Source organism: Dipodomys merriami, unplaced genomic scaffold (assembly GCF_024711535.1).
Source record: "Dipodomys merriami isolate MVZ:Mamm:240054 unplaced genomic scaffold, mDipMer1.0.p SCAF_8, whole genome shotgun sequence".
Lineage (NCBI taxonomy): Eukaryota > Metazoa > Chordata > Mammalia > Rodentia > Heteromyidae > Dipodomys > Dipodomys merriami.
Window position 1 is genome coordinate 17,018,566 of NW_027206401.1, and position 72,089 is coordinate 17,090,654.

Sequence of the window (72,089 nt, forward strand, 5' to 3'; positions counted from 1 at the left end):
TTAGAAATAAAAGAGAAATGGGGAAGGAAGTTGTATTTATACTATCTTTTATAATTATGTAATTGTATTTCACTTTTCATTTATTGGTTTTTATGTAATTGAATTTCATTTTTTATTTATGGATTTTAAATATGGTGACTTGTTTGCTGCCGGTAGGAAAAAATGACCACTGTTTTTGTTATTTCTTTTTTTCATTTTTGGTGGTAATATGTGCATATTCAAAATCTTGAGGTTTGAACTCAGGGATTCTTGCTTGCTTGCATTGAAGGCTAGCTGGTTGGTACACTACTGCTTTTTGCTGGTTAATTGGAGATGGACTCTTTCCAAAGTTTCTTACTTCAGAGTGTGACTGTGGTAGAGCAAGCTTGAATCCTTGAGTAGAAAAACTAGTAAAGAAAGGGGCAAGGGGTGGTGGGAGAGAGTAAACAAGAAAAAGCAATAAATCAAAAAAGGAAAAAAAAGAAAACAATGAAAAGGAACCTAAAAACAAAACCTTCATCAATAGACTAGATCAAGCAGAAGAATGTCATGATTTGCATTTTTTTATGGCCTCAAGTGTTGAACATTTCTCCATGTGTCTATTGGGCCATTCTTACTTCTTCTGAGAAGTTTCTCTCTAAGTCATTAGCCTATTTATTAATTGGGTGGTTGTTTCTTTGAGGGTTTGTTTTAAGGGGATTTAATTTTTTGAGCTCTAAGTGTATTTTACATATGAGGCCCTTGAAAGGATGATTTTCTTAGACACAAAGGCTCAATAGCTATGTGCATATGATCATATAAGATGATGTTTATCGAAATCCATGAAATAGAAACAAGAGGGTTTTTTTCTTCTTATTTTGCCTTTGTTTTTGTTTTGCTTTTTTTCTCCTTTGTGGCTGTTTTGTTTTATGTGTAAGTTAATCTGTTTGGGGAAGAAATGGTGGGACAAAAGGTGAACAGACTCACAAGACATATTTTGAAAATGAACTATACCACTTGTGGGGGAAAAGGATTGGGAGGGGAAAAAAACTGGGAGAAAACAAGGGAAGAGTTGACATTGTACAAAAACAAATGTATTCATTACCTGACCTATGTAACTGTAACCCCTTTGTTTTACCTCTATAATAAAACTAAATAAATTTTTAAAAAGAATAATATGAATTGAAAATAAGGCTGAGGAAATATATAAAAACTATAATAAAGAAAAATAAGCATGATTCCAACTTCCATGAACTCTGGGACATGATTGGGGGATCAACTTAATAATCCATAGGGTAGGAAAACAGTGAGAGGCAAAGTAAAAGCATGAAACCTATTCAATTATGTAGCAGGAAATATCCCACAACTTGGGGACATACATCCCCATACATCCAAATATGAGAGGCATTTGGAATTACCAAATAGACATGATCAAAAAAGAACTAAACACAACATTATGGTTAATATTCCAAGGTGGACAAAAAAACAAAAAAAGGATATTGAAAGTTGAGAAAAAACAGCTAGTATAAGGGTAAGACCATCAGAATAATATCAGACCTCTGAGCAGTAACTCAACAAACCAAAACAGCCAAGAGAGCATACAGTAGAGACACCTGTATATCCATGTTTATTTCAATACATTTATAGCAGCCAAGCTATGGAATCAAACTACAAGTCCATCAACAGAAGAATGGACATTCATAATGGAGTATTGTTCAGATAGAAGTAAACTAAAGCCAGGTGTTGGTGGCTCATGCCTGTAATCTTAGCTACTCAGGAGGCTGAGATCTGAGGATCACAGTTCAAAGCCAGCCCTGGCAGGAAAGCCCATGAGACTCTTATCTCCAATTAACCATCAGAAAACTGGAAGTGGTGCTGTGGCTCAAGCAGCAGAGCACTTGTATTGAGCTGAAGAGCTCAGGGACAGTGCCCAGGCCCAGAGCTCAAGCCCCATGACTGACAAAAATAAAAGAAAAAAGAAAAAAAAGAAGGAAAGTGAAATTATATACTGTGTGTAGGAAAATGTATAGACTAGACCTCATCAACATTGAGTCATTAGCCTCAGAAACACAAATATTGTATGTTGCCTCTCACGTAGATTAAAACAAAGTCATAAAATAAAGAATGGGGAGTCTGGAGGAAAAATAGGAAACATTAGGAAGAAAAAGGGGGCAAGAGAGCATGATAGGGGTGATGATGGTTAAATTATGTCACTTGCAACTATGAAATTACCACAACTGAAGCCCATTATTTTGTACAACTAATACTTGAAGAAGTCTGTTGTTAAGCATTTGTTGTTCCCTTGCATTTGACATGTCATTTTTCTCTTAGTGCATTTTATCTTTGTTCTCTGAATGTTTTATTTGAAATGTAAGGGTATGGATCTTTTTATATGTTCTTTTCGTAAATTTGATATTTTTTCTTGTATCTGAAAGGCTTTTCATCAAAGCTGAGACATTTTCAGAAAGTCTTTGTATATTTCAATGCTTATTACTGTTCATCTTCTTTTATGCATTTTATTGTGTTTAATTATGTCCCACATTTTTTTGAGTCTCTGTTTGTTTTTCTTTATGTTGTCCTTCTGTGTTCTTCAGATTCCATCCAAATCGATTCTATCCATTTATCTTCAATTTTACTGATTCTTCTCCCAGTTCAAATCTAGACCTAAACACCATACTGAAAGCTTCTTTCTAATTATTGCAAATTTCAACTTCAGAATTTCGTTCTTTCAAAAAACCCTTACCTCTTTATTCATATTCTGAATATGGTGAGTTATTGTTGTCATACCTTCTTCCAATTTTTAAAGCATGGAGCCCTTTAGTGTTTTGTGACATGACTGGGGCTTGAACTCAAGGCCTTGCACTCCCAAGTTTGGTTTCTCTTGCTCAGGACTGGTGCTCCACCTCTTGAGCCACACCTCCAGTTTTCATATACTCAGCTACTATTTGGATCCTCTGAAAAGCAAATTTGTTTGGCTGTTCTTTCCTTGTATAAGGGTCATATTTTCTTCTTTTATTGCTGTACTCTGTATACTGAGTCATTCTCCCCTCCCCCCAAACAGTGGGTGCTTCTTTATATGTTCAATTAGTAGGTTGCACAATTTCAGTGATATCTATTTTCCCCAATAGTAAGGCCTCTGTTGTCACTCTTTAGGGGTGAAAGCCTTGGATGAGCACACAGTCACTGTGGGATGAAGGAGCTTTCAAAATATTCTCTTTGATCCTCTCTTTCACTGATATCTTTATTAATCTGTCTGCCTTTGTAAATATCTTATCCAGCTGTTAGTCTCCACTAATTGCTGACTGACTTCTCTGTTGTTTTTAATAATACCTTAGGGACATGGATTGCTTCACAGCATGGTTCAATTAAATCCAGTCCCTTTCGCAAGGATAGTCTTTGAGGCCAGTCTTTAAAGTTCATTCCATCCTGTGTGGTTGGTTCTCTCTGTTAAGACTATAAACTGTTTAGCAAGGTTACAGTTTAGCTTACTGTTCTTGTGGCCTTACTCGCCTCCTCTTGATTCCTTGCTAGCACAGTATTCAATCTTCATTGTTTTTATGAGTGTCCTTTCCCTTGACTTCCCCTAGAGTCAATCACAAATCAAGTTAGCTCTTTAAGAGCTTTCTCATGTACCGTCTCTGGGCATTCTCCCCACTGCACTGCCACTTTGCAAAACTTGTACTACAGCTCTGACAACAGGGACAGTCAGACTCTCTGGCAGTGTTACCACTGATTTATAAGCAGCCTTGGTTAGGGGTGGTGGTCCTGGACTCGTGACTCCTCAGCTTGCCCCAGTGTGGGATCTCACTTCATAAGGTAACTTCAGTGAGAATGAGCCAAGTCCCAGACAGAACTTCAGTGCTTCTAGTGGAAGCTACATGTTTTATAGTCATTCAAGTCGTTCAGGAGCACTCAGTTGCTCTTGCCTAGAACAGAGCCTGAGTGTGTGGTGGTGGCCTGGTCCTTCTGGGGCTGATCATAGCACCTGACTGGGGGGGCTGGGGTGAGTAGGAGCCCTGTGTTCGAGATACATTTACCCTGCTGATCGAGGCATGTGGGGGATAGCCGAGCGGGTGGGTCTCACAGCCACACAGGCTTGGGCTGGTTTCATTTAGATTTAATAGATGCACTTGACACTTTGGATAATTTCTGACGCCATCAAATAGTTTTATATGCTTGCACTATTTACCAGTTATGGGGCTCTGTCTGGGAATAGTGTTTGTGGAGCTCTTGATACCTCCATCCTACAACTTTCCTCATCCCAATCAACTTTTTCTTCCCATAATAGTTCTTTAGAAGGCTGTGTTTGATTTAGAGTTCAAGCTCCTTTCTATTGTTTTTCCAAGCTACACTAAATTGACTTTTTCTTTTCTTTTTCTAATTTAGAAAACACACTAATCAGAGCTGGGCACTGCTGGCTCATGCCTGTAATCCTAGCTACTCAGGAGGTTGAGGTCTGAGAATCGCGGTTGGAAACCAGCTCAGGTAGGAAAGTCCATGAGACTCTTGTCTCCAATAAGCCATCAGAAAAACCGGAAGTGGAGCACTGCCTTGAGCAAAAAGGCTCAGTGATAGCACCCAGGCCCTGAGTTCAAGCCCATGACTGACCTCCCAAAAAGCGCAAACAAAGAAAAACCACATTTATCAGATCAAGAAGATTATAGTCATTTTCTTCTTACTATAATTATGCAACCAGTTAGTGTCATATTTTTATAAGAAGTATTTTCTCTGAATGTATCTTTTCACTAAGGAAAAAATTCGGTTTTTTTGCCTACTCCTTTTTCCCTTGAGTGTCACTTGGATGTAGAAGCATAATTTTATATTGTTATGCCATAAATGTAGTATCCATTATTAGGTAACTTCAATTAGGAAACATTTACACTAAAAAATTATGTTTTCCAAGACCAAGGTTTATTGTAGTAGTAACATCTAAATGCACTTCCAGTGTATGGAAGTGTTTCTCATCGGCCATCTGGATTACAGGTATTTTCTCTGTTGTACTACAGTCCATTTAGAGCATCGGTCTGCTTTCCTTACCTCCACATTATGTTCTTTTTTAAAAGACTTAAATGCTACAGTCTGAAGGTGTGTGATCTTCTGAATTTACATGTTGAAGCCAAATTTCCAGGGTGAAAATGTAGTAAGTGGGAGGAAGTGAGTGGGTGAGGAGGGTAAAGGAATTAATGTATAAAGGTATATAATGTATAAAGGAAGCCAAAGGGAGCTTCATGGCCATGCACATGTGAAAAAAAAGTGCAGAGTAAAGGCTTGTCTTTCTCTACTTGCTGAACTTTCCAGTGCTTTTCTTTAACTTTTGAATCTTTAGGACTTTGAAAAACAAATTTCCATAGTTTGTAAGTGACCAACTCTTTGGTATTTGGTATTTTGCTCCAGCAGCCTAAATGGACTAAGACAATAATTTGATGCAGTGATTTTTCCCATGCCTCATGCCATGATCTAGTCATTAGTAGCACATCCATTTTTGAGATCCTCAGTCAGAGTTACTTGTTACAATTAATGAGCCTATGATAATACATCATAAACACCCAAAGCCTGTAATTAACATTAGGATTAGCTCTTGGTCTTGTATGTTCTATGCACTTGGACAAATTTAAAATGGTATTTATTCATCATTGTAGGATTATACAGATTACATTTGCTAAGCAAAAAGTTATGCATGCTCTGCCAATTCAGCTGTCTTCCTTTCTCTGAAACCATTAGTCTCACAACAACTTCAATTTGCACCTTTATGAATATTCTGTGCTTAGAATAATATGTATAGAACATATCCTTTTCATATTGGCCTGGTTTACTTACTTATAGATGTGTATATTTTTTGTGTGCCTTTTCATGGCTTGATAGCACTCTTTTCAATATTGAATAAGACCAACTAGACCACAGCTTACTGACAAATTTATCCTCTCAAAAGACAATTTAACTTCCTCTATACTAGGAATAAGGATGCTATAATTCTCTATGTTGGCTTTCTGTGTGGATATGTGCTCTGGACAAGCTGATCTTTGTTTAAATGGAATGGATTAGAGGAGCTATGATAAGGAAGATATCAAAATCAGGGAAGACAGACATAGGATTGAACAGAATAAATATATTGGGGGGCTTGCTGATGGAAATATGGTCCTAGGCAGCTGCAAGACCAGTATAATTACCACAAATTGAGTCAGAAAGAAAGAAATATGTTGGGTCTGGAAAGGAGCGACGTCATCCTAGTAGAAATGTACTTGGTTTATCATAAGCTAATATCAAAGAGTCAAGCACCACTTTGGAACTAGTCTGGGTTATAAAGCTCCACATATCACTTGAATAGTTTTCTTCACTTAGAAAACCTGGATAGGGACAAGCTGGAGCAGTTACGATGATTGCATCTCAAAATGAGTTAGAAACAAACATGCCAAGCCGAATTCATAGAACATACATTTTCAGGTTGATTGGATAAAAGCCAAAGATCGTAATTGCTGGAGAAACTGAATTTATTTTTGGAAGAAATTGCCGATCTACCTTCTATCTTTTGCATTTCCTACCATCAAGGAAGGAGAAAGTTCTTGTTGTTCCAAGTTCTCATTTGCATTACGTGGTGTTCATGTGTTGGATTTAGCTATTGTATAATAGGTATATAGTGGTAGCTCATTGTTTTAATTTGGAATTCCCTAGTGACATAAAATGTGGAACACCTTTTTATATGATTGTTTTTATCTGCCTATCTTCTTTGGGCAGTTAGGTCTTTAATCTGTTTATTTCCATCCAGATCCTTTGTTTTCTTCTTGTAAGCTTTAACATTTCTTTGTATGTTTTTGGATAACTTAAGTTGAAGAGATATTGTAACTTTTTGTTTTATGTTAAAATATTGTATTTATTTTTTATATTTTTATTAGCTTTAATTAGCTGCATGGAGAAGTTGCCATTCAACAAAACACTTTATATATTTTTGCATCATGATCCCAATCTGTGGCCTCTTTTGTGCTTTCTTGAAGTAGCTTTTGCAGAGTGTAAGTTTTTTTTTTTTTTTTCAGGGAATCACAAGCTATTTATGGCCATTATTTCACACCACAATTAATTTAATTATAAGTTTGCATTATTTGGAATATTGGGTTTCTAAATAATCCATTTGTGACAGGTTAGACAACTTCACAATCAACTTGTGCCAGTCATGTCAGACACAAGGCTGCCCAGTTCCTGGTCCTGTGCCCATGTGCTTACCAGGACAACTACAGGGAACGCAGGGGTGATATTCTTCTAATTTGGGCAACATCCCCTCTGCTTGGCTTTAATGGGGCCAAGCTGCTTGCAACAACAGACCCCAGTGGTGTTCACATGGAGCATCCAGTGTATTGATCAAGATAAATGAAAGCAGAAGGTCTTTACCCAGATTTGAATCTGGACTCTTTACAGATCATGGTGCCCCAGCTCCAACAATCGGAAGGTTTCTTTCGTGGAGAGGGAGCCCCAGGAACAGCTGAGAAGGATGAAAGAGGCTCAGTAACTCTGACATTGAAATATGTACCATGCCAATCAGGAGAAGTTTGGGGTGGGATTTGAATTCCAAGCATAGCAGAGTAGAATTCATATCCACTAAACCTTCCTGAAAGTTTCAGTAGGAGAACAGCCGCCGTGGAACACAAAAAGTACACTTTGGAAAAAAAAAAAAGGAGCAGAGTTTCCGAAGCAGAGCATAAGTTTTATATTTTGATTAAATCACAGAATGCAACTTACAATTGTTTTTCAGAGAGTAATCCTTTTGTGCTTTATTAAGGATTTTATTGGGCCAGGGGCTTAATCTTTCTGTTTAAGATACAGAGTCTCAAAAGATCATAGTTCAAGGCTTGCCCAGACAAATATTAGCAAAATCTCATGTCAACAAACAAGCTATAAGAAATGGTTTATGTCTTCAATTGCAAATATGAGGGAAAGATCCTTTCAGAAAAATAAGTGAAATAAGAAAAGACTAGGACATGGCTCAAATAGTGGAGCACTTGCTTAGCACACCTAGAACCTTGAGTTCAGACTTCAGTATTACTAAATAAGATTTCACTGATATATTCAAGTTCATCTATATTTTCTCCTATGTGATCTGACATGTGTGTCAATCACTACATACATGTCAGTTTTGAGATGCATGTCAATTGTTGCCTGGGTGTAATTTGTGACATGCATGTCACTTAGACCATCCATGCTGTGGGTGACTTGCATGTCATTTGTGACATGAATGTTAATTTTGAGAGGTGAGATGTTTGTGACATGTGTGCTGATTGTGACATGTATGTTGGTTTGGGCTTGTGTATCACTTGTGAATGTGTATTGATTTTGACATGTCAACTGTAACATGTATGTCAATTTTGCCATTTGTGTCAGTTTTGAAATGTTTGTGAATTATGATATTCCTGTCACATGTGGCATACATGTCATTTTTACATGCATGTTGATTGTGTTGCACATGTCATTATGGCATGTGTGCCATATGTGATGTGCATGTCAGTCATGGCATGTGCATCATCCGGGACATGTATGTCATCTATGACATGTATGTCAAATATGACCATGGTGACATGCATGTTGATTTAAACAAGAGTGTTTTGGGAATGTGTATCGTGTCTTCTCACAAACAATACACACATCACAATAGACACATTTGGCAAAAATTGACATATATGTCAGACAACACGTTAAACTCCACATGCATATCACAAATGACATGCATGTCAAAATTGACACACATAACAGTCAACATACATGCCAGTATTGACATGCATGCCACAGTTGGAACACATGTCAAATTTTGGACATGTGTCAAAATTGACACATGTAACAAATGAGTCCTTTATCACAGCTGACCGACATTCCACAATTGACATGTATATCACAATTGGCATGTATGCATGCCACACAAAACATGCATGTCACAAAGGTGACATATGTCAAGATTGACACATTTTACAATAGGCACATGTGAAAATGGACACACATGTCCCAAATATGTCAAAAATGACACTCATGTCAGATATGACAATTGTGTCCAAATTGACATGTGTCCCGACACACACGTCAGAATTGAGAAGCACCCCGACACACATGTCAGAATTGACATGTGTTGGGGCAGACACATGCCAGAAATGACATGTGCCCCGGCACACATGTCAGAATTGACATGTGCCATACATGTCAGAGCTGACATGTGTGCCGGAACAGACATGACACATGGCACACATGTCACAAATGACACGTGTGTCAGGACTGACACATGTAAGAATTGACATGTGTTGGGGCTGGCACACATGTCAGAATTGACATGACACACATGTCAGAAGTAACATGTGTCGGGACTGACACACATGTCAGGATTGACAAGTGTGTTGGGACTGACACGCAAAATGACATGCATGGCTTGTTAGGAAAGCGTTCTACCACTTAAGCTATGATCCAGTGTATTTTACAGTCAAGTCTATGATTCACTTTAAGTTAGTTTTTGTTAAAAGGTATAAAGATCTGCACTCAGAGGATTATAAAGATACCTAACAACAATGATTTTTCATATGGATATATAATTGTTTTCTACTATTTGTTCAAAGCTTATGTTTATTAGTTTGTTTGGTTAGTATGGTATTGGGGGTTTTTCCTAGCATTTTTTTTTTTCAAGATTAGTACTCAACCACTGGAGCTATAATTCCACTTGTGGCTTTTTGTTGGTTAACTGGAGATAAGAGTCTCATAGATTTTTCTATCCATGATGGCTTCAAACCATGATCCTCAACACTGAGCCTCTGAGTATCTAGGATTACAGGGGTGAACCACCAGTGTCCATCTGTCTCTGCTTCCTCTGCTTTTTTATATTGTCTCTGTTCTTTTGTCAATGATCAGTTGTCTGTGGATAAATTTTCAAGATGTCTAATCTATTTCATGACCAATTATTTCCTCAGTATGTCACTATTTTACTATAGTTTTATAGCTAATTCTTGAAATCAGGTAGGCTCAGTCCCCCAATTTTGTCCATCATTATTGTCTTAATATTTTCTGCATCTCCATGTAATCATATGGTCACTTTGTTGTTATCTACAAGTTACCTTACTGGTACTTTCATTGGAATTTCATTTAATGTATAGATCATGGTATGGATAACAGAAGTTTTTAGCCTTCCCATCCATGAATGGGGGAAACTGTTTTCATTTGATATATGTATACACACACACACACACACACACACACACACACACACATGTATATTTATACATACGTTCATTACATCTAAGCATTTCATTTTGAGGCTCAGAAGAAATATTTTAGTGTTTTTTAAATTAAAATTTCCACTTATTCCTAGTTTCAATATAGTTGACTTCTGTGCACTAACTTTGTGTCTTACAACCTTGGTGTAATCACTTTTAAGTTGCATCTGTGAATGTTGCAACTGTGTCATCTGTGAAAAAGTAACTTTATTTTTTCCTTCTCAATTGGTTTACTACATTTTCCTTTCTAGTCTTATTGCATTGCCTAGGATTTCCAGTATAATATTGAGGAGGAATTGTGAGAGGGTATATATTTTCTTCCTCCTAATCCTTATAAGGAAGCTTCTGATTTTACACTTTGGTAAACTTTTCTGCAGTCCTACATTTGGTGAGATTCCTGGATATAAGAGTTTTGGGGGAGGGTTCTAGGAAGATAGTAGAGGAGAAGCTGAAGGCTAAACAAGCTCTAGCATAGAAAGCAGTTTTAGTGTTTCAGTGAACAGTCCTAGGCCAGACAATCACAACAAGTGTGCCATTACAGTACAGAGAGTTTGGCCAGAGAGTGAAAATCCAGGCAAGGAGACAGATCTGAGCACTTGCCAGTAGCCACAGCTGCGGGGTTGGCCATAGCTGCCATACCTACAACACAGAGAGTTCAGGACAAAGGCACCAGATGCAGTGGGTGAGCAGATTCTACTCAACACCAGCAAGAACTGACAAGGAACAGATATCTTCATCCTGCAGATCGCAGACCAGAGAGGACCCAGGAACCAATACTTCAGAGTGAATAGAACCCTAACACCCTCACTCCTTCTCAGGGAGCAGAGGAGGGAAGGCCACCCTTCCCCCCCCACTAACAGAAATCTCCATCTTTGATACTGACAAATGCCCAGCTGAGCAGCTAGCTACAACTCAGGCCTTGGAAGAAAACAAGAGTCATTTAGTAGGTCACAGGAACCTGCCCTGACCTGGCAGGCTCAGATTCACCCAGAGCAAAGTCACCCAGCCCAGGCAGAGAAAGCTTCGCCCCCAGAGGAGTGGTTTTCTTCACTGGGTAAACACAGCTAGAGACTGCCCCTCCCTACTGCAGCCTAGACATTCAATTGAAATTCAGTAAACATAAACCCTGAGAATGGCTCCAGGCTGGGCTCTGTGAGTGTCTCAGAAGCTAGCCCCTCAGGGAAAAGCTACTGTTTGCTGAAAGGCCTCAACTCTACCTAGAACCTAGCCTCATCACAGCATCTCCAAACTAGATGAAACAGCCATCTCCCTCTTTTGTGATACTCAAAACAGATTCTCTCTCCCCCTCCCCCCACTGAACTAGCCTGAGAGGAGGATCACAAAATCCTGGGTAAAGCAGAGCATTTTTCTGCCTGCCCAAACAAACTGACTCAAGAAACCAATCAAGCTACAGGAAAAGCAAACACCACAAGCAGACCAGAAACTCCACCAAGAGACTGGTTATGGATACAAGGGAGATACAGGATCTTCCCATGCCCCCCCCCAAAAAAAAAATCAAAGAACTCTTTTTTTGCACCTTTTTAAAAAAATTTAAATTTTTTAACCTTATGTTGAAAACGAACTTTACAACTTTCCTGCGGGGGGTGGGGGGAGAGCATAGGGTGGGGAGGCGGGGGGGGGGTAGGATGGGAAGGGATGGGAAGGGGAAACAAAGAAGGAGGCTACAATGCTTGATAAGAAATGTACTCATTATCTTGCCCATGTAATTGAGACTCCTCTGTACAGCATTTTCACAATTAAAAAATTGTTTTCTATTAATCTTTTTTATATTTTTTCCTCTTATACTTTTTATTTTAGGTATATATGTGTGTGTGCCTTTTTTTGTCTCTACTGACCTTTTGGTCTTTTTTTTCTTTCTTATTCTTTTCACTTTTTCTTCACTTTCGTTCTTTTTTGCATGACTTAATTGCTGTTCTGCTCATCCTCAGATGTATCTGTTGTCGATTATTAGACCTATACCCCATTGTGTACACACTTAATCCAGAAATTTATTACTCAATTCAAAACCTCTTACGCTTAAATTAAATTCCTTAATAGCAGTATTATCTCTTTGTACCTACATAATTTTTAAAGAATGTTTGTTTTTTAGTTTTTCATGTCTCCTTTCTATCCCTCCCCTCCTCTCATCCTATCCCCGCTCTTCTCAAATTCATCTTTAAAATTAGATAATTTTTAGCTTTCTCTTTTTAAATTAAAAGTTTTGTTTTTGCAATGTTTCTTGTCTCTTTTTTCTCTCTCCTATCATTCTGTCCAATCCATTTCCCTTTGAGATTAGAACTTCTTTTACTTTCCACATCTCTCTAATACTATTTCTCCCCACATTTCTCCCTAAACCTAACAATTTCTCATTTGCCAAATTCGTCCTTGCTGTTCTTAGTCCATTAATACATAGTTGTTTGATGTTGAATAGATTGTATCTGTTGAACTAGATTGTATCTGCAGACTTTTGACTGTGTAACTACAGGACTTTGGTTGATGCTTGCCTTAAAATAGTGTTCTAGCACAAAACTGGTGTTACTTTCATACCAAATGGGCAGAACAAGCTGGAAAAACACAAGAAAAATGGAAAGTCTGGGTATCTCAACTCTCACTCATGATAATCAGGTGACAGAACAGATAATGAACAATTCAGAGGAGAGTTCCCAAAAAGCTCTACAAACACTACTGGTAAACATGGTGAATGAAAAGACTGAAAACCTGCAAAAGACTTTGTGAGTGTGATAGGGAGAGAAAGGAGGCAAACCAAACCAAAGATAAATACAGGAATCTCATTAGCGAGAAGAAGCTGCTCAAAGATTGATACAGTAATGGCATGAGCAAGTTGAGAACACTCAAAGAAAAATAAAGGAATTGCATGGGCAGGCTAAAACAGACAAAGAGAAAGTCAGGAATGGCATGAGCAGGCTGAGAACAGTCAAAGAGAACTACAGAAATTGCGTGAATGTGAGGAAGCCAATCAAAGAGTAACACAGGAATTGTGAGAGCAGGATGAGAATACACAAAGATCACTAAAGGCATTCATGGAATCCATAAACAGAGAGCTGAAAGAAGTCAGGGAGACTACAAAGGGAATGCTGAATGGAGCCCAACAGAAGGAATGGGAGTCCAAGGAAACCATAACCAATCAACTAAGTGATCTGAGAATAAGCACTGAACACCAAATTAAGGAAATAAAGAGGTTCATACAAGATCTAAAACAAAGCTCCAACAAAGAATTTGAAGTCATCAAAGTCCACCAATTAGAAGGAAAAGAAATATAAAACAAAGTAGAAAGTCTTGACTGTAGGTTATACCATGCAGAAGATTGAATTTTGGGGATTGGAGACAGCCTAGATATTATAGAGAAAGAACATATAACTATCCAAGACAAATTCAAGAAATATGATAGATCTATTTAACACTTGGGAGACACATCAGAAGGCCTAATCAGAGGATAATGGGTGTAGAGGAACACCTTGAGACAGAAGTTAATGGTCTAGGAAATTTATTTAACAAGATCCTAGCAGAGAACTTCCCAAACATGAAAAAAAGGCCTATTCAGATACAAGAAGCTTTTAGAATCCCAAATAGACCAGACCAGAACAGGACATCCCAAGATCACATTATAATCCACACAGGATCAGTTCAGACCAAGGAAAAGATCCTTAAAGCTGTCAAGGAGAAAAGATCAATCACCTATAAAGGGAAACCAATTAGAATCACCTCAGATTTCTCAGCAGAGACAATTAAAGCAAGAAGAGCCTGGAATGATGTATGCCATGCCCTAAAGACAGACAACTATCAACCAAGAATACTGTACCCAGCTAAACTCTCCATAACTGAAGGTCAAATAAAAACCTTCCATAGCAAAGAAAATCTGAAACAATATATCTCCACCAAACCAGCCCTACAAAAGATTCTTAAAGGTGTCCTACACATAGAAAACCAACAAGAGCACAATAGAGGCCAGGAAACCACACCCAAACTGAGAATCAAGAACCATAGGAAGAACCCAGTTGCCACAGCCCCCAAGAAGGTGGATAAAATGGCAGGAACTCCCAAATACCTCTCAGTCCTATCTCTCAACATTAACGGACTTAACTCTCCAATTAAGTGACATAGACTGTCTAGTTGGATTGAAAAGCAAGATCAATCTATCTGCTTCTTTCAGGAGTCACATCTTGCCCATAAAAACAAACACATTTTGAAAGTGAAAGACTGGAACAAATCTTCCAACAAACTGTTCCCATTAACAAGCAGGAGTTGCAATCCTAATATCAGATAAAATAGACTTCAAATTAAAATTAGTGAGAATAAATAAAGAAGGTGGCTACATACTAATTAAGGGATCTCTCCTTCAGGAGGATATTACAATTCTAAATATCTATTTGCCAAACAACAGAGCACCCAAATTTATCCAAAAAACACTACTTTCCCTCAAATCTCACATAGATCCAAAGACATTAATTGTTGGGGACTTTAACACACCACTATCCGCACTAAATAGATCAACTCGGCAAAAACTCAACAGGGAAACCACCAGACATCTATCGAATATTTCACCTAGGAGCATCAGAATACATATTTTTCTCAGCAGCACATGGAACATTTTCCAAAATAGACCACATTTTAGGTCACAAAGCCAACTTCTCCACATTCAGAAACATTGAAGTTATACCTTGCATTCTCTTTGACCACAAGGGAATAAAATTAGAACTCAACACCAAAAGCCACCAAAGAAAGTCCTGTATGACTTGGAGGCTGAACAACACACTGCTGAATCACGAGTGGGTCATGGAAGAGATTATAAATGAAATTCAAATGTTCATGATATTTAACAAAAATAAACACACAAATTACCAGCTTCTCTGGGACACAGCAAAGCAGTACTCAGAGGCAAATTTATTGCTCCGAGTTCCTACATCAACAAATTGGAGAGATCTGAAACCAACAATTTAATGAGACATCTGAGCCTCCTTGAAAAAGAGTAACAAAATAAACCCTAATCCAGTAGACGCAAAGAAATAATTAAAATTGAATCAGAATTAAATGAATTAGAATCCAAAAAAACATAGAGTCAACAAAACAAAGAGTTGGTTCTTTGAAAAAATTAACAAAATTGACATACCCTTAGCAAATCTTATCAGAAAAAGAAGAGAACACAACCAAATTATTAAACTCAGAGATGAGAATGGAAACATCACCACAGAAACAACCAAGATTCAAAACATTATAAGGGAATACTTCTCAAAACTTTATGCTAATAGGTTTGAGAACTTGGCAGAAATGGACCTTTTCCTAGCAAATATCCACATGCTGAAACTAAATGAAGATGAGTTAAACCATCTTAACAGGCCCATATCAAGCATTGAAATAAAAACAGCAATAAGAAACCTCCCATCTAAGAAAAGCCCAGGACTAGATGGTTTTACAGGGAAATTCAAGGCCTTCAAAGCAGAGCTCACACCAATACTCCTCCAACTCTTCAATGAAATTGAAAGAGAAAGTTCACTACCAAACTCATTCTATGAAGTCATCATAACCCTCATCCCAAAACTAGGCAGGGACTCATCAAAGAAAGGGAACTATAGACCCATTTCTTTGATGAACATTGATGCAAAACTTCTCAACAAAATTTTGGCCAATCGACTTCAACAATTCATCCAAGAAAATCATACACCACAATCAAACGTGATTCATTTCAGGGATGCAAAGCTGGTTCAATATACACAAATCAATTAATATAATTCATCACATCAACAAGAGCAGGGATTAGAACCACATGGTTATCTCAATAGATGCAGAAAAAGCATTTGACAAGATCCAACACCCCTTTATGATGAAGGTTTTGGAAAAATTAGGAATCCATGGAACATTCCTCAATACAATAAAGGCTGTATATGACAAACGTACAGCCAGCATTATACTTAATGGTGAAAAACTAAAGCCATTTCCTCTTAACTCAGGAACAAGACAAGGATGTCCACTCTCTCTACTTCTCTTCAATCTAGTATTAGAATGCCTAGCTACAGCAATAAGACAAGATGAAAATATAAAGGGGATCCAAATAGGGAAAGAAGAAGTAAAACTCTCCTTCTTCTCAGATGACATGATCTTATATTTAAAGAATCCCATGGACTCCACTCTCAAATTCCTCAAGCTGATTCAAAACTTTGGCAAAAATCAATGGCTTTTCTGTATGCCAACAATGATAAAAGTGTGGCTGAATCTAGGAAAGCAACTCCATTCGTAATAGCCCCACAATAAATAAAATACCTAGGAATTAACCAAAAAGTGAAGGACCTCTATGATGAAATCTTTAAAAACTTGAAAAAGTAAATCAAAACAGAACTTAGAGAGTGGCAAAACCTCCCATGCTCCTGGATGGAAGGATCAACATAGTGAAAATGGCAATACTTCCCAAGGCTATCTACAAATTCAAGGCAATACCTATCAATATTCCAACCTCATTCTTCAAGAAAATAGAAGAGGCAATCCTAAAATTCATATGGAACAATAAAAGACCCGGAATAGCAAAAATGATCCTTAACAGAAAGTACAGTGTTGGAGGAATATCAATACCAAATTTCAAGCTCTACTACAAAGCCATAGTAATCAAAAGAGCTTGGTACTGGCACAAGAACAGATCTCAGGACCAATGGAATAGAATTGAAAACCCAGAAATGAACCCACAGACCTATAGCCATCGAATCTTCGAAAAGGGAGCTAAAAAAAGACAAACTCTTCAGTAAATGGTGCTGGCAAAATTGGTTAACTACATGCAGAAAACTTAAGCTAGATCCTTATATATCACCCTGCACCAGAATCAATTCCTATCAAAGACCTCTGAGTCAAAGCAGACACTCTGAAAACATTACAGGATGGAATAGGAGAAACCCTAGGACTCCTTGGCACAGGCTGAAATTTTCTTAATAGAGACCCAGAAACACAACAAATCAAGAAAGGTTGAACAAATGGGATTGCATGAAATTGCAGAGCTTCTGCATGGCAAAGGACATAGTTAGCAAGATCAATAGAAAGCCCACAGATTGGGAGAAGATTTTCACTAGCCATACAACAGACAAGGGTCTCATATCTAAAATATACCTGGAACTCAAAAAATTAAATCCCCCAACAACAAATCCTCAAAGAAACAACTACCCAATAAATAAGTGGGCGAAAGACTTAAAGAGAAACTTCTCTGAAGAAGAAAGAAGGATGGCCAATAGGCACATGAAGAAATGTGCAACATCCCTAGCCATAAAAGAAATGCAAATCAAAGCAGCATTGAGATTCCACCTCACCCCAGTTAGAATGGCTATAATCAAGAACTCTAATAACAACAGATGCTTGAGGGGATGTGGACAGAAGGGAACCTTACTGCATTTTTGGTGGGAGTGTAAACTTGTTCAACAACTTTGGAAAGTAGTATGGAGGGTCCTCAAAAGAGTCCATATAGAGCTTCCTTATAATCCAGCAATCCCACTTTTGGGCATTTACCCAAATGATCACCAACAAGACCACACTAAAGACACCAGCACGACTATGTTTATTGCAGCATTATTTACTATAGCTAAGGTATGGAACCAACCCCAATGCCCCTCAGTAGATGAATGGATCAAGAATATGTGGTATTTATACACAGTGGAATTCCATGCCTCCATCATAAAGAATGACATTTCCCCATTTGTTAGGAAATGGAAAGACTTGGAAAAATTATATTAAGTGAAGTAAGCCAGGCCCAAAGAAACATTGGTCCCATGATTTTCCTTATTTGCACTAACTAATATATGTCTGAAACAAGCAGAAACGGTCAGATAAGTTGATGTTAGGTGAAATGAACCCCACGATAAGTATTCAAATGTTTTTTCTTTCATGCAATTGTTTCTAACATATTTATAAGATGATTTCTTTGTTGCTTTGTATGTCCATCCCCCACAGTAATACCCCTGCTTTTACTGTATTTGATATAACTTGTGGAGGGGAAGGGCAAAAACAAGTTGTTTAACTAGGGATACAGGTGGACCCATTGCAACAATGAGATGTACAAGTTGTTATGTGGAAAACAAACTTTACAACCTTGGCGGGTGCGGGCGCAAGGAGGTGGGGGGCCAAGAATGGGAAGGGATGGGAAGGGGAAACAAAGGTGGAGGCAACAAAGCTTGGTAAGAAATGTACTCACTGTCTTGCCTATGTAATTGTAACCCCTCTGTATGGTATTTTCACAATTAAAAAAAAAGTTTTTGGTTTTGAAGAAATATAGAAAAAAACATGGGCCCATTATTTTTTCAAAATTTTTTTCTTCAGTTTCGTTTCCTCTTATTTTTCTGGTACCTCACTGTAGTTATATTGGGCTTTGAAAATTTTCCCACAATGTAGGAATATTGTTAAAAATTTAATTCTCATTATTATTACAATTTTGTCGTTTTTCTCTGTGTATATCATTTTATATAATTTATATAACATTAAAATTCACTATTTTTCTCTTGTAATAAATTTTTTGCTGTTATACAAAATATACTTTTATCATATTCTGTAAATAGTATATATGCGTTTCCTTTTATATTTTCTTAATTTTTTTTGTCAGTCCTGTGCTTGAACTCAGGTTCTGGATACTGTCCCTGTGCTTCTTTTGCTCAAGGCTAGCACCCTACCAGTTGAGCCACATTGTCACTTCCAGCTTCTTCTGTGTATGTGGTACTGAATAATCAAAACCAGGGCTTCATGCATGCGAGGCAAGCACTCTATCACTATGCCTCATTCCCAGTCCCTCTTTTTATATTTTCTATATCTGTTCTTAGTATGCTAATTGCTTTCTTTTTCTGTCTTGAGCACATGGACTTTTATTAACATTTCCATTACCCTTACTTGCTAATTATAGCATCTTTATCATTATTGGGTAAGCTTCAATTAATTGATATTTGTTCTTATGATTAAATAATTGTAGTTTTCTTCTTGGAAGGCAAATCAGAAATGCCTTTAGTCTGTTGTTTTTTTGTAGCTATGCAGTCATTACCTTTCTGAGTGGTTTAGCTGTCACCCATATATTGAGAAGACCTGGATAAAAACTGGTAATAGAAAACAAATACAAATGATTTTAAGGTAAATATTTGCCTTATCTAATTCCACTATGATAGTAAATCACTGTTCTTGATGGGTGATGATTGAAAATAATTCTTTAATTTGCAAATGGATTTGTAGATGTACACATGTCTTGAACTCCCTTATTGCAATATGAATTAAATTTTTTTTTCTGTTGGTCGTGAGGCTTGAACTCTGGGCCTGGGAGCTGTCCCTCAGCTCTTCAGCTCAAGGCTTGCACTCTACCACTTGAGCCACAGTGCCACTTCCTGTTTTCTGGTGGTTTATTGGAGATAAGAGTTCCACTGTCTTTCCTGCCTGGGCTGGCTTTGAACCATAATCCTCAGATCTCAGTCTCCTGAGTAGCTAGGATTAGAGGCATGAGCCACCAGTGCCTGGCTTTTAGATGGTTTTTGACTATTGTAAATGGTAATTGCCCAAACTTGCCTTTTATTAACCAAAGACCAGACAACAATGACAATAGCACTATCTATGTAAGTCTAGAACTGAGCCACCATATCTGAGTAGTTTAGTTTAGACTCAGAAGGTGATGATTTGCAATTATGTTATAAGTTCTTCCTAAAATAGAATATTAATCATGGATCAGTGATACATGCCTGTTGTCCCTGTTACTTGGAGCCTGAGGTGGGAGGTTCACTTTAGTATATGTAAGATCTTGTCTCAGAAAAGAAATGCATTAGATTTTTATTAAGTATGGATTAGTATTAGATTTTTATTAAGTATGCCTAAGGATGGTCTTATTTGCTTCTACGCAAATACAAGTTCAGCCTTAATACAGGTGCTATCAGACCAGTTTACCAAAAGCAAAAAAGGTTGCTATTCACTGTTAGCTTCAAAAAAAGGGGGAATAAAGATGAGAGTATGAGTAGACAAAGTGACGACTCAACACCAACACAAGTTTATTAGAAAAAAACCCGCAAGGGGAAACCTCCAGCCAAAACTAGGGACGGAATCACTCCCTGTTCACAATCTGAAGCATGTATAATGGGTCTGAAAGAATGCTAGAATAGTCTAGGGGAGGTAGTTCAAAAGTAACTAATGGTGGGACAAATGGTAGCAATAAGGTCACAACTGGAGGCAGGGAGTGAGCTGAGCTGTGCTATCTGCTCAGGGTACTAAGAGGGAGTAGATTCTGGTCTGGTGCTGGCTGCAGGAGGTTATCTGATCTGGAAAACAGGAGGAGATGGGAGAGTTTAGTGAGTCCAGGCACTATTCTGGGACCTCCCTCAAGATAAGGGAAACTGGTCATTTCGCCTAATAGTCACTTTGAAAAAACAAAACAAAACACAAAAAGCATCAGTTCTGCTCCATGTAAGCATAAGCACTTGTGACTGGTGAACACATACCTGGAATTCACCAAATGTGCTTCGGAAGACATGTAGAAGAACAACCCAAGACACTTTATGTAAATTGACCCAAATGGTGAAACAAGGGGCATGCTATTACAGATATGAAAAACTGTAACAACAAAAGCATGGGTAGGTGGCACCTATAGAACATTGAGACTGGGAGTATTTAGGCTGAAAGATTATATTTAGGTGATATTCAAGAGGAGGCAAACTAATTAAAATGAAAGCAGGTGGAATAGTGGGGGGGGGAGGGGAGTAGGTAGCACTGGGAGCTTCCATTGCTCCTCTGAATGATGATGAGTTGGAGCAACTCATTTAAGAACTCTGTTGTTTTGTATGTTCTGTTCCCCCAAAATACAGACTTAAAAATAACCCGTGAACTGCAGGAAGGAGTTTTCCTGTGTGGGGAGAGGGGGGGAGTGGGAAGAGAGCGCCATCCGTCTTCTCCAAGTCTGTCACTAGTCTGCTTCCCCAATCCAGCATTGGGGATGCGCCAGCTCTGCTCTCTGGATCTTCATAGACACACAAACTTCTGGTCTGGAGCTCCTCCCGCCAGGAGGGCGAGGAAGCCGGTGATTCAGGCGCTTGCAGTGTGTGTGTGAGTGAGAGAAAGCCCATTCAGATCCTCTCCCGTGGTACCCAATGCCCCAGGAATTGCAGAAAGAGTGCAGAGCTGCGGGGCCAGCCCACCCGCCACCCCCTACCCCCCAGGACTTCAGGAGCCGCGGGCTGGACAGCGCCCTGGGTGAGCCTGCCCCCCAGGCAGGGGTGGGGACAGTGGGGACTGTGGGTGGCGGGCATTTCTAAAGGGAGGAGGACTCACCTTTGTTCAGCAAAGGGCTGCTGTGCGCTGGTTGGCAGACCCAGCGGAAGATGTGAGTGATCTGCTTTCTGGATAAAGAAACTCCGAGGAGGAGGCGGGGCGAGGCGATGCCTGCGGGGTGAATCACCCGCCCAGGCGGTGCGGCTTTGTCACCAGCGCCAGTCCTCAGTAAACTTGCGTGAGCGCCACGCACCTCCACCGGACACAAGTGGTGCACGTTGCGCGTTCGCACCGCTGGCGCGCATGAAAACTCCGGCGGACTCTCTCCCACGCGAGACCATGCCTCCCAGGTCTCCTGCCAACCTTTCTGTGACCCCAGGAGCCAATGCCAGCGAGTTAGTCCCCCAGGGGTGGGAAAGGGATGTCCCGCCGGGCTCGGATGGGGCCACAGCGGAGCTGGTGGTCCGCTGCGTGATCCCCTCGGTCTACCTGGTTATCGTCACCGTGGGCTTGCTGGGCAACGTGGTGCTCATGAAGATCTTCATCACCAACAGCGCCATGAGGAGCGTCCCCAACATCTTCATCTCCAACCTGGCCGCCGGGGACCTGCTGCTGCTGCTCACCTGCGTTCCGGTGGATGCCTCCCGCTACTTCTTTGACGAATGGGTGTTTGGCAAGGTGGGCTGCAAACTTATCCCGGCCATCCAGCTTACCTCGGTGGGGGTTTCGGTGTTCACCCTCACGGCCCTCAGTGCCGACAGGTAAGAGGACCACGGATCTCAGGGGATGGGCCTGAACCAGGGGGTGATGGAGACCAAGAGCTGGTGGCCAGAAGGCCCCAGGGAAGGGGAGGGTGTTGGGAAATGCTCGGATGGGGAAGGGAGGAGAGAGGGAGTGTATGGTGTGTACCTGGGAAGTAAGTGGAGTTAAAGGCAATTGGGCAGCAGGCTTGGATAAATAAAATATTCCCTGTAAAATGGGGTTACAGTTGCATTCACTTTAAAGATGAACACTTCCTGGTCTTTCCCTACCCATAAAGACTTTGGAAGTCTTTAATCTGTGCCACAGGAAGGCTGCAGAATAAACACACAGAAGTACAACTATGTAGTGGGATCTTCTAGTGTGTGTCTAGGACTTTAGAAATGTGTTCTACTTATTCCCTAGGATGATACTCTGGATGATACACTTGTCTGCCTTACTATTAGGAAAATATTAAGATGATAAAATATGAGTGTTTTCTCATTATGCCTAAATTACACAAATTAAGTGAATTCTATTGATTGGTGTGAAAACAACTAAAGAATTGTTTTTTTCAGACAGCTGACTTTTACCTTCTACCTGTTTATTTTCTAAAGTTTAGTGGAGTTATTTTTTAGCATGTGAAATAACGGTGCTACAAAAGGCCTCTGATAGCAAGTATACTTTGCACCTATTCTGTCAGTCAACAGCCCATCATCATAACTGCCAGATCAGTTCGTTCAACCTTGTCATTTTTCCAAGTGTGGACATTGAAGGTCAATGAATGTAAGTCCTCCTGGAAGAACTGGGGGGGGGGCAAATCTAGGGTCCCTGACTCTGGGACTCCCACCTCTATTCTAGGCTGTCAGTCATTCATGTTAGCAGGAGATATATCTGGGGAGGGGAGGGGGCAAAGTGCATAATTAGGCATTATTACATGAAGCCCAGGTCTTGTTCCCCTGGGAATGTGAATGACTTAAGCTATTCAGATCAACAATTCAACTTGAAAATTGAAGGTGGTGTTCAGATCATGCTGTTGTTTAATATGCATATTAAATTTTAAACAAAAAATGAGTCTGGATCTAAAATTTTGGCATTTTCAATAAGACCCCTATGTTAATGTTGCACCAAAGAGTTAATATTTGCTGAAGGAAAGGGAGTACAAGTTGGAGAAATGAGGAGTTATATTTTGTAAATTTGCAAAGCATTCCCTGTAGTTTAAGTAATGTGCTCTCTGAAAATATGTGTCTAGAAAATTGGCTAACTTTTGTGTAATTTATATAATTCTTATTTGTATGTCACCACTTCTATTTTATTATTTTCACTGAATACTCAAGCTTAAATATGTCTTTTGAGCTTAGCTGTTCCTCTTTATGGGACAAATTTTAATAAGAAAATTTAAAAACTAATGATTGGAACTACACTTAATGGTTAGCTAGCACAATAGTTGAAATTACCATCATTAGAATTTCATTTTTTAAAACATGACATTAGTAGCAAGATCCATGTTTTAATTTATTTCCTGTGATTTTAATTTTTATTCTATTGTCATGGAGATACACAGGTAAATTTTCTCTGTCCAAAGTCAGAAAAGGGCTGATCCTCTTATATTTAGTGATTATTTTTTTACCTCACATACACATCATGTCCTTGGTGAATATAGCTTTGGAAATATAATGATAAAGAAAACCTAGAACTCAAGTGACTTTTGGTTCTTTCCAATTTATCCCAATCAAAACAGCTGAAAAGTAGAGACCCAACAATCCAAAACAGAGGAAATCAAGGGCAGGAAACCTAAAAGTTGAAAAAATAGATAAGCTGTACTTACCCAAAATGCAGGGCAGTGACTAATTTTTCTGAGAACTTTTTAGTTGTCAAATAAAATTGAAAATTTACCTTCTAGAATAACTGATCAGCTGTTAATCATAATATAACCCCAGTAATAGGATGAATTTCAATTTCTACTCTTAATCAAACACTGCTGTATTTGATGCCAACAAATTATATATTTTTTACTCATTGATCTCAAGCTCTTCTAGTTTTTTCCTATAGAGTTCTCGCAATATTTTTTTCATCTTATCATAGTTTAGATATGACTTCATGTGTTTTGAAGATTATTCATTTGTCTTTGTCTGAAAACTGTGAGATGCACTATAAAGAAGAAGAAAATGCACCAGACTGGAGTTTATAATCTTAAGCCTACATTTGTATATCCAAATGTTTTGCCAGGAGAAAGATGATAAGCCAGCACAAAACACATGCTCTCAATGCACAGAATTCATTTGCAATACGAACAACATTCTCAACATGCCATGACATAGTGTAAAGGCAGGCATTGAATTTTTCAAATGCTGAACTTCCAGTGGATGGCAGGCATCCTCACACAGCTGCAGTGTGCACCCATACTATTGGACACTTTCAGGAAGCCTGTTAACAAAGGTGCCCACTGCAGCACTCACTCGCTGCTCTTGAAAAATCATTATTAAACCTGGCTTATATTCACAGTCATCTGCAAACATGGAAATCATGCTCTTATTCTAGAGACTGCATCATTAACTTTCAGGGTGAATCAACTCACACTCTTCATCTTTTTTTAAAAAATTATTTGTTGTGGTGATCTGAAGATTGACACCTGTTAAGCATCACTAGACTCTGACTCCGTTTCTCACCTTCATACTCATCTCCAGCCAATTATCTAACAAGTCCTCCTCCATTCTACCACAATTGGTCATGACAAATAATCTCCTTGTTAGTCAGGTCAAGTTTACTTTTTAGTCTTACAATCATTTATTGAGAACCTGAGATAGACTGGACATGGTGCTGTACACTAGAAATGTGAGCATGACCTCTCTTCCTATTCTCACATATTTTATTCTTGGACTCTTTTGTTGCCTATTAACTGCATAAAAATTTGAGCAGAAAAATTATAGGTAACTAAAAATATGTGTGGAAAGGTGGCAGCTTTGAGATGATAACTTTGTAAGAAGTAAAAAATTATTGAATTTTCTCTTTAGTTTTGTGAGATGATTAAGTTTAATGACCTCTTCAATTTAGACTGATACAGATACAAGTGAAATTCTATATAAGAAAAAAGAAATTTATTTATTTAGGTACTGAATTAGGCAACCACTCTACCACTTGAACCATGACACCAGCCTTTGTTTGCTTTTTTGCTCAGGTTGTCTTATACTATGGTTCTCTTATTTATGCTTCTGGCAAAGCTGAGATGACAAACATATACCAGAGTACCCAACTGTATATTCTTGAGATTGAATCTTGCTTTCTTTTTCCTTTGGCTAACCTGGAACCATGATTCTCCCTATCTAAGCCTCTTAAATTGCTACGTTTTTAGGCAGGTGGCATCTGGCTAATTAATATAGTGATACTTACACACGAATCTTGATTTTCCTTTTGTATTTGTGTTTTGGGCGATAATTCTCTTGTATTCAGTTTTCATTTAGGACTATCTTTCTGAGACTCTGCAATCGAATGTGTAACCTTACAAACACTTGTTATACTACAGTGTTCAAGGAAAGAGTTTGCATACTGAGAGACATTTCCTCCATCTATTACCCAATGTGTAAAGAAAGCACAATAATGCATGCCCATTTCAGTATGTCCTCTCTCTTCTTGTTTGCTTTGCTAATAAGTGGGAAGAAGGACTGAGGGAAAGAGAGAATGAGAAAACATCCATCGTAGGTCTACCACACAGGATACAGCAGCCCAGGATTGAGAAGGCACTTCCACAAAGTGAGGTACCTCTCTTTACAAGCAGACACCCAAAAGTGTGTTGTCTTCCTAGGTACAGAGCTATTGTGAACCCCATGGATATGCAGACATCAGGGGCGGTGCTGTGGACCTGTCTGAAGGCCGGTGGCATCTGGGTGATCTCTGTGTTGCTGGCAGTGCCGGAAGCTGTGTTTTCTGAACTGGCACGTATAGGTAGCTTGGACAACGGCAGCTTTGTGGCGTGTATACCCTACCCTCAGACGGATGAACTGCATCCAAAGATCCATTCAGTGCTCATCTTTTTGGTTTATTTCCTAATACCACTGGCTATTATTAGCATTTATTATTATCATATTGCAAAGACTTTAATTAAAAGCGCACATAATCTTCCTGGAGAGTACAACGAACATACCAAAAAGCAGGTAAGCTTGGTAAGTGCATGTGTGTGTGTGATCTGGGAGCAGGTGCTGGACAGAGAGGGACTGCTATGTTGTGTTCTATTGCTCACGTTCACCATGACAGAAACGATGAGGAGAGCCATGGGCTGAGCAGGCACTAAAAGGGCTGGTGGTTTAGCTTGTGGTCTTGTCAAAGCACTACAACATTCTCCTTGGATTCAGTTTATCCAATATCTGTGCCCAAGATAGGGCTTGAATTTCCACCCTTAGAAGTTAAGTTCTCCCAGAAAGATTTTCTTTGCATGCCAGTGCTTATTGCTATGATCAACATCACAACAAGACATTTTTATACATTGGGCTAAAATTTATTTAATTGGGCTGGGAAGATGGCTCAGTGGTAGAGCGCTTGCCTTGCATGCTCGAGGCACTGGGTTCGATTCCTCAGCACCACATAAGCAAAAAGAAGTGGCGCTGTGGCTTAAGTGGTAGAGCACTAGCCTTGAGCTGAAGAGCTGAGGGACAGCGCCCAGGCCCAGAGTTCAGGCCCCATGACCGGACCAAAAAAAAAAAACAAAAAAAAAACACAAAAAAAACCCAATAAAATTTATTTAATTATCATTGCTTCTAAACTACTAAGGATCATTGCTACTGGACTACTACTAGTAGTAGTCTACTTCACAGACTACTAAGGATGACAGAATATGGAAGAAAATTAGGAAAGATGGTTTGGGAATGCAACTTGGGTTAGAAACGAGGATGGAAGGCTGTCAGAAAAGCAGAGAAACAAGAAGAGATGAGCACAATCTGAAAGCAGAGCTTCTATAAATATTTGCTATCAAAGCAAAATGTCTAGGTTATTGGCTCATTGGACTTTTTATTTTAGTTATTGCCAGTTCTTTCATTCAGAGCTCTGTAATCCAATTTGTCTATCAGTTTGGATATTTGACTTGTGGCTTTTGTTTTTTGAAGCTGAGTTCCTGGACCTCACACAACACAACACACACACACACACACACACACACACACACACACACACACACACACTCACATGCGCATGTGTATCTTCCATTTTTGTTTATAATGGCTTGGATTCTGCCTTGTCTTTGCTGATTTTTTTTCTTCACTCAAATCTCCAGGTAAATATTGTTATACAGTTTTCATCCCTGAACTCCACCTCTTAGGGAGGTCACTGCCAAGTGATCTGCTTTTCACATCCAACCTTGTTAATATTGTTGGGTTTTTTTTATGCCACTGGGACACATCTACCACCTACCAACACATTGTGCCATTGTGCTCCCTCATTGTCAGGTCTATTCCAATTCTCAAACTTTCCAGTCTCCACTAGAATATTCTAGTTGATAAACAACAGTTCTACTTAAGAATATATCATGATGAGTATTGTCAGTACATTTCATTTTCTTTCTTTTGGGGGGGGGTCCAGTCGTGAGGCCTGAACTCTGGGCCTGGGCACTGTCCCTCAGCTCTTCAGCTCAAGGCTAGCGCTCTACCACTTGAGCCACAGCCCCACTAGCGGTTTTTTTCTTTTTGCTTATGTGGTGCTGAGGAATCGAACCCAGGGCCTCATGCATGTAAGGCAAGCGCTCTACCACTGAGCCACCTTCCCAGCCCCAGTACATTTCATTTTCACATTCACGCTGCCTTATTTACATATTTAAGCAAATTGGACAAGTATGAGCCATATCTTCAACCAAAGATGTTAGAAAATCATTCTCTGATTTTTAAAAAAAATATTAATGCTTGCTGGAGGTGGGGATCAGTAGTAGAACACCTGCCTATCAATCCTGAGGCCTTGAATTTAAAACTCAGTATGGTCAAAAGTCACAAAACAAAACAAAACAAAAACCAAACAAAAGAAAATAGAAAAAAAATGAATGCTTGATGCTTGAATTTTGTCTGTTGATTGCATTTCTGAAGATTTAGTTTTATTTGTTCTATAAGTATCAGTGTTTGAATTCAAGGCCGTAGGCTTACTTGGCTTTCTTGCCTGTGGCCTGTGTTATTCCACTTGACATACCCTTCCAGTCTGGCATTTTACTAGTTAATTAGAGTGGGACCTCACAAACTCTTCTGTCTGGCAGGGATGGAACCAGCATTCTCAGATCTCAGCTTCCTCAGTTGCTAGAATTACAGGTGTGAACCACTGACACCTGGCTGGAGATCTTCAGTGTATAAATGTAAAAATGAAAATATATAGTCTAAGGTAGTCATACTTACAAGGTTCCTAGATGCTGACTTAGGCAAGTTAGGTAGTTGTATGTCAAGTTCTTTATGTATATGAGTCTATCATAAGCACCCACTCATTAAAAACACTGAGTACTGTGTCAATAGATCAATTTTTTCCTACTCAAAACATCCTGATGTTGAAAAAAAGTGTTTCATTCAGTGTATTTAGAACACACCAAAATAATATGTATCATTTCTGAACATGAGACTTAAAAATAACTTAAAAATAATTTTGAGATTGCAGTTTTAACATAAAGACTTATCCATTTAGTAATACTATACCACCTAGTTTTGTGTAAGCTGTCAAATATATTTGATCTGCTTGATCAAACTGTTTAATGATCACTTCATTGAAGAAAATAAACAATTATGTATTTAAGATGTATTGTAACGCTCTGACAAGCCTTTCCCCTTTTGTACGCTGATTACTTTTTGGATATAGCCGAGTCCCCTTTTATTTTAACCAATGAATCTATTTCTGTTTACAGATGGAAACACGGAAACGCTTGGCCAAAATTGTCCTAGTCTTTGTGGGCTGCTTTGTCTTCTGTTGGTTTCCAAATCATATCCTCTACATGTACCGATCTTTCAATTACAAGGAGATCGATCCATCTTTAGGTCATATGATTGTCACCTTAGTCGCACGGGTTCTGAGTTTTAGCAATTCTTGTGTCAATCCATTTGCTCTGTATTTACTCAGTGAAAGCTTCAGGAAGCATTTCAACAGTCAGCTCTGTTGTGGGAAGAAGTCTTATGGAGAGAGATCAGCCAGCTACCTTCTCAGTTCTTCAGCAGTGCATATGACATCGGTGAAAAGCAATGCTAAGAACACAATGACCAATTCTGTTTTACTAAATGGGCAAAGCTTGAAACAGGAAATAGCTCTGTGATTGGAGCCATTCAGCTCACCACTTGAAAAAGACTTCCTAACTTTTCTATCACTGTTGAACCAAACAGAACTAAATACTGTATCCATCTTTACTGTTGCCTAACTGATCAGATGATTTCGCAATTGACTCAGAAAAAGCAACAAACATTTTTCTATACAAATAGGTATATCCATACAAATCTCATTTTGAAAATGACTGAGAAAGCAATGTAATATGTGTCTAAGTCAGCATTGCTTTAATAATTCAGATTTTTAAAGCCAACTCAAGTATATTTACTCTAAATTTGTTTTTTCTTGAAGCCAAAATAAAATCCTATATTGGCTCCATAATTCAACAAAGGGCAACATTCTAAGTTCTATTGTTTGGAAATTCTATTCTTTTGAAATTCTATTGTATTTGAAATACAAATCATATCTTCCTGATGAGTGACTTTTATTTATAACTAGCATAATTATATGTATTTCTGGATAGTTATAGTAGTTATGAATAATATATACACATATGTATATGTGTTCATTTGAAGAAAAAGGAGGAAAGTTTAAAAGGCAGAGCTTTAATCACGGGCCAATAATACTGCAGTTATTTTGGTGACTAATAAGTTCTACAAATAGTTCATGTCTGTAACTTCTAGGTATGTGAGTAAAACACATGTTGACATTTGTGTTATGAATTGTAAATATGTATATATGAATGTAATTTATATTAGAATATAAAATACCTAGCATGGATTTCAAATTGCAAAACTAGCACTCTAGTGTTTGCATGAACATCTTTGTATACATCTCCAACTCCTTGACAATTGGGGTGCTTTTGTAGAGATGTCATAAGATTTGTATAATTCTGATGAGTTCTCACCCTCTTTTGCAATAGGCAGCTGACAAGTGTGTAGGATCTCACTTAGGTAATTTTTCTCTGCATGTTGTCATAGTTTTCTCTGAATAAATGTCATACTTTTTCATCATCTTGAGTAAATACTAAAAGCTACATCCCCCTTCTTATGCATGGTTCAATACATCTAACTGCTGAGATATGGAACCAACCCAGATGCCCATCAGTAGATGAAAGGATCAAGAAAATGTGACACACACACACACACACACACACACACACACACACACACACACACACACACACACACACACACACAATGGAATTCTATGCCTCCGTCAGAAAGAATGACATCGCCTTATTTGTTAGGAGATGGAAAGACTTGGAAAAAATTATACTAAGTAAAATAAGCCAGGCCCAAAGATACATAGGTCCCATGGTTTCCCTTATTTGCAATAACTAGTACATGAGTAGGACAAGTAGAAAAGGTCAAAAGCTATGTACATATGACCAGATAAGATGATGTTAAAGAAAATGAACCCCAAGATAGGGACACAAGTGGGTTTTTCTTTCTTGCTATTGTTTTAAACATATTTATAATGTACCATGTGATTTTTTTTGTTTCTTTCTATGTTCCTCCCCCATGGTATAATCCCTGTTTTCACTGTATTTGATGTCAGTGCCCTGCATCTTGTATATAGACTTCTCTAATTTGGGGAGGGGAAGGGAAAAAACAAAATGCTTAAATAGGGATACAGGTTGACCCATTGTTACAATGAGATGTACAAAACACTATGTTGAAAACGAACTATGCAACTTTGGCTGGGGTTGAGGGGGCGGCAGTTGTGGTTGTGGAGGTGGGAGGGAAGGGATGGTAGGGGAAAAACAAAGGAGGAGGCAACAATGCTTGATAGGAAATGTATTCATTACCTTGCTCATGTAACTGTAACCCCTGTGTACAGTATTTTTACGATAAAAATGTATAAAAAAAAGACTAAAAAGGCCCTGAGAGTATAACTGGAAAAAATTTGCTGAGATACTTTTGCTAGTTTATTAATCTCTTCCTTAAATAACCCTATGCCATATAATTTAAGGTATGGAATACTGATCATACCTACTGATTACAAAAATAAATACAAGCAAATTGCCCATGATATTTGATCATTCTAATCACAATGTGACAGTCATCAAGTGTTTTCTATGTGTCTAATCCTACAGGGACAAGTGCATTATTTCACTTAGTACTCAATAAAACCACTGATAGGAACCAGGGAGAGATCCAATTTTTATAAGATATGAATAAATGCAAGCTAGAGGGATCTTTACTCAAAAGATTACATAACTGTTCAAATTAAACAAAACATCTAGTCACATGAACACATTGCCAGGATCCCAAAAGGGGACTTCAGAAACTTCATTTTGAAGTCACCTCTCAATTAAGTCTTGCTAATTGCTTTGTTTTATAGATTGGAAAATTGAGGCTTAGTAAAATCACATAACTTAAAGAGGATTGTTTTTGGGAACTTAAACCAGATACTAGCCAGGTGCCAGTGGCTCATGCCATGTAATCCTAACTACACAGGAAGCTGAGATCTGAGGATTGTAGTTCAAAGCCAGTCCTGGCATGAAAGTCCTTGAGGCTCTTACTCCAATTAACCAACAGTAAACCAGAAGTGGTGCTATGGCTCAAAGTGGTAGTGCATTAGCCTTGAGCCAAAGAGCTCAAGGATAGCTCTCAGGCCCTGAGTTAAAGTCCCATGACTGAGAAAAATAATGAATAAAAAAATATGGTATCATGGTATATATACTTTTCTTCTCACTGTCACCAAACTGGCTCTCTGCTACTTTGAGCAGTTGTTCTGAGGCAAGCTGTAGGTCCACTCAGCATAATAAAATATATAGGTTTTATATTAATTTTGATGACATTAGCAGTCTCTTAAGAGCCGTCCATTGAAACCTAAAAGCCATGAGCTCAATGTAAGAACCTTGGTCTGGGCAGAATTCTCCTTGTTGGCATTAAGGTGATCGTAGCCACCTCACCTCCTAAATTTATGCTTTGCAATTGACAATGGCTTAGCAGTGGTTTTATTAAGGCATAACATAGATTGAGCATCACCTACATTTGTGGACATTTGAAGATTTCATTGCTCTTGCTATTAAGTGTTCACAGGCCTAGCACTTAATTTCTAATGGACAGTTTTGAAAGGAGGGATCTTTTAGAGGGCTCTGCCCTCAAAAATACATGAAAAGAGTGATGGATCCTTGGAGTGGGTTATCATAGGAATAGTATCTTCACAAAGGATGAGTTTGGCTTCCTTTCTTTCCCTGAGAACTCTCCAGTCTGCAATACCTTTCACCTTATAGCTATGCAGCTATAAGGCTATTGCCAAGTTCAGCCGCTTGATCTGGAATTTTCCAGCTTCTAAGACCTATTGTTTACAAATTACCTAGTCTTTAGCAATCTGTTAGAATAGCATAAAACAGATTAAGGCATATCTTATTTTGAAAAGCAAATTATCCTCAAATTGATTTATGAAATGTATACTACAGAAATAAATCATTCTGATGATACATCTAATTTCAGAATAGAACAAAAATACCAAGGTCCAAATTAGTTAAAGTAAACATACATATATAAAAATAGACTTATAAAAGGTAATCAATTACTGGATAATGCTATTCTATCTTGTAATGTGTTAGGATTGCAGGAAAATGTTTCTGAGAAACATGTTGAATGTGCTTATACTTACCAGAACATTATGTTTTTAATGAAGATATGCTATCCTTCCTTTAATGTGAATCTCCCTCTATAATACAGAAGTTACTGATGAGAAATAAAGAGACGTTTTGAAAGCTTGGGGTCATTGATTGTTCCTTTAATTGTCTCCTTTCTAAAATGAATGAACAATGATGGTTTAAACTATATGGCTTATTAAGGTACTCATTTTCACAATGCATAGCACAATAGAAAATGTTCAGTATATGTAGATTTTACCATCACTTTTGTCATGCAATAGAATACTAATAAAATTCATTGAACATTTATTATGTGCCTGCTCCAGTACTATATCCTTTATAAGAATAATTAAATCAGATGTAAAGTATTATGATTCTTACAAGGAAACTGAGTGTTAACAAACAGATAAGATACAGAAGGTGGAGCTTGTTGTCAGTTTCTCATCGTCTTCAAATTTATATACAGCAATGCACTGCATAATGACATGTCAGTCCATAAGGATTGCATATAAAAGGATTTTTCAATAAGATTATAATGCTTAGTAACATTGAAGCCATCATTGTAGACCTATAAAATAATAGATTTTGAACAAATAGACATTTTCCATTTGGCCATATTTTATCAATGGATTCATTGCTCACTCACAGTCTTTTTTCCTTTTTATTTATTTATTTATTTTTCTTCCCCGTGCTGCCGCCTGCCCCCCCCAAATTGTAAAGTTCATTTTCGACATACTGTCTTGTACATCTCATTGTTGCAATGAGTCAACTTGTATCCCTATTTAAACAATTTGTTTTTTCTCTTCCCAAATTATACCAACATCAAACACAGTGAAAACAGGGGTTATACCATGGGGGAGGGACATACAAAGCAACAAAAAAATCACGTGGTACCTTATAATATTTCAATAGCTAGACCTTTCTTTGTATTTCAACTTCAAATAAAGTGACATGTGTATATTTTTCTTAGACTTGTCGAGAACTGTAGCGACCGTCCACTCGACCAGTGAGAAAAAACCACCACCACACCAGGAGTCTTCTCAGATCACGCTTTATTGGAGAGCCTTTTAGTTGTAGGAGAGCTTGGGCGCGAGAGAGCGTGTACCCGAAACATAGCCACTTATATAGGGAATAGGAACGCGGGTCGGTCTATTGTTGGTCGCCTGCCTTTCACCGTCACCAGGTGTCATGGGATTGGCTGGGGACTCTACCTGGCTCGAGCACGCAAAGCTCAGGCGTCCCGCCAAGCACCGTCTAATATGGGGTGGTTACCTCAAAGCTGCAAGGGAGTGGGCGGAGTCTCGCCCCGGCTCCCTACAGAGAACAACTGGAAAAGACTTGGAAAAATATGGGCAGCATTGGTGAAGAAAATAATTTTTTGTAAAATTGTAAGAGTAGAAGGGAAACAGCTAACAAATGTACATAATGTGAACTTTCAATTTTTTCCTGTGTATTGTGTCTTTTGCACTACTTTTTTTGTGTGTATGTGAGCCTTATACTCTTTTTGCTCAAGGTTGGTTCTCTACCACTTGAGCAACATCTCCACACTTCGTTTTCTTTTCTTTTTAATGGTTGATTGGAGATAATATTCTCATGGATACTTTTTTCAGCTTCAAATCATGAGCCTCAAATTTCAGCCTCCTGAGTGGCTAATATTACAGAGGTGAGTCACCATACCAGGCTTTAAAAAAAATACTATTGAACAAGTTATTTTCTTAGGAAGAAAAGACCGTCTGTAGCAGAAGATTTGTGTTTGAAGTGATAGACAGTAAACCTTAGCAAAGATACCATTTTTGAGAACTAATTCTTCTCTTGGGCAATAAACATAAGAATTACCCAATTTTACATATATAAAAAAGAACAGTATAAATAGCATTATGTAGAAACTTAGAAAGTATTTTATAAAATATTTCAAGACAGTCAATGGAATCACTTCAAATGGGAAACCTATAATCATTTGAGACATTTTAGCATTATAAATGATCAACTCTGAAAATCAAGTATGAGAATATTCAAATTGTTGTTTTCACACTGAAAACATTTTATTAAGAAAAATCAAACTATTTTAAAACTTAATTTTCTATTGAATAAGCATGACCTATTTTCTTCTAGTAGGTAATGTGCTATATCCTTCTAGTTCAAAAGTACAAGCAAGATCTCAGTAGTGAGATGTTTTATTCTTTCTCCTTCCCCTTCACTCTCTCCCTCCTCTCTCTTCTTCCTTTCTTTCCCTCCCTCCCTCTCTCCCTCCTCTCTCTTCTTCCTTTCTTTTCCTCCTTCCCTCCCTTCCTCCCTCCCTCCCTTCCTTCCTTCCTTCCTCCCTTTCTCTTTCCCACCCTTTCTCCCTCCTCAGACAGAATCTTGTTATGTAGTCCAGACTGTCCTGAAACTCAAGACACTACTTCATCACCTCCCAAATGCTTGAACTACAGCTGTATTTCACAAGCTTCTACTAGATCATTTTTTTCATTATGTATGCCTGTTTATGTGCATCTAAAATAAAAAAACGACTCTTTTTTAAAATCCCTGTATACGTTCCTCTGAGTGTGAAGAAATTGGGCATTTTTATACATTAATTTATGAAGATAATATATTAATTTGTACATTAATTATGATCCTATTATCTTCAGGAAAGTTACCTATCCTCATAAGTTGATGGTTTTCAGTAGTTGAAGTTTTTCCACAGAAAAGTAGGAAAAGGTTGGTCAGACAGCTATATAGTATCTTTTACTTAATAAAACCATGGCAAATTGAATTTAGTGTGCTTGCTTGACCCACTTTAAAAACATAACTTCATCTCAGCAACAAATAACTGACAGTACTCTTTATTTCTTATATTTTCAATCAAGTACATCCCTGGGAATTAATAAGGACTGTATCAAAGAACATGCTGGAATTCAGGTGTGCTTGTTCTATCACTCTTATTTTTGTATTCCAGCCAAAGCTATAACAAGCTGTCAAGAATATTTAAAAATTAGAATTGTTTCTTTGCTCTGGCAGTATGCCAAGAAATATGCTAATGAAATGGAACTTTCTTTGAATAAAATGGCCTGGAATTTCTTCTTGCACAGAACCAGTGGATACACTTTATGTCTGCAGAGTTTATAATTAGAGAAGAAAGCAATGAAAACAAAGACAAAATGTTTAAACACCTTTAGTGTTTTAGTACATTGTAGTTCTTTTTTTTTGTCGGTATGGGGCCTAACTCTACATCTTAGTTCTTGAGTTTTTAAAAATATATATTCAAATACTTTTAGAATGTTAGACTAACTTATTCTGAATCCAAAAAACATTACGGAATAAAACCATGGTTGGGAAACTACATTATTTTTTACACTTTTTTTTCTTTATTACCTTCAAATAGTTGTACAAAGGGATTTCCACTTAACATGCCTATTTATATACACAATGCACTTTGGTCAGAGTTACCCTTACACGATTCTCCCCACCTTCTCTCTATTCCATCTCTACTGCTCTCTTCGAGTTTCATACTTCCATTCCCATAAATGTACATTGAGTACTAGGACACTATTTCCCCAATATTTCTCTTTTCATTCTTCCACCCCCTTTTCCTTTGTCCCAACCCACCTCAGTTGAGACATGTTTTAGATTTCTGATAATCATTTTGTTAAATGATCAGTTAGTTAATTGGCCAAAGAGGTTAAATCATGAACATATTGTACTCAAATCAGTTTTATAATGTTTATATGTAAATGGCCCTTTGTGTGTTTTCACGGATGTTTGTATTTTAGGTCTCATTTCCAGGTACAAGAGAAAGCATGCACAACTTGTCTCTCTGAGTCTGGGTTACTTCACTCACTATGATTTTTTTCCATGCAAATTTGTTTCCCCGCAGGTAACATGAAAGTGTTCTTTCTGATAGATGAATCCAATTCTATGATGTGCTCCCTCATTGGTTGCAGGGTATTGGGCTGTTTCCATAACATGGCTCTCGTGACTAGTGTAGCAATGAACATAAAGTGCCTTTATTGTAATCTGACTTATAATCTTTTATATAAATGTCCCAAAGTTGTATCATTGGGTAATTGTATGTTTAATTTTTTGAGGAATTTCTATACAGACTTCCATACTATTTGCACTAATTTACATTCCTACCAACAGTGTGTTAGGATTCCTTTTCCTTCTCATCCTCACCAAGATGTGTCCTTGTTTGTATTCTTGATGAAAGCTGTTTTGAGTGGAGTGAGGTGGAATCTCAATGTTGTTTTGACTTGCAGATACTGCCAGATATTTTGTGCATAGCTAGGATTACAGGTGTAAGTTACCAGGGGCGGGGGGGGGAAGAAGAGGGGGGGTTTCTTAAGGTTCTTATATATTCTGGTTATTGAACCTTATCAGATATATAGCTGGCAAAAAACTCTTCTTCTGTGGGATGTCTTTTTAGCTTAGTAATTATAACCTTTGCTGTGCAGAAGCTTATAATCTTAATGCAATTCCATTCGTCAGTTCTCTCTCCTATTTGTTGTGCCCTAGAAATTTACTCAGGAAATTCCTGCCTCTGCCAATAAGTTGTAGTTCTGTGTTTACTCTTTCTTGTAGTGTTTTTAAGAGTTTGGGTCTTACATTGAGGTCCTTGGTCCAGGTTAAATTCATTAGAAAGAGACAAAGGGTTACTTTGTCTAAACATAAGCAGAGTTTATCTTCAACTGTATTCATTTAATTACTTCTCAAGTTTATGGTATAGGCAATGCTTTCTACATGAAACAGCATAAATATTATTTTAATGTATATGTATATCAAAAAAACGATGTAGCAGGTGGTCTATAATGTTGGGCATATACTGTGTGAATGGCCGGCATGGTTAGGCTTAGTTGTTAGCATTATCCAAAACACTTAAATGGAGGGAAAACTTTCAAATTGGGAATTGAAGAATTCTTAGTCTGAGTGGAAACATATTTCTAGGAGCCAGTATTTATGCAGAATAATCAAATAGTGAAAGGCTTAATAGATCTTATAAACTACCTTTGGAGAAATATACCATTGGGGATATACTCTATCATACTGATAGACAAATGCTGGTCCTGTTAAGGGAATAGAAGTTGAGTAAAAAATATTTATATGTGGATGGGATGGGATGAGCTCACTAATGATTAAGCTGAGGAAAAAGTGAAAAGAACTCTCCTTGTATGGCTTTAAATAATATTTCACAATCAGTGTTGTACTATTTTATTACTCATACCTGAAGTTTCTGACTGACACCCTGGAGACTAGGGGCAGGGCTGGGGAGTATAATTCACGGATGGAAAGGAATCCAGTGTGTCAGAAGCAGAATGGTTGAAGGGCAGAATATAGTGAGATGCAATTTGAAAGTCTGTGGTCTCGTCATGCCTGTCTTTGGAATATACTTGAGTTGAACTTGACAATACCCTCCAACCGGCCCCTCCATATCTCCCTACCCCCACATGTATATGTGTATAATTTATCTTTTATAACAGATTTTTGTCTGCTGTGTGGATAATATAATAGATGAGATTGAGAGGGAATTATCGATATAGTTCATTTGATAGCCACTCACCATGTATCCCCTGGATCAGAAAGAGGTAATCTAATTTAAGATGTAAATGGGAGAATACTTGAAGGATTATTGTTAGATGACAAACTGCTTTTATAAGAGGGATCTTCTATTTTTGAAGGTGAAACATTTTCTTATGTGTATCATATTTATCTGTTATACTAACCTGTTTTGACTGTAAATGTTAGAAATATACTTAAAAATAGCATTAATTGAATCACTCGGTTAGGTAATCTAAGGGTAGATTAGGGCCTTAGATAAAGCTTTATCCAAATCCAGAGATGGCTTATGAATTTTGCATCTACTTCATGTCTGTTTCTGTTTTTGAAAAAGTGTGCTGTTCTCCATTTTTAAGTGTAAGCCTCTGTGATTCAAGAAGCCCTAGCTTAAGACTATCAGAGAATTTTCCTCATGTACATGTCGAGTCTTGGAGAAAGACTTTTGTCTATCAATATGCAGTGATGATCAGGATGCCCCGTGCATCTGCCTGTCTCAAGAGGGGCAGCAGCTATGATTCTGATGTAGGAGGATGCTTATCCTACATTCCAAAACAAGTAATATACTGTAACTGTAACTATGATCTTGGAGGAAAGCAAAAATCTTTCCCCTGACAGTCAGAAATTGGCCTGTGCTCTAGCCACGCCTTAGTGTCCTTCTATTCCACAAAAAACAATTTTACAGCACATTGATGTCAGACAAGCCCTGCTGTAAGCATGATAGATCGAGGAGAAGCAATTCCACGGTATAGTCATATCCGCACACAGACACAACACAAACATTCTCCAAGACACAAAATTTATCCCAAAACTTATCATCCATGCCAAGATGCATGCCTGCTGCTACTTTATGAATTAAAGTGTTTGGGTTGAGTTTATTAAGATATTCAATCATGGAATTACCCTATTTTGTTGAGTGCATCCATCCACAGCGAGGTCCTGCTCCTTTATTTCCTCATTCTTCCTGTCTTAGCAATAGTTTTGTCTGCTCACCCAAGTAAAATTGTCATTCATATTTATACCTCCACATTTATTTCCTTTATAGAATCTGTCTGCATCTGGGTGTCTTGTTTATTGATCTATTACCTTGTCTGCAGTATTTATCATTCATTTATTTATTTTGTGGTGCTGGGATGGCATGCAGGACCTCAGGTATGATGAGCACATACTACACTGCTGAGCTCTGCCCCAAGCTCTGTGAACAAGGGTGGGGGTGGGGGGGGTGAGAATGAGAATTCCATAATGGCTAGAATCTTACTTGTCATGTGCATAGCTTTACCCCAGTGCCTAGTAGGGGGATTGGGATTTAGTAGGTGTTTTATTCAACAAATGTTCGTTGAACTTGTGAATTAAAATGTAATTTGGCAATATATTTGAGATATTAATCTTTTGGATGGAATTATGAAGCAGCTCACCATAAAACTTAGAAATTATAAGAAATATACAAATAATGAGAGTTCTGAGACTGAAAGTTTGCTGATGTTGGGCTACCAGAGGAGGCTTGAAGGTCTGGTGGTCTTAAATAGGGCCTTGAAGGATAGTTAGGATTTAATAGCTGGAGGTTTAGGATGAGCAAATATCAAAGAGATGATATTGCTTATCAGGCAAATTTCAGGAGTGATGATGGTTGTATTCTGGCTGAAGCAGAGACTTCTTAGCTTGCCAAAGCAGGAGTTAAGACAGCGAGTTAATGTGAAACTGTACACAATTTGAAAGGCATGCTAAGATGATTCCGTATTACAAGACAAAGCACTTGTTGACTCAGAATTAGAATGAATTCTTCAGAGCTTTCCTTGCAAGTGTCAAAAATGAGAGTCACATGTGCATGGTTTTTAGAGGTAAGGCATTGTTATGAAAATAAATTGCAGAGTATTTCCTGGAACAGGGAAGATGCAAAGTGATCATGATCAAAACCAGAGTGCTGGGGTAGGGATCAAAAGAAAATGATGGTGCAAAAGATAATTTAGAGATAAACTGGGAACATGGGGTTTTCAACAGAGTGTATAAAATGAGACTAGCTAATTATTCTTTTGATACTTGCCTGTATAGAGAACTTGTAGCTGGTACAATTATTTCTTTTATTGAGAGAATCTATGGGGTGGAAAATGATTTGATCTGGAAAGAGAGCAAGGACACTATGACCAATTCTCAGAATCAGGGAGAGAAACCTAAAGTCAACAGTGTACAGAGAAATAGTGCCGAGAAACCAATCTATAGACTACAACAGAATGTCAGGCTGATTGTAGAGGCAAGATCAATGGCTAATTAAAATCCACCAGTTCTTCCCTCGGAGGCACAGGTTGGGCTTAAGAGCTTCTAAATCCCATTTTGCTCCTTTTTTCAGAATTGAGGCAAATAGCAATAATATTCAAATGGGATCAGTTATGATGCTCTTATTTTATAATGTTCTCATAATGTCCCAAAGTTATCTCAGTTAATAAAATATTGATGGGAAAATTCTAGTTTATATTTCAAGACAATCTATGTGTAGTCTTTTTCATTCAAATGTTCAAGTTTTTGTAGAATCTTTCATTTATTCAAGTAATTGTAACTATTTTATAAAAAGATACTACAGCAATAAACTTTTGCTATAGTGAACAGCTGCTTTATATACATAAATTCAAGTTCTTCATATCTGTCGTAATAAAGGAGATAAAGGCATGGTGCTGAAATATATACAAATTCTAATTACATGATCCATTGCTCTCTTTAATCTTTCAGTTGGTTGGCATTTTAACATTTTGGCTTATTATTGTTCGACTCTTATGTCCAGCAGTTAATTTAAATGACTCTATCATCTATGCATGAATATTAATCAATCCTTGTTCCATTTTGGAGTACAGTTCAAATTCTATTATATAATTCACTTTACCATTATATTCACCTTTCAGTGGTGAATGGTAAATATGGCATTTGGAGCAAATCCACATTACTGAACATTTGCTGGTGACATGAATTATCTCCTGAAGATGGTGTTGTGATTTGGCACCGTAAGTTATCTGGACAGTTCTTACGGTAACTCTGTTTTATTCTGCAACACCTCATAACTCATTGCTTCTAGCTGAGAGGGTAGGAGGAATTCTCCAGATCACCCTTATGCCTTTTTTCATTCTTTCCTATGAGAGAAAAACTCATCGCAATCATTAGTAAATTTCCCCTTGAATCGTATGGCTTATGCTTTGAATTTTTTTTTGATTCTAAAATGATTAAGCTTTTGAAAGAAGCAGAAAGTTTTCACCACCCTGGATATTCATCTTCAACTTTCATTAACAAATATTTGTATTAATGTAACTTCAATTTTTTCATGTTCTCTGGAACAAATGGATAATTTGCAACCTAATGAGGTCATCTCTGAGAGTTGTCTGAGCATGCGCTACAGAATTTTGTAGTTTCAGCAAGAAATAGCTAGTAAAAATAAGAGAAGGAAGTCTTCACTTGGAAGGCAGTATTGTTACAATTGTCTGTCATTTCAAAAAATTCCAGAAGATGGCAGTCCCATTTGTTCAGGACTTATGAATTTTGCAAGACCCCCACGAGTCCTCTTTGGTTTCAGCATGATCATAGCTCATGAAGAAATCCAGAAATTAGTTTTTGTTACTATGGAAACCAAATGAAGTTACTGATTTTTTTCTTTCTTCTTTTCTTTCTTAAAAAATGTTTTCTATACCGTGTTGAGTTGGCATTGTACAGAAATTAATAGCCATATTGGTCTAGAAATGTTAAACTTAATTTTTTTCCATTTGTACAGGGGTAAACACACTGTATTAAATATGTAAGGTCTTATCTACGTGGGTTTGATTACAGAAACTAATAAAGTATTCTCTAAATAGTGAAAAAAATGTTTTCTAAAATCAGGTAAAATTAATTAAGAATGCTAGGAAAAATGGATGTAATATACAAAAGCTTAATTTTCCTTCTTATAGTAGTTATTGGGCTTTATATACTGTTTTGGGATGGTCTCTTTTCCTTTCTTAGAAAAACCTTAAAGTTGGCTTTTGGACTCTCTTATTGTTATACAATAAATTAAATAAGTTTGTATCAATGTAAATGCAATACATCAATAAACAGAAATCTGAAATTTGTAAGGAGAAATTTTTTGTATCAGCACAAGAAACGTAGCAAGATTTAGAAAACAAGAATTTCCTGTTCCTCCTCCAGAAGACCTTAGGAATTCAAATAATTTTGCAATTGCTTTTATTGAGTTTATTTACTATGGTGGATTTGCTTTTCTTATTTTTCTCCTTTTCCTCCTTCTTCATCTCCTCCACTTGCTCTTCCTCATCACTACTACCACTACTACTAATACTACTACTGCTACTACATTACTACTACTTCTATCTGATGCAGGTACTTGCTACATGGCTCAGGCTGGCCTTGAATTTATGATCTTCCTGCCTCAACCTTCCACAAGTGCTAGGATTTATGCATATGCCATCATGTATGGCAGATAGACTAATTTTAATGTAGTCTAAAACTAGTTTAAAGTTAATTGGCTTAGAGTTTATACTCTTTCCCCTCAGAGTAGTGTCTCAGTAATTTCATAAGTTTTAAAGACAATTTAGTATTGCTATTGGAAATATTGAAAGGTGGAATATGACATATTTTATTTTATTTAGAACAATCCTTAAGCTCCTGATTTTTGTTTCAAATAAATTATAACCACAGTTTAATGTATAGTATTGATAGAGAACAACTAAAATCACTTTACTCTTGTCATTGAAATATTTTAAAATTTAAAATTATATAAATGTTAAACATCCTTAACAATAATAGATGAGTTTATAGACTCTTTAGCATAATTTTCCTTTTAAAAATTAATTATGCAATTAAAACTTAGAAGCGTTGCTCAAGTGGTAGACTACTAAGAGCCAAGTAAAAGCAGGAAGGCATGAGTTCAATACTGAGTACCAGCACACACACACACACACACACACACACACACACACACACACACACACACACACACAGACACACACACACACACACACACACACACACACACACACACACCCAAGAAATTCCTCAAATTTAATTCTGTAATGAAAATATCAAATTTATGTGAAAATATTGGCATTGACAACACAGTAACATTTTCTTGGGTGGGTATCAATGTATTACTATTACAAAGAAAACATTGAAAAGGATCCGGGTACTGGTGGCTCAAGCCTGTAATCCTAGCTACTCAGGAGGCTGAGATCTGAAAGATCTGAGGATCATGGTTCAAAGCCAGCCGGGGCAGGAAAGTCCGTGAGACTCTTATCTCCACTAGAAAACCAGAAGTGGTGCTGTGGCTCACGCAGTAGAGCGCTTGCTTTGAACTGAAGATTGCAAGGATAGCGCCTAGGCCCAGAGTTCAAGCCCCATGACCGACAAAAAGAAAAAAAAAACATTGAAAAGAGCTGCATATTTATGTAAATAGAATAATCATGCACTGAAGAATTTCATGGAAAGAAATAAGGAGTATCGTGGTGGTGGAGGTGGAGGATGCTTGTCTCCTTATCCTGATAGGAAATGTAGGATGCTTTTCAAAATATTTAAAATTTTAAAATCATTGTATATTCGGACGAATGTCAAATCCATTTTGACGTTTATTAGGTTTCACAGTGTACAAAATATACCCAAAATGTAGCTTATTGATGAAATATCATTCAATAAATCGTTGTAAAATTACATTCTTTAAAAGAAAAAAAAAAGTTTAGATCCTGGGGGCTGGGAAGTGGCTCAGTGGTAGAGCACTAGCCTTGAGCTGAAGAGCTGAGGGACAGCGTCCAGGCCCAGAGTTCAGGCCCCATGACCGGACCCCCCCTCCAAAAAAAAGTTTAGATCTTATAAGCCATCATAAAACAGCAACGAGTTTAGCGCAAAAGTAAAGGTTAAATAAAAGACACAGTACTGCAAAGGTGAAAATGTCATCAGATGCCAGTGAATCCTTCCCACTAGAGCCTGTCTTCGGTCTCTTTCTTGACATCTAAAATTAAGAACTCTAATACTTTCAACCACTTCATAGCAAAAGACTATAGCAGTCATCAATGTACCAAAAATGTCCTTGATTTAGAGTACACAGTGAAGCAAAAAAGAATAAAATGTGAAAGGAAGAAAATTTCCATTATCATTTACAATCCCCATGGATTTACAGAACCGCTGTTTTGGTGAATAGTTGTGTGAGTAAATTAAGTTGACCTTTTCTCTACTTTGTTTTTTTTTTTTTTTTAGCTGCGAAAGCTCAGAGACCTGGCTCTTATGTACTTTTCCTATAGACAGCCACCTGGACCATTTCTTTGGAATTCTGTGTCCTGGATTTGGAGCGATTCCTGTATTCTTAAAACAAATTGGAGAGAAAGAGCTGTAAAGAACAGCTGCAGGAATCAGGCTTCTCATTATTATAGAAGCATTTCTAAAACACAAGGGATTTCACTCTCTTTGTTGCCTGTGCCTTAGGCTCAGAATAATGTTGTTGTTTTCTTTTTTTTTGCCTGTGAGCCTATTGTATGGATTAAATACATCCATCCAAGTAATGCACTTATAACAGTGTGTGGGTCATAGCATTTGCTATTATGTTTATTTCAATCAGTACCATTTATGAAATGACTTCTCCTAGAAATGGACTACTACACATCAGATAAGTGTCAGGGCTTCGTGGACTGTTATCTATTATTGCCTGTGAAACAAATAGGAGAGGACTGAAGCAGTGCGCTTATGTTGACAACATTGCGGACTCTGAGTTATGAGTGCAGCAATGAAGTAGAGGATTCTGGGTAGTCTGAACATTTAGATTTAGATGCAGCCACATTTCTACGTATTTGTTGTTCACCAAACGCTGGACAAGTTAGTCATATTTCACAAATAACCTCATTTCCATTTCATCTTACAAGTGAAGAATTAACATAACTGCTCATAATGAGAAAACTAGGGCAAGGTGTATGGAGCAATTTGCTAAAGATTGTGCATGTAAGAAACAGTAGAACTTTATTTAGTAGCATCATCCTAGGATTTCTTATTTCACATTATGTACACACATATACACAGATGTGTATTAGAGAGAGACTAGGGTACAGCTAAAATCAGAAGGAATTTTCTGCCTTTAACAAGTAGTTTTTAAGACATAAAAAGCAGCATTTATGTCCTTAAATGGTACTCCGCTAATTAAAAAAATTATTGTTTGGTTTTAGTTTCTGTCTACTTGATCAGGTGAAAATTATTTTCGGAGATGGTATCTATCATACAAGCATTTAAAAAATGGCCTGAAATCCAGAGTATGTGTTTCATTGATATCAAGAGTTAGATTTTGCATTCACTGAATTCTATAATCTCTATAAAAGTTGCTCTATCAGGAACATGGTAGTGACTATAGGAATTTTAGCTTGTTTCAAGTTAAGCATGATGAATATTTCTCTGGAAACCTAGATTGTCCTTATAAGTAAGGTTTCAGTTCAGAAAGATTTAGTATTTTCCATTCCTGTAGGCCATGATTGTATGGGGGGTGAGCTATGGGAGGTGAGGGCATGAAAGCTATAAGCCAGTATGTTCAGTTGTTAGGGAAAGACATGGTTCAAACAGGGAACCTATTGCCATCTCCCTTACAGGAGAACTTCATAGTTTTATACCACTTTTGGGAAGAATACGTTGTTTTCCTAAGGCTCTTATCTGTATTTATGAGAGGGAACTAGGCAAAGGGATAGCACTGAAGAAGCAGACCTGCCCCTGCAGCATTGATTCCACACTGAAAATGGTCTCTATATGCTTCAACACAGAAGCTATCCATTTTAAGCAGTTATTACTGGACACCAGCATGTCTATATGTTTTCTTCATCTTCAACTTCTGTGTCATGCTGAAATTTGTTAACCTCACAATTACTGAGAGAAATGAATCCTCTTTTCTTTCTTTCTCCCTTCCTTCCTTCCTTCCTTCACTCCTTCCTTCCTTCCTTCCTTCCTTCCTTCGCTCCTTCCTTCCTTCCTTCCTTCCTTCCTTCCTTCCTTCCTTCCTTCCTTCCTTCCTTCCTTCTTTTCTTCCCATAAGGCAACAGCCACATACTTCACAGGCAATGCTACACACTTCCTTTAGGGGCCACTCCTTTGGAGAGTATTTCTCAAAATCTACTCTTTAGAGCATTTGAATTTTATTACAAGGACAGAAAATGGTTTATTAAATGTGTACACTTATTGAGTCAGAATCTGTAAAAATATTTTATTTTATCCTGATCTCTTGATGAGTCTTGCATACTTCAGCAGCTGGGAGCCCAAACGATAAAAAAAAAACTGAGGAAATATAATATCAACTTTTTCATATGTGTGTGTGTATATGCCTACAAAATAATACACTGAAGATCAGGTAAAACCATATCAGAAGACACTTAGCAATGCAATGTCTAAATGAAAATGAATTGGGAATTATTTTAACATGCACACCCAGCAACTTATGTTCTTAGTAAGGAAAAATTTATAGTAGCCTGACAGATACTACAGGATTTATCCTCACCTATACCTCACTAATATCACCATGCTCTAATAATATCCTTGGATTTCTGGAAGTTGTATACATTATACACATTTTCTTGAGCCATTTTACTCCTCTACCAGCTAGGTTTCCTTTTCGTGACAATTCTCATAGATAGGACCTTCCTAGACTACCATTAGCAAAAGAGCTCTTTCTCTCTGTTTGCTACTCTTCATGTTATTATTCTCTACAGTACTTACTATCATGAGGTGTACTATTTAATAATAATAATAATTATTATCATTTCTGAGTTTTCGTGGTTTATTGGAGATAATAGTCTCATGGACTTTCCTACCTGGGCTGGCTTTAAACCACAATTCTCAGATCTTAGCCTCCTGAGTAGCTAGGATTACAGGCGTAAGCCATCAGTACCCAACCTTAATTATTATTTTTTTCCTTCAATAAAATGAGTGTCATGAGGAAGAAACCTTTTATTTTTTTCTGTCTGCAGAACATACAAAAATTAGCTTACATAGAGTTCATCCTTAATGACCAATCATGGAGTGAACGAATAGGCATGGATCCTAGCATACATTTTCAAGACTCCAAAACGAGTCTTAGAAATCCAGTCCACCCTGAATAAATAACTATTCTTTTATAATGTACTCTTCATAATATAATTCTTTGTTATATGTAATTTTGTGATACCAAATTTAAGAGAGAACCTTATTTCAGTGAATAAGTGTTTTCATTCTCTACTCCAATTTAGATTGTATTGTTACATCTTTTTTCATGTTGTCCTTGAAAGCATGAAGCCTTAAAAGAAAATAATTTCTTTACAAAATGGTTTATTATGTTAATATTTTTGCATGCAAGTATGAGTGATTTTCAGAGCTTTTTAGTTTGTAATTGTCTTCTCAGGGGAAGAACTCACAATCCTCATTGACATTAGTTAATACCCTCAGTAAGAGCATATCGTATCATTAAGTATTATCCCCTGTTGTGAACGAGAAAAGATACTCTTACAATTTGTTTGATTGTCCCATATTATAATCAAGACAACCATAATTATATAACTCTAGTCTCAATATTTTTCTGTGGCTTATATAATTTTAGTCAACTGATTTTTCACACTGAAGTGGTATTGTTGGCTATGTCAAGCATATTATCAAGAGCCAGCACTTTAAAAAAAGCACCAATCAAAATCATAAAGTGGAATGCCATTCTCGTAAGGTTTTAAGAATTTTTGTGTCTTTTCTTGCATAATACATGAAGGATTATGTTATTTATAATCCTGCATGGATGGGGTAACATATAAGAAAATCATGTGTCACTATTTTTTTCTAGTAAAGTAAACATGTTCAGCTTTAACAAGTCCAGCATTTTTTAAGAGTGTAGGAGACAGAATCTGTCTCTTTGGTTTTAAAATCTGTTTCTAATTGTTAGACTACAGAGATAGGGAAGTATTGCTTAATAGTCTTGGATATCAAGTTACTCTAAAATGCCATGATCTAAAAATATCACTGATTTGGTATTTTTGTTCTGAATGTTAAATTGATAGTCACTTTTTAATATGTAAGCACTTGTATTTATCAAAAGGCATCATTAAGAGAAATAAATACACAAGCCACACCACGGTTGTAATATTAGTAAAAGAGATAATTGTAAGAAGATTGATACCTAGAATATATGATAAAGTTCTACAATGCTATAACAACTTAAACATTCCAATTAAATATGGAAAAATGTTTTAAATAATCTTTCTCAAAAGAAACTTTACAAATGGCCTTTAAGATTAAACACACAAGCAATTTTCTAAATATTATCACTTTCTCACAAGATACTTTTCTCATCAGTGGCATATAAAAATGACATTTTTTTGGAAACAGGCTATAGAACATTTAAAATATCTAATGAAGAAAGCTAAACAAGGAGGAATAAGAAAACACTCTCAAAGAAGAGCCATAATGAAGTTAGACTTACACAATTTAACTCCTAGAGACTAATAAAATCAGATCAATGAAACCTAATGAGAATTATAGAAATAAGAATCAATTCATATGGGGATTTAGTCAACAAACAAGATTGCTTTCAAGGTAATAGGAAGCAAAAAAAAGCTAATCAATAAACAGAATTGGACAGCTAAGTAATTATTGAGAAAACTGATGGATTTATATTTCTATATTACAATACATATGGTACAGCACCTAAATACCTTTAGTCTTTTATGCAAAAGTTTCAAAGTACATATACTGAATAATAAAATAATTGGCAAGAAATTCTTGACATGCTTATCTAATTGAAAATGCAGATGGCATAATGATTCAAAAACTTCAAAAAATGAGTTGACCTCCAAAATGATATAAGAAAAATCAGACTATAAATGATAACTTTGGAAATTAATTTTAACCCTTACTGTACTCTGACTGCACCTAGAAAATAGACCAATTATTAAGCCTAATTTCTCACTGAAGCATCATATTAAAACCATGCCAGGTGTTTGCATTGGCACCCATTCTAATTAAGCTGACATTCTTTGCTACTGATAATGATTACACCAAATTGACTGTTAATTTTTTAAAGAACTTAATAGGACTCTCTTAATATTTGTTTTTCATTCAATGAATCAGGATTAAAAAATGTTTTCTTACTTTTTGATCTCTGAAATCTTTTTGTGTGCTGGTCCTGGGACTTGAACGCAGGACCTGGGCACTGTCCTTAAGCTTTTTAGTTCAAGGCTAGCATTCTACCACTGAGCCACACCTTTAATACAGGTGGACCCATTGCAACAATGAGAGGTACAAGACATTATGTCGAAAAATGAACTTTACAACTTTGGCGCGGGGGTGGGGGAGTTGGGGGGTTGGGGGGGGAAAGACGGGGGCGGGGTGGAGATGGGAAGGGATGGGAAGGGGACACAAAGGAGGAGGGAGCAATGTTTGATAATGACCTTGCTCATGTAACTGTAGCCCCTCTGTATGGTATTCTCACAATAAATTAAAAAATATTGACTGTTTAGTGGTTAAATTGGGTAGAAGATCCTCATAGACTTTTTTGCTTAAGCCGGCTTTGCAGCTCTGTCATCAGAACTCAGCCTCTTGAGTAGCTTGGATTACAGGCATGAGACACCAGCACCTAGATTTAAACTCTATTTGTTATCATTATTAAGTAGTTAGACAAAGGGTTTACAATTCTGTCAGTCAGATTATGGGTACAGTGTTTCTTGGTTTATGTCACCCCTTTCTTCATTCTCCTCCATTTTCTCCCTCCTGTCCAGTTATATAAAAATAAACAAAGGTAAATAATTAACTAAATAATTCCAGATCTATGCAGTTTTCTCTTAATCTTTAATTAAGTACTTATTTGGAGTGGTTTATTGGAGATAAGAGTCTCACAGACTTTCCTGCCTGGGCTGGCTTTGAACCGTGATCCTCAGATCTCAGCCTCCTGAGTAGCTAGAATTACAGGCAGGAGCCACCAGTGCCCGGCTTCCTCAAAGTTTTATCCATGTTTAGGACACTTTGGTAATTTCTAAAACAACTGGATATTTGGTAATGAATTACTCACAAATATCTACAAGTCTGTAGCTTAATAAAATACGGAACATTCACTCTATAACACCAGAAAATTATGAAAGTGATGGACACTCTATACAACACCAGAAAGGGCAAGAAGTCCTCCTTTCAAATTAGAAGTAGGTGTGTATGCTTGCTCTATAATGCATAGAAAATCTGAAAATGTATCTGTCCCTCCACAAGACGTGAAAGTTATTTCAACTCTTCTAGCAATATGCAAATTTGAAAGAGAAATGTCGTTATCTTTTGTGTCATATTCATTATTTTTGGCTTTCTTTGACTCTAACAGGGTAAGCCAATGTGGAATTTTACATTTTGCTAGAAACAGCTTCAGGAAAACATGTTATTATTAGCTTCATCTGCAATTATAATTTCAAAGATACACTTTGTAGAACAGGAAGAGAGGCCAAGGAAAATAGAAACTATAAATGAGAGAGAGTTTGGTCATATACTCAGGTGCCACAATTCATTCTATTTATTAATTCAAATTGCCTCTTTTGATTTTTGTGAATAATTCCACTTACCTTGATCACCATTAACAAGTGGGCTAAGTGATCATTTCAAAGCAATTTCTAAATTTGGGGAAATCTTTTCCTCAACAACCATTGAACAGGTCTTTGAATATTCATCATAATCTGATAATATGTAGATTTGTCTCATTTCTCCTCTAATTCGCTTGGAACATGTGTCTTTGCTGTTACCCTCCCCAGTTATATTGAGTAAGCCCTCAATTTCCTTATGTCTCATGACCTTTGAGCAGTTGGTAAAAAAATGACATTCTGTGAATTTGCACAACATGACATCTCTATCCAGCACTCTACTTGGTGACCTTCCTTCATGTTAACTTGTGGTTTTAAGTGTGGAGGAAAAGTTCTAGGAGATTTTTATTAATAAGGAAATACCAAAATGTAGTTAAATTCTCAAGAATATTATTTTTTGTAAACTTTCCTTCTCCAACTATAAAGGACAGATATACCACATAAAGTATGTGACTTCGCTCTCAATACAGTAATAAGGGACATTACCTAAAAGAATAATTGATCTGAATTTTTCCCTTCTGAAGAATGAGAGCAAATCTCTGAACTCAGTGACAGGGATAGGGTTAAGAGACAGGGATGAGAATCTTACCACATAGCTCTGTGATGACAGACGTGAGTTTTGCACTGTGCTCAGCATGAGTGATTGTTTAACAGTATTAGCAAGTAGTTTATGTAGTTATGACTGTAGCTGTGTTGTTATCCTTATGCTTTGATCATGTATCACAGATTCTGTTTCACCTGCCAATTAATAAATTAATGAGTAAGATAATAAACTAGTGCCAGTTCTGACGGTAGCTAATGTGTGTTCTGTTTCAGTTCTTTATTACATTTCCATTTCCTCTACTGGTTTCATAGCCTGCTGTGCCTCTTAAACTATTTGTTAAACTTTACAGCCTTTGGTAGCATGAGGGTATCAGTACTGCTTTCATTGGGAGAGAAAACTGTTTGCATAATCTTTACTGTACCTCTACATTATGAAGATCTTGCCTGCTTAATTTTCAGTATTTCCACCTTGAGAAATCTGGCTATTTTATCTTCCCTATCACATGCAACCTTTTAATTTAAGATGTATATTAAAGACTATGGTGAAGAATACTTCAATGTAACCTGGAGTCTAGACTTATACTACTTATACTACTCTCCTCCTCCTCTTCCTCCTCCTTCTGTTCCTCCTCCCCCCTCCTCCCCTTCCTCCTCCTCCTTTCCTTCCTCTTCCTCTTCTCCTCCTTCTTCTCCTGCTTCCTCCTTCCTCCTCCTCTTCTTCTTCCTCCTCCTCCTCCTCCTCTTCCTCTTCTTCTCTTTCATGTGCACACACAGAGAGATATATTCACCTATGGATGTTGTTTTAGGTCCAATCATAGTAAGTTCTACTTCTTCTTCCATTAGTTTTATTGAGAATGTGTTCACCCATAGTCAAGTAAACACAAGAACAACAAGACAATAAGAGTAAAGAAAGAACTAACAATTATCCTTATTATTCATACACCTGTGGTGTAAAAGACAGAACTTAAATGATTTCCTGTGCTGATGAAAAATATTAAATCAGACTTATACATAAACATAACCCTTCATCTGTCCAACCAACGAACAGAAATGGATAGAACTTCTAGTAAAGTTGAAGTCAAAGCCACATTCACACTAAATCCTCCAAGGTAGGAGGCTTGTTTGTCATTATTCTGTTAGTCTCATGCAAAGGCTCTCTGGTTTAATAGTGATAGCATTATATACGATATGTTATGAAACAAACTATAGAAACTGGCAGGGAGGAGGAATGGAAGAAGTAGGAAATTCATTTTGAAACTGGCTTCTTTCTTTGAACTTTTGTTAATGACAAAATCATAGTTCTAATAAAAAGATTCATTTTTACCTCTTTTTGTTATTATTACTAAGTAGTTGTAGTTGTATAAAGGTGTTACAATTTCATGTCAGCTTATTAGTACAAAGCTTCTTGGTCAATGTTACCCTTTCCTTTAGTTTTCCCTCTTTTCCCCTTCCTACAAGTTAAATACTTTATTTTACAAAGTGTACATTGAATACAATGACTGCATTTGCTCACCTTGCCTCTCATTGTTCTTGTGCCACTCATCCTCCCCCAAATGTTTTCATTTTGTGATATAGCTTTTATAGCTTTATAAAAGGCAGGTGCAAGTCAATCTGTTCAGTCATGAATCCTCTGTGTCTGATAGGCATCAAACAAACTTTACCAAAGGAATGAAAAATGAGTGAATGCTTTAGATGTCTAACAAAATGTTTTCTAGAGATGGATTTTTCTTTCCTTTCTATTGTTTTAATTTGCATAGCCACTCTTTCAACGTTTAACATATGGCCTCAAAAATCATTGTCAATATGCTCAACTAATGCATACAATGAGAATTTTATTGTCATTTACCAAGAAGGTGAATACAGAAAAAGTTTAATAATTTTAAATCCAAATGTGGCCTCATAGGAAATGAAACGTGCTAGGAGAGTACTGATAGCATGCACTTCTGTTTCATGATCAAATATGAGGCCTCCAGAACTGTAGCATTTTTTATGTACTACCTAAAAGTGAAATATTCTGCAAAATCAAAGGCTCCTCTTTCTTGGAAAATCTTGGAAGAATAAAATTTGGCTATTCTCATATTACAGATGAAGTAAACACTACTAAGGGGATACTGAAAATAATATTCTAAGAAAAAGAATATTGCCCACTTCAATCAGTTCCAATAAGTATCTGATTAACCATGAGTCTGTTAGTTTTGTTTTATTTTAAATTATGTATAAATGACTATTTTTCTTATTCCTGATTTTATATTTTAGCAGGGCCACATTAGTTCATTAAACTATGATTTTATACCAGCTTCAAAAATTACTATTCTAAGACTAGCTTCAGATATCAATAATAGGATGCTAAATCATGAGTGTGTGAAAGTGGCTTTTGCAGAAAAAAAGACAAGATTCATAGTCTACCTCCTTTTTCCATACCCTAAGATTTGTTCCAAGTATGCAGAAAGCAGCAATCCATGTACTCTTTTAGATATAAAATGCATTCTTTAAGTTATAACCTATCCAAATACTCTTGTAGATATAACCTATTTCTTAACCTATTTCTTAACAGTTCTTACTGAACTTCCCTAATTAGACCACTTAACATTCTGTATAATATGCATCTATGAGACAAATGACATCATATAAATCATAAATGAGGCAGAAATGGTCATGTGTTCTTGATATCATTATAAGTCATATTTGTAACACGGAGGGAAATAAATGCTAGAAAGGTTCAGATGTGGTATGATATGGAACATTTCTCTGCTTTCAGTTACTCATCATTGCATAATAAACCAAGTTAACTTTTTTTAATCTTAGAAAAATGACTATCATTTACTGTGATCAAAGAATCTACAATTCAGGCAGGAAATGGCAAGGACAATTTGTCTCTGTTCCATGCAGTCCACTGAAGCTATAGGCCTACTCAAATGGCTAGTGCATTGAGACTAACAGTTGATTGTGCACTTGACCAGAGTTATCATTTGAAGACTGGTTCTTTTTTCACACTGTGCTCTCCTAAGGGTTTTCTGGTTATGTGATAGCTTGCCAAGTAGATTTTAAGAGATGGTGTCCCTTGATGTTTGAACCAAGGCTTCACAGTTACTTTCATGAGACCTCAAAATCCCTAGAGGGTTCCAACTACATTCTATTATTAAGCCTAGCCCACATTCAGGAGAAAGGGAATCAGAGTCAATTGAACCATTTTTTCTGCAGCTTTTTAATAGCGTCTATGTTATCTGTACTATAAGTTGAATTACAGTATTTTGAAGTTCCCATAATCAAATTTGCTTCAGACTTGGAAACAATGTGTCCCACACTTTAAAATGCTAGCAATTTTTAATTATTAGGCGACTCACAGGACCATATATTTTGAAAGGAGCCCATAGCAGAAGAATTCAACTCTCTAACAAATTCAGAATGCAGTACAAGCATTCCTGATATTGGATATATGACACAGATCTCTTTGTACATGGAGTTATTGGTTGTGGGTATGAATCCATATGGTCTTGCTGGCAAGTCTTATGTAAGTAGGGAAAATAAACTTCCAAGATCCTGAAGCTAGGCTTTGTCAACAGAGATCTACTCATCATTACCAGCTTGGCTGTTGATGACACAAATGTCCTAACCATGGGCTATTATGTAATTTTCCAACAAACATCCATTTTCCTTATGTAGTTATCATCATTTAACTCAAATTATGTAACATAAGTCCTATGTTCAAATTGGAACATAAGAGTGTCTATAGCCAAAAATTCCCTTCTTACTCCCCTGTATTATTTCCTTACTCTTACCTTATGCTTGTACCTTATGTGGATTTCTTTTGGTCATCTAAGGAAGGAAGGAAAACCCTGGGTCTCCTGCATTGGTAGGTCAAAATAGAAAACTGGGAAAATGTGGAACTTGAAAGACAATGGTGAGGGGAAATCTTCCATAGTTGGCAAAATGTATAGCAGAAGACCCTTATCTTCCTCAGAGGAAGATTGAACAGTGGTGACTTGCTTTACTGGATGAGAGGAACAATCTCAAACTTGGATTTAAGCAGAAAATACTCTAAATGATGCCTCAAGGAGAAGTATTTACATACTGAACCCAAGAATAAATTAATCATGGTCATATATTGAAAATTCATATGTGATAGTATGTATACCATCTTGTTAAGTGATTTTAAGTATTGATGATATTGAATATCAATTCTACAAACTATATCCAGAAAAAAATCTATAGTCTCTTATGTTTTTTCTCCCCATAAAGAAACATGGATAGTACCATCATTCCAGGGCTCCCATCATAAAATATTGAAAAAATGGCAATCTCAATGGAAGTGGTAAGACTGACAATGGAAAGTAATCAAGAAACTTAGGGGTTCTACCATTTTAATACATTTTGTGGCCTCCAGAGTACAGCCAAGGCCCCAATTTAGGAATGAGACACTAAGTTTTGACATTATCTTTCAAAGTACTTGAAACCAATGGCTACAAAAGGTACTTGAATCAATGTCTGGTTCAGCACAGGACTGTGTTGTTCATAGATGGAAAACACAAGTCCATACCAAAACAGAAGATTTAGAATTTTTCATGCTGCTCATCATTCCCAGTTACTCACTGGGTGAGAGTTGTATTTTTTTCCCTGAAGTTTCAGCTTTCCTGAATTAAATACCCCAGCTTTTGGGGGCAAAGAAAGTATTCTTGTACCAGTATCCTTGATGAGGATTCCTTTAAACTTGAAACTGAGTAATCATCTGTTCATTTTAATCTTCTTCAGCTTGTAGGCAGGTAGACAAAGAAAGGAATTAATATGCTGGTGACTATGATTTTGTTCTCATGACAAGAGCAGGGACCTTTCATTCCCATGGGACTTCAGGAACTTCAGTGCAATACCTCCATTCTGTTCTCTTAGTGATATGGGCAGTCAATAATCAAACCTAGGCTGTGCAGCAATGCTATCTTATTTCATCAAACCTAGCCGGTGATCAGGCAAGGAGACTTTGGGCTCAGACCTCTCAGTTATGAAGATTAAACTGTTACTCATCAGTCAAGCTATCTAAATCAGTAGAAGCTGCAATTAGGAAAGGATCTGTAACTAAGTCCACTAACTTCCAATTGTTTTGCTCTTGCTATAATTGTTGCTATAAAGCTATGACTAGAAATAATAGTAAGATATCACTGACAATGGATTAAAAATGTGTAGTATATATGTATACCACATATTGCTAATACACACACACACACACACACACACACACACACACACACACACACACACACACACACACACACACGAATGGTCCAAGAGGTCGGAAGTGGATCTGAGTGCTCCATTTGCCTGAAACCTTTATGCTTTTAGTTCAGGATGCATGAATATAGCTTCATACTGTCAACCTCACCTAGGGCCAGCCCAAATGTTCAGAGAACTAACTACCTTAAAGAAATATTCAATCAGTATCCTAGCTAATGGAGCTGAAGATGGAAAAGGTATTTTTCTAACAATGCAGTGCTGGAAGTTGCCACTCCTAAGAAACTCCTCAAGACTCAGTAAATATTTGCTGGCTTAAAATGTGTGTGTGTGTGTGTGTGTGTGTGTGTGTGTGTGTGTGTGTGTGTGTGTGTGTGTGTATGTGTGTGTGTCTGTGTGCGTGTGCACATACACACCGTTCACACTCTGTTTTAAGTTCCTTCAAGTTAAATAAATGTACAGAATATATTTTTCAAGGGGGAAGGACTTGATTATTAATGTTTAATAATATACATTTCTCTTTCAATTGCAATTAAAATGTATTTCAAAATACGTTCATAGATGTTTACCAATAGCTATATATATGATATACATTTTATTTAGTCATAACATTTTATTTTACTATTTCTGTGTTTATTCAGTTTTCATTGTTTTATTTGATTTTTAGTATTTATGTAACTGTTACAAGTGATACAAATATGATGTCATCAAAACATGATCTACTTTTTAATTTGCTGCTTGTAAGAGTCTCATGTTACCTGTGCCTTTCCAATATGATTCAATACAGAGCAGCTTATCAACAACATCAACTGGTTCCTGTTTTCTAGTCAGAACTGAAACTAATTAAAAGAAAGCCTGAATGTGTTTTCACCAAGGGTTGTTGTGAAACTAATTGCTTTCACATACTGAAAATGGAGAAGCCATGGGAAAAATATGATTCATAAAAAATTAATTATGTGTTTTATTATGATACCTCTTCTATTGTTTTATAAAGCTGACATGTTCAAATCCCAGCTCTGATATAGTTAATGGTTATATGATCTTGGTGAAGTACTCACCTTTTAAGTGATTCAATTACTGTAATTTAAAAAATAACAACAATGATAAGAAAATATTCCTTTAATCAATAAAGGTTACAATATAAGTGAAAGTACTCAATGTACTACCTGAAGGTTGACCCTCAGTAAAGATCTATTTAACTAGCTTTCAGTCATTCTGCTTCTTATCTGTGCTTGTGACCCTAGATTTTTAAAAATTTGTCCAACTTTATTCCTTGCTTGCATATTCAAATTTTTATATTAGTAATGACTATAAATATACATATATTTATAATGTACTATATGATGATGTATTATTTTATGTAACGTACTATTATATGTGATATATATCTATATATATACAAATACACACATATATAAATACAAAATGTTGTATCCTATGTATATAATGCTTTTATACATATAGCTCAGAAATAAAATTCTGGTTAAGGTATAACCAGAATTCCCTATGAAGATAAAGATACATATCATGTTTTCCCTAATTAACTACATACTTTTTGCATAATTATATAGCATATCAAATCTGGAAGTAAAAACTAACAAATCACTACAAGATTATGCTTATTTTTTTCTTGATTTCACTATTAAGTTATTTAGGCTGCATGACTATATATAGACTGGATAGTTTATATAACAAAAGTGTATGTTTTTATTTTTGAAGACTAGAAGACTAAGATGTTAACAGTAGATGAACAGATCAAGAATATATGGTATAAATATATATATATATATAATACATATATATGTATATAAAATGAAATTCTATGCCTACATCAGAAAGAATGACACCACTGCATTCGTTAGAAAATGAAAAGACTTGGAAAAATGATATTAAGTGAAGTAAGCCAGGCCCAAAGAAACATAGACCCCATGGTTTCCCTTATTTGCAATAACTAGTATATGTGTAGGACAAGCAGAAAAGTTCAAAAGCTATGTACATATGACCATATAAGAAGATGTTAGGCAAAATGAACCCCAAGATAGGGACACAAGTGGTTTTTTCTTTTTTTTTTAATTTAATTTTATTTTATTTGTGAACATACTGTACAGAGGAGTTACAATTACGTGGGCAGGATAATGCGTACATTTCTTACCAAACATTGCAGCCTCCTCCTTTGTTTACCCTTCACATCCCTTCCCAGCCTACCCCTCCCCCCCAATCCCAATCCTTCTCCTTCCCCCCCATTCCCCCGCCCCAACACCGACGTTGTAAAGCTAGTTTTGGACATGACAACTTGTACTTCTCATTGTTGCAACAGGTCCACCTGTATCCTTAAACAACTGGTTTTTCCCCATCTCCTCCACAAGTTATACTGACATCAAATATAGTGAAAGCAGGGGTTATACTGTGGGGGAGGGATATACAAAGCAACAAAGAGATAATCTTATAAATGCGTTAGAAGTACATGCATGAAAGAAAAAAAACATTAAAATACACATCTAAGGGTTCATTTTCCTGACATCACATTATCTGACCTTTTCCGCTGTTTCTATTTCAGTGCTTGATATGGGCCTGTTAAGATAGTTTAACTCATCTTGGTTTAGTTTTGGCATGTCAATATTTGCTAGGAAAAGGTCCATTTCTGTCAAGTTCTCAAACTTATTAGCATAAAGTTTTGAGAAGTATTCCGTTATAATGTTCTGAATCTTGGTTGTTTCCATGGTGATGTTTCCATTCTCATCTCTGAGTTTATTAATTTGGGTGTGTTCTCTTCTTTTTCTGATAAGATTTGCTAAGGGTCTGTCAATTTTGTTAAGTTTTTCGAAGAACCAACTCTTTGTTTTTTGATTCTTTCTATAGTTTTTTTGGATTCTAATCATTTAATTCTGATTTAATTTTGATTATTTCTTTCCGTCTACTGGATTGGGGTTTATCTTGCTGCTCTTTTTCAAGGAGGTTTAGATGTGTCATTAAATTGCTAGTTTCAGATCTCTCCAATTTGTTGATGTAGGAGCTCAGAGCTATAAACTTGCCTCTGAGTACTGCCTTTGCTGTGTCCCAGAGGAGCTGGTAATTTGTGTGTTCATTTTTGTTGAATAGCATGAACATTTGAATTTCCTTTCTAATCTCTTCCATGACCCACTCATGATTCAGCAGTATGTTGTTCAGCCTCCATGTGATGCCAGACTTTCTTTGGTGGCTTTTGGTGTTGAGTTCTAATTTTATTCCCTTGTGGTCAGAGAGGATGCAAGGTATAACTTCAATGTTTCTGAATTCAGACAAGTTTGCTTTGTGGCCTAAAATGTGGTCTATTTTAGAAAACGTTCCATTTGCTGCTGAGAAAAACGTGTATTCTGATGCTGCTGGGTGAAATGTTCGGTAGATGTCTGTTAAATCTAGTTGATCTATGCAGCTGTTTAGATCTGCAGTTTCTCTGTTGAGTTTTTGCCGAGTTGATCTATCTAGTGGGGAGAGTGGTGTGTTAAAATCCCCAACAATTAATGTGTTTGGATCTATATGGGATTTGAGGGAAAGTAGTGTTTCTTTGATAAATTTGGGTGCTCCATTGTTTGGCGAATAGATATTTAGAATTGTAATATCCTCCTGAAGGAGAGATCCTTTAATTAATATGTAGAGACCTTTTTTATCTCTTCTTACTAATTTTAATTTGAAGTCTATTTTATCTGATATTAGGATTGCAACTCCCGCCTGTTTATGGGGGTCGTTTGCTTGGTAGATTTTGTTCCAGCCTTTCACATTGAAAATGTGTTTGTTTTTATGGGCAAGATGTGACTCCTGCAGGCAGCAGATAGAAGGGTCTTGTTTTTTAATCCAACTAGACAGTCTATGTTGCTTAATTGGAGAGGTAAGTCTGTTAATGTTGAGAGATAGGACTGAGCGGTATTTGGGAATTCCTGCCATGTTATCCACCTTCTTGGGGGCTGGGAAAACTGGGTTCTTCCTATGGTTCTTGGATTCTCAGTTTGGGTGCAGTTTCTTGGCCTTTGTTGCGGTCTTGTTGGTTTTCTATGTGTAGGACATCTTTAAGAATCTTTTGTAGGGCTGGTTTTGTGGAGATGTATTGTTTCAATTTTTCTTTGCTATGGAAGATTTTTATTTGGCCTTCAGTTATGAAGGAGAGTTTAGCTGGGTACAGTATTCTTGGTTGATAGTTGTTTGTTTTTAGGGCATGGCAAACATCATTCCAGGCTCTTCTTGCTTTGATTGTCTCTGCTGAGAAATCTGAGGTGATTCTAATTGGTTTCCCTTTATAGGTGATTGATCTTTTCTCCTTGACAGCTTTAAGGATCTTTTCCTTGATCTGAGTTGATCCTGTGTGGATTATAATGTGGGATGTCTTATTCTGGTCTGGTCTATTTGGGGTTCTAAAAGCTTCTTGTATCTGAATAGGCCTATCTTTTTGCATGTTTGGGAAGTTCTCTGCTAGGATCCTGTTAAACAAATTTCCTAGACCATTAACTTCTGTTTCTAGGTGCTCTTCTACACCCATTATCTTTAGATTAGGCCTTCTGATGGTGTCTTCCAGGTGTTGGATAGATCTATCATATTTCTTGGACTTGTCTTGGATGGTTGTATGTTCTTTCTCTATAATATCTAGGCTGTCTTCAATCCCTGAGATTCGATCTTCTGCATGGTCTAACCTGCTGTCAAGACTCTCTACTTTGTTTTTTTTTTTTTTTTATCTCTTTTCCTTCTAATTGGTCAGCTTTGATGGCTTCAAGTTCTTTGTTGAAGCTCTGTTTTAGGTCTTGTATGAATTTCTTTACTTCCTTAATTTGGTGTTCAGTGTTTGTTCTCAAATCACTTAGTTGATTGGTTATGGTTTCTTTGGACTCCCATTCCTTCTGTTGGGTTCCAATCAGCATTCCCTTTGTGGTCTCCCTGACTTCCTTCAGCTCTTTGTTAATGGATTGCATGAATGCCTATAGTGATCTTTGTGTATTCTCTACCTGGTCTCTCAATTCCTGAATTACTCTTTGATTAGCTTCCTCCCGTTTGTGGGATTCCTGCAGTTCTCTTTCCTCCCGTTCGTGGGATTCCTGCAGTTCTCTTTGAGTGTTCTCAGCCTGCTCACGCCATTCCTCCCTTTCTCTTTGAGTATTCTCAAGTTGTTCATGCAAATCCTGTATCGGTTTTGAGTAGCTTCCTCACGCTTATGATATTCCTGTATAAACTTTTGGGATGCCTCCTCTCTCTCCCTATCACACTCATACAGAGTCCTTTGTAAGTTGTCAAACTTCTCATTTATCATGTTTGCCACCAGTGTTTGTAGAGCTATTTGGGAACTCTCCTCTGGATTCTTCATTATCTGATCTGACCCCTGATTATCAAGATTGGGAATTGAGATATCCGGATTTGCCATTTTTCTTGTGTTTTTCCGGCTTATTCTGCCTATTTGAAATGAAAATAGCACCAGTTTTGTGCTAGAACACTATCTTAAGGCAACCATCAACCAACGTTTGCATTTATGCAGTCAATAGTCTACAGATACAATCTAGTTCAACAGATACATCTATTCAACATCGAACAACTATATGTTAATGGGCTTCGAACCGCAGAGAAGAATTTGGGAAACCAGAAATTTTTAGGGTTAGGGAGAGATGTGGGTAAAAAATAGGAATAGCTTGGTGTGGGGAGGCACAGGGAGAGTTAACTATGTCCTAATCTCAATACAGGAAATAGGTTGGGTAGGATGCAAGTAGAAAGAGAGAGAAAAAGAAGAAAGGGAAAGGGAAATGAAAAGAGACAAGAAAAAAATAGAAACGTAAAAATTAATATAGTTATGGAGATTGAAAGACCATCTATTTAGAGAGTAATGTGAATATATTGAGAAAACAGGAGGGAGATAGAGGAGATGTGAAAAACTTAAAAAACTGCTTAAAATATTATATAGGTATAAAGAGGTAGTACTGCTATTAAGGAATTTAAGTCTCAGAGGTTTTGAGTTGAGTAATAAATTTGTGGATTAAGTGTGTACACAATGGGGGATAGGGTCTACTAGTTAACTATGGGTTTATCTGAGGATGTGCAGGACAAGAGTTAAGTCACATACAGAAGAACAAAAGAGAGGAAAAGGTGAAATGGATAAGAAAGGGAGAAAAAAAAAGATCAGAAGTTCAGTAGAGCTAGACAAAAAACAAAAAGATAATTAAGAAAGAAAGAAAAAGAGAAAGAAGACAAGAAAAGAAAGGAAAACGCACATTCACGTCTTCCTAAAATAAAAATTATAAGAGGGAAAAAAAAGTTACTGGAAAACAATTATTTTTTCAAAAAAGGCAAAAATTAAAGATTAATAAAAGTTTTAGAAAAGGAAAAAAATATATATATATAAGGTACCAAAAAAAAAAAAAAAGAAAAGAAGAAGAAAAAAAAAAGTTCTTTGATTTTTTTGGGAGGGGTGGGAAGAATCCTGTATCTCCCTTTTGTCTGTAACCAGCCTCTTGTTGGAGTCTCTGGTCAGCTTGAGGTCCTGTGGCTTGATTGGTTTCTTAAGTCAGTTTGTTCAAACAGGCAGAAAAATGCTCTGCTTTACCCAAGATTTTGAGATTCCCCCTCCCAGGTTAGTTTAATGGGAGGGTGATCTGCTTTGAGAATCACAAAAGAGGGGTGATGAGGCTAGGTTCTGGTAGAGTTGAGGCCTTTCAACAAACAGTAGCTTTTCCCTGGGGCTATTTTGTGAAAAACTCCCAGAGCTCAGCCTGGAGCCATTCTCAGGGTTTCTGTTTTTCAATTGATTGTGGAGGCTGCTAGAGGGAGGGGCAGCCTCTGGCTCTGGTTACCCAGTGAGGAAAGCCACTCCAATGGCTGGTGCCTGAGCTGGGTGACTTTTCCCTGGATGGAGCTGAGTCTGGCAGGTCACTTCGCCATTAAGTTCTTGTGACTTGCTAAATGACTTGTTTTATTCCAAGGCCTGAGTTGGAGCTGGCAGCTCCTCCGAGCTTTGTCAGTATCCAAGATGGAGATCACTGGTGCTGGGGGGGGAGGGGTGGCCTTCCCTCCTCTGCTCCCTGAGAAGGAGTGAGGACGTCGGGCTTGTACTCACGCCGAGTCTTGGATCCTGGGTCGTCTCTGGTCTGCAAACTGCAGGATGAAGATGTCCGCTCCTTGTCGGTTCTTGCTGGTGTTGAATAGAGTCCGCTCGCCTGCTGCGTCTGGCTCCTTCGTCCCGGACTCTCTGTGTGAGCGCTCAGGTATGGCCGCGGCTGCGGTCGCCGCTGCGACCCTGCCGCCGCGGCGGCTGCTGGCAGGCGCTCAGATGTGTCTCCTTATCTTGGCTTCCCCTCTCTTGTCTAACTCTCTGTTCTGTGATGGCACACTTGGTGTGATTCTCTGGCTTAGGACTGTTCACTGGAACTCTAATACTGCTTTCTATGCGAGAGCTTGTTCAGATTCCAGCTTCTCCTCCGCCATCTTCCTGGAACTCATCACAAGTGGTTTTTTCTTTCTTGCTATTTTTAAGTTATTTATAATGTACTATATGATTTTCTTGTATGTTCTCCCCCCATGGTATAATCCTTGTTTTTTGCTTTTTTTTTTTTTTTTTTTTTTACTGTGTTTGATTCTGGTGCCCTGCATCTTGTATATCCATTTTTCTAATTTGGGGAGGGGAAAGGAAATAACAAAATGCTGAAATAAGGGTACAGATTTACCCATTTTACAATGAGATGTACAAGACATTATGTTAAAAATGAACTTTACAACTTTGGGTGTTGGGGGAGGGAGGAGTTGTGGAGGTGGGGAGGGAAGGGATGGTAGGGGAAAATCAAAGGAGGAGGTAACAATGATTGATAGGAAATGTACTCATTACCTTACGCGTGTAACTGTAACCCCTCTGTACAGTAGTTTTTACAATCAAAAATATTTATTTAAAAATGTTAACAGAGTTGGATTCTCTTGAAGGCCACAATAGAACATTTCTTCCTGTTGCCCTGACTTGGCATGTAGATTATATCCATCTTCTCCCTTTATTTTTCACATCTTCTTCCATTTTTTTTTAAATTTAATTTAATTTTATTTGTGAACATACTGTACAGAGGAGTTACAATTACATGGGCAGGATAATGCGTACATTTCTTACCAAGCATTGCAGCCTCCTCCTTTGTTTACCCATCACATCCCTTCCCAGCCTCCCCCCTCACCCCCCAATCCCAATCCTTCTCCTTCCCCCCCCTTCCCCCCCCCCAACACCGACGTTGTAAAGCTAGTTTTGGACATGACAACTTGTACTTCTCATTGTTGCAACAGGTCCACCTGTATCCTTAAACAACTGGTTTTTCCCCATCTCCTCCACAAGTTATACTGACATCAAATATAGTGAAAGCAGGGGTTATACTGTGGGGAAGGGACATACAAAGCAACAAAGAGATAATCTTATAAATGCGTTAGAAACACATGCATGAAAGAAAAAAACATTAAAAGATATATCTAACGGTTCATTTTCCTGACATCACATTATCTGACCTTTTCCACTTGACTCATACATATACTAGATATTACAAATAAGGGAAACCATGGGACCTATGTTTCTTTGGGCCTGGCTTACTTCACTTAATATATTTTTTTCCAATTTTTTCCATTTCCTAACAAATGGGGCAATGTCATTCTTTCTGATGGAGGCATAGAATTACATTGTGCATATATACCACAAATGACATAGCTAGCAAGATCAATAGAAAGCCCACGGATTGGAAGAAGATCTTTACTAGCCATACAACGGACAAGGGTCTCATATCTAAAATATACTTGGAACTCAAAAAATTAAACCCCCCAACAACAAATCCTCAAAGAAACAACTGCCCAATAAATATGTGGGTGAAAGACTTAAAGAGAAACTTCTCTGAAAAAGAAAGAAGGATGGCCAATAGACACATGAAGAAATGTTCAACATCCCTAGCCATAAAAGAAATGCAAATCAAAACAACATTGAGATATCACCTCACTCCAGTTAGAACGGCAAAAATCAAGAACTCTAACAACAACAGATGCTGGAGGGGATGTGGACAGAAAGGAACCTTACTTCATTGTTGGTGGGAATGTAAACTTGTTCAACCACTTTGGAAAGCAGTATGGAGGTTCCTCAAAAGACTTCACATAGAACTCCCCTATGACCCAGCAATCCCACTTTTGGGCATTTACCCAAATATTTACAAACAAGACCACACTAAAGCTACCAGCACAACTATGTTTATTGCAGCATTATTTACCATAGCTAAGATATGGAACCAACCCAGATGCCCCTCAGTAGATGAATGGATCTTCTTCTAGTTTTATGAGTGTACACAGATCCACTCCTCCAATTATCCGCTTATAAGGAGACCAGGATTACTGAATATGGGTCTACTGTGATGACATCTATTTTAAGATAATCTCCTCTAGGCAACCTGACTCCCAAATATATTCACATGGTCAAGTGCTTAAGGTGAGGATTTCAGTATGAATTTGTGGAGGAAAATAGCATGCATCCTGCAACATATGTCAAGAGAGCTTTGTGAACAGGTTTTTTTTTTTTTTGGTTATGTCAGCATTTCCAATTCCTTTGAAAACAACTCCAAAGAAATAATAGTGAACCACTGGGTTCTAAGAAGTTGGCTAACTTCCTCAGACCACACCTTCCTAGTTACCTAGAGCGACTTCACTTTCTATTCCTCCTGCTCTCAACAGCGTCTTTTTACCCACCAAAGACTTATTCCTTCTCCTTACTCATCTTTCCCCCCTCCTTCCTGTGAACATGTGCTCCACTGGTTCATTTTTCTTTGTGGCTGTCTATCTTCCCCCATCCCTGGCTTGTCTAGGTTACTTTTGGTACAACAATGTAGAGTCTGCTAATCCAGAAATGTCTACTCTCTTGTTCAAAGGGATTGTCTATACCACAGTTCCTGTTCCCAGACAACAATCACTTTTTCCATATATTGGAGAATTTACACTATCATTTTACACTGATGCCTCATTAGCAAAGTTTACCAACAACGTCTCATCACCAAGTTCAATGAGTTATTCAGTGATTTCATTTTATTTTATGACTGTTTGATAACTGATAATATGTTTATACTCTAAAGAATGTCTTTGATTTAGTTATTTTCTTTTTAAGATGGGATCTTACTCTGTGTCCTGGACTGGTCTGGAAAATCACTACGTACTCCAGGCTGGTCTCAAATTCATACTTTACCTGATGCTGGGATTACAGTTATGAATCACTCCTCTTTGCACAATTCTATGAAGAAATTCTGACATGCCCATAAACGCCAATCACAGGTCTTCATCACCACAAAGGCTACCTACACCTGCTCCTTGGCACTACATGCACCTTTCCAAATTTCACCTCTTATGGGTGTATACATGCTTTCCATCTAAAGTACAGGCATTACCCAGCAAGTAGAGTTCATGTTATGCATTTTTTGTTAATTTAAAAGTGATGTACATGAGGTTATAGTAAAGGTGGTGTACAAAGCATACAAAGGATACAATTACATAAGTCAGATAAAGAATACATTGCCTCTTGAACAATGTCACCCCTTTTCTTCCTCTCTCCCAGTGTTTCCCTCCCATCCCTCCCCACAAGTTGTATAGTTCACTTACCATGTGGTGACTAGTGAATATTGTGGCTGAATTTGTTCACCCTTTGCCCCACCATTTCTGTGCCCAAATGAGACAAAGGAAAAGAAAATAGACACAGCAGCAAAGGAAACGAAGGCTTCTGATTTCCATTTCCTAGAGTTAATTGTGATAAATTCTTTAAATGACCAGATGCACATGGATCGCTATTGTGCCTTTGTAATCATTTCCTAAGAATATCCTCCTTTTTTCTGTAACAATTAAAATTTTATTTTACTGTCAAGTACTAAGTGATAAATATTTGTTGAACATGTTAAATTAGAATATTTTCGTGACTACCATTAATTTCAAGCATCCTTGTGGTGAAGCAGTTGCTACTTGATAGAGATGATTTTAGTGTCCATGCTTGAAGGCTTTGTCTTAAATAGATCATTTCTTCCATTCAATTTTAATCCCTTGAAACATGACAGCCTATTTGTGTTCATCTAAGTCTAAATATCCTGTTGTAAAAGAAATATCCAAAATCATACATCAAGATGATAGTTACTAGAATTTGGAGGAAAGTAAACACATGATATAAATATAATACGTATACATTTGCTTTATGCTCATTTATCTTTTCCAAAGATGTGACTTCACCTCTCATTCAAACTTTACAAGAAGAAACAAACATTATCTATCTTATAGGAGCTTGTTATTTAAATTGATAAATCCTACAAGTGTCAGGAACACTTCAGAATTTTTATTCATCCCCCATTTATAAGTGTGGGTTTGTTAGTTGTATATACCACACAATGTTTAATGCCCAGATGTACTCATATAAACTTTTCATAGAACAAGGGATGCCTATATGTTATATCAATGAATAAAGGGATTTTTCAAGTAGAATTTAATTTTACCTGTGTATAGTTTCACAATCTTACTAATTTTGGATTCTAAACTACTTGTTAAGACACAATCCGAATGAAACTGAAAAAATTAATGAATTGTCAAAGGATATCACATCACACTGAAAATTGATGTGTCAGAATTTGAAAAAATTATCTGAAATTCACAAGAAAGAAAAGTTAGGAAGGAAAAGCTTAATGTATCTATATCTATATATATGTGTTTAGGAATATGCATCTATATGTATGCATATCTATTCATACATATGTTATTTTCTTAATCATTTCTTGTCTCCTCTTTCTTACTTCACAGTTTTCTTTGAGTATTGGATTTCTGGATTCTGCTAATTGGAATATGGGCAGCAAACTAAGAAGCTATAGAAAATGATCCCAGGGTTTATCTTTTGGCTCTTATATTGCACAGAAAACTCCCTGAGAGATCAGTAAAGATTACAACTCTTACCAGAAAGCCCCATTTGCACAAACTTCTTGTTCTTCTGGTTATTTCTCTCCTGCAGCTTCAGAAATTGTGAAGTTATGGCTTTCTGTGGTAGAAACTGAAAGATATTATTTTATTGAGAATGATTTTTTCTGACACCCTCTCAGCACCTTATTAATAGCCTCCTATTTAAATCTGCTCAAATAATCCCAATTTGTCTCTGCCATCTGTTTTTGGCTGTGACATTGACTGATATTAATTAAAATCTTATGAATGTTGAGACCATTACTTCAGAAATAAAATTGAAAGGAACCCAGACAAAATCGTAATGCTCTATTCAGGGATCTAACCAATATGATGTATTCATAAAGACACAAAAGATCCAGATATTATTTTTCAGTTTGAAACAGAAAACTGTTTTGTCCAGCTGATTTCAGCAAACAAGGAAATTAATATCAACTCCCAGATAATATCAACTACCTAAAGACTCTGAAAATACAGAGCCCTCTTAAGGCAGGATGGATGGCATCATTGTTCATATCAAAAGGAAAAGATAAGATGATGTAATTCTTCTGATTCTTTAAGCCTTAGCCGGCATTTCTGACCTTTCAAGCTACTAAATGGCTTCTGTGATAGTTGGAAAGCTCTTTTATTATAGTTTTCTAAAGTCCATTTGGAATCTTTTGACAAGGGTAAATTTGATTCAGTGGATTGTACTTTAATAAAAAGTCAATCATCCTTTAGTAGGCATTTTTGAATATATATTAATCATTAGATTTTTATCGCCTTGAATCCTTGTGGCGGATACAATACTAACAGCAACACAATGAGTGCACCAGGGCTTTGGGTTGATCGAGAGCTGCAAGAATTCAGGAGAACATTTTGAGACAGCATCAGCGTGGAAAGCATTCTTGTCCTGCCACTCAGGGTGATTGCAAAAGAGATGCGCTTTTGTTAACCCCACTTGCTCGAGAGGAAAAGTAGCTGAAGGGTCATTATTAGATATGGACTTTTCACAAGTAGTCAGAATGAATACTGAGACAGGTGAGCTAAAAACACATGAAATGTTCATCCAGGGCATTTATTCTAGGGCAAACCTGCAGAAAATTGTGAAGTGAACTTGTCTTTTATTTTTTTACGATATGTTTCCAGGAGATAGAAGAAACATCTTATGTAATCTTTGCTAAATCTCCCTGCAGCAAACATTTGTTTTCATCCATGCTGTGATCTTTTATTTTTTTCACTATTTAAAAACATTCCTTCAGATTCAATCGGTAAAGGATTATTGAGTACATTGGCATTTTGAATCAGATTTTGAAAGTCAACATCCTTGGAACACCAAAAATTCTTAATTTGGTAAAATATGAAAATTTCAAAGAAACTTTTATTCTGTAGAGTAATACCTCATGCAGATCATTGTGTACTGTCAGATTTTTTTCAAGATGGCATTCTCTCCATTTTGATAATTCTCTAGATGTTAGAAAGATTTCCTTGAAGCTGGGTACTGGTGAGGCATACTTATTAACTATTCAAAAGGCCGAGACCTGGAGGATCACGGTTCAATGACACCCCAGGCAGAAAGGTCTGCAAGATTCCATCTTCAACTAACCAGCAAGATTCTAGACTGGATATATGGCTCAAATGATAGATTGCTATGAGCAAGAAAGATATCTGCTATGAAAAAAAAAAGATAAGGGTCTGAGTTCAAACCTGATTGATACTGGCCATAAAAAGAAAAAGATGGCCTCATATCCCATACCTGTCCCTCAAATTCATCTTAATGTTCAATGAGACAGAATAAAACCTGCAAGAAATAGTTACAAGAAAACTTCACTGACAATAAAAATCTATAAAATAACACCATTCTGAAAAGCTCATGGAAATCTATGCTTCTAGCTGTCTCTGTTCTGCAGAATGAGGCTAGAGAGCAATCTTGATTGTAGAACCTGCCCTGTAATCTTGAAAAATGTAGCACTGGCAAGCTACTGCCATTTCTTTTAAAATCCTAGGAAGTCAAATGGTGTAGAGGAAAGAATTCTAAGAGCGTTTGATGAACCATTTTGAAAATAATGTTTAAAAATTCAAATATGTGTTTAATCACTGCTGTGATTTGGGTCTGTGGTGTTTGCCATGTCCCTGGATTAGATACTAGTTTTAGTGCTCTTGGTTGATTGGTGGTGAATCTAGGAAGGCCAAATGGAGGCTTGACAAGTCCTTGGGAATGTACTTCTCATTGGAATAGTGAGACTACAGAGAAGTTTTTGCTTTCTGTCTTTCATTTCCTGGCCATGAGGCGAGTAGGTTTCTCTACCATGAGCTCTCCACCATGATGTGCTGCCTTACCACAGGCTGCAAAGCTCCACGCCCAACCAAATAAGGACTGAAGCCTCCATCACTCTAAGCCAAACTAAAACTGTTCTTCGCTGTTTATTTTACAGTGACAGGAACATGACTAGGACACTCAGTGAAGGGTCATAGAAGGTGACTATCAAGCCACATACCCAAATTGGAGTGGAGTCCCCAAAGCATCTCTCTACTCCGCAAAAGTTTTGAAGCAGCTATGACTAACAGTGGAATAAGGCCATTTGTTACAACTACTTGGGGATTCTTGTAACCAGTGCTGTAAGTTTTCTAAAGAGAAAACAAGGAAATTTTAAGGAAAAAATGTAAATATACAACTATATTTTGTCATTAAATAACCTCTAGTTATTTGTGCTGTGTTTTAATAAAATTAGCCATTTAAAACTTATTGTGGTGTTCACAAATCTGATTTTTTCCTCATACTGTTGCTTGATAGATTTTACAAATAAAAATATCAACTTCATTCAGCTAAGCAAACATCAGCAAAATCATTTATTTAGAATCATTCATAAAAATGCATAAAGTAAGAGTGAACTTAATAATGAAAATTATTTAATATACGACAAAACTAAAATGTTATTAGATGGGTTTGGATTTGAGAGATATAATGAAAAAGAATATTACATTCTATTCAACTAATATTATTCTCTCTTTTCCATTTAGATAAGTATTACTTGGAATTGACTTTCAGAATTATTATATGGAAATCACATGGTACATTTGATTTTATTTTCAAGATGCTGACATAGTCTTACATATTCATTTCCTGGTTAGATTTACTCCACTTTTTTTGCAATAGGTTTTAAGATATTAAAGGGGTGGAATTTAGGAAGACAGTCAACCTTTTGATTTTGGTTAGTTATTAGGGAAAATAAATAGTTCTGAGCATTCAGAAATGTTCAAAACATCTATCTATCAAACTTGATAGTGGGAAAGAAAGTATGAATGAGCAGAGCAGCAGAAGAGTCATGATTGCCTCCATACTTCCCCAGCAGTGTCCTAAAGAGACATCTCTGCTCT

General features: G+C 37.1%; 1 protein-coding gene across 1 annotated transcript; it reads left to right on the forward strand.

Annotated features, from left to right (window-relative positions):
• Positions 1–21,743: 21,743 nt before the first annotated feature.
• Nmbr (neuromedin B receptor) lies at positions 21,744–29,403 on the forward strand. The gene is made up of 3 exons (XM_070010521.1): positions 21,744–22,165; positions 25,945–26,293; positions 29,002–29,403. The coding sequence occupies exons 1-3, from the start codon at positions 21,744–21,746 to the stop codon at positions 29,401–29,403; spliced, it is 1,173 nt and encodes a 390-aa protein (XP_069866622.1).
• Positions 29,404–72,089: the final 42,686 nt, after the last annotated feature.

Coding starts and splice junctions, on each gene's coding strand:
- Nmbr (XM_070010521.1), top strand. CDS start 21,744: ATGCCTCCCAGGTCTCCTGCCAACCTTTCTGTGACCCCAGGAGCCAAT. Junction 22,166..25,944: donor ACGGCCCTCAGTGCCGACAG/GTAAGAGGACCA, acceptor TTGTCTTCCTAG/GTACAGAGCTATTGTGAACC. Junction 26,294..29,001: donor ACGAACATACCAAAAAGCAG/GTAAGCTTGGTA, acceptor TTCTGTTTACAG/ATGGAAACACGGAAACGCTT.